This window comes from Ochotona curzoniae, unplaced genomic scaffold (genome assembly GCF_017591425.1).
Source record: "Ochotona curzoniae isolate NIBS_2020 unplaced genomic scaffold, NIBS_Ocur_1.0 contig_78, whole genome shotgun sequence".
Taxonomy (NCBI): Eukaryota; Metazoa; Chordata; class Mammalia; order Lagomorpha; family Ochotonidae; genus Ochotona; species Ochotona curzoniae.
In genome coordinates, this window is record NW_024466559.1 from 3,678,419 (window position 1) to 3,750,028 (window position 71,610).

The following is a 71,610-nucleotide window of genomic DNA, read 5'->3' on the forward strand; positions in this document are numbered from 1 at the left end:
CCTGAGAGCTTAAAGCCAGCAGGGAAGGCACAGAAGCCACCTGGGGTCAAGGGAGGGGAAGGGGCGCCCATGGAGAGAGGAGAGCGAGACTGTAGACAAACAAGAAGGCAGGCGGGTGTGGGGCCTGGTGGAGAAGATGCAGCTGTGCTGTAGCGGAGAGCTCAGGCCCCTGACGTCAGGCTCCTAGTGGGAACTCGGAAGGCAATGGGTGACGGTTCAGGCCCTTGTGTCCCTGACACCCACCTAGGAGACTTGAGCGTGAAGTTTCCTGGCTTCTGGTTTTAGTGGCTCTGAGAAGTGTGGGCATTTGGAGAGCAAATCAGTGGCTGGAGGATCTCTGCTTTGTTTCCTTCTCTAATTTAAATATGTAAATGAATAAGTGGGGCCCAGCCTTGTGGCCCAGCCTGGTAAGTCACAGCCTGCAGAGTCCCACCTGCTCTGCTTCTGATCCAGCCTCCTTGTGAATGCACCTGCCACTCATGTGGGAGACACAGATGGAATTTCTGGCTCCTGGCTTCTGCCTGGCCCACGTCCAGCCCTTGTTGGCATTTGGGGAGTAAACCAGCAAATGGAAGGTCTAACTCTGTAAGTGTACCTTTTAAACAAACAAGCCTTGAATGCAACCCTTTCACCCTGCCCCCGCCCCTTCTACACCCCCCCACCCCCCAAAAAAAACCCTGGAAATGAGAAGAGATCCAGAGTACTGGACAGATGGGACAGGAGCACTCCCCTCGCTGCGTGGGTGCCCGGGAGGCCTGGGGTGCAGCTGCAGGGAAGGATAGAGGAAGGCCGAGGCCTGAGGAGTGAGGGCAACTCCATCTGGGGGCTTCTGTCCTGTTTCCTGACGTGGCTCGTATCTAGGTGCTTCTTACCGTTTCAATTCTTATTGAGCTTGCACATTGGAGCTTGCTCCCATGTATCTCCATAGCTTTCAGAGAATACACTGTTCACTGAATTTCATAAACCAAAGTCGGCTCCAACTTCTCTCTCTCTATTTCTCCCTCTCTCTGTAGCTTCCGAGTGCAGGACCCTCCAGCCAGGACTGTCTTCTGACCCCACCCCGCTCCACCTCTTAGACCCCAGCCCTGGATTGCTTTCGACCCTTTTGGTGCTACTAATTTATGGTTTTGAGGTGGATTGCAGCAGCGAAACCCTGTGCAAAGCAGAGCCTCGCCTGGAGATCTGCTGGCTCCCGGGGTGTGCCTGCTTTCAAGTTTAGAAGACAGGGCCTCATTGTGCCCCAGGGGGATGGTGCCAGCTTACTCCCATCAGGCATGCATGAGGTCTTCAGGAGTTCCCCAGCCTGGAATGCTCTTTTATGGAAATGTTCGCCATCACAGTGAGTGGGTGATGGCATTTTACTGTGATCTGAATTTTCTTCGTGACTAATAAGGGCATGCACCATTTCACAGCCCTCTGAAATTCTGCTTTTGCCAAGGCCAACACCCTGCCTATCTTTTCATTCGGTTATTTGCGCTTTTTCCTACTGGTTGGTAGTACTTTTTGGAAAACATTTTCTAAATATCACGTGTGTTGCCTCTGAGCCCTGGCAGCCTGCTGCTGGCTCCTCTCATACGTAATACGGGGTGTCATACACCAACAGCTCCATTCTTTTAAAGATCTGTTTGAAAAACTGACACTGAGAGAAATAGATCTTTCACCCACTGGCACACTCACCAAACAGCAGCAAAGACCAAGGCTGGTTTAGGCTGAGGCCAGGAGCCAGATTTCCCATGCAGAGGGCAGGAGCCCAAGGACTCGGGCCAGCTCGACCTGCTCTCCCAGTTGCATTAGCAGGCAGTTGGAATGAAAAGGAGCAGCCGGGACTCAAATCAAGGAATTAGGGCGGGATGCTAGCACTGCAGGTGCTTGCTGCACCACAACGCTGGCCTCCATGAGTAATTTTCTGTTAAGATGTATTTGTTTTTATTGGAAAGGCAGATTTACAGAGAGAAGGAGAAACACAGAGAGAGAGAAGAAAAGATATTCCACCCACTGGTTCACTCCCAAATGCTGAGCCGATCCATGGCTAGGAGCTTCTTCCAGGTCGCCCACACAGGTGCAGGATCCCAAGGCTTTGGGCCATCCTTGATTGCTTTCCCAGGACGCAAGCTGGGAGCTGGATGGAAAGTGTAGCAGCCAGGACACGAACCTGTACCTATATGGGATGTGGTGTTTGAAGGCAGAGGGTTTAGCCATCGTGCCATCACGCCAGCCCCTTTCTTAACATGGGGAATGTTGCAGTCTTTCTGAAGCCTTCAGTACAAATGCAAGACCAAGGCGATGTTCTTCTCAGGTCTTGTCTAAAGCTTTGCTATTTTGCCCTTCACACTTGGGTCTGCAGCACTCCTGGGGTCAGCTCTGAAACACAGTGAGGGGACTGCTCAAGCTTGGCCTCTACCCCGCGGCCGTGCAGGGACACTGAGGCCCAGAACCAACCTTGTCGCCCATTCCTGGGTCTCCATTCTGTTCCTCTGTAGATGGCGCAATCCATACAGCCCTGGCTTCATGCTGTGCAGTGTTATCACACATCTTAGCAAAATGCGCAAGCCTGCCTGTTTGGAGAGTCTTGAAGACTACTGCTCTTCCATATTTCTGCTTTTTTTTTTTTTTTTTGAAGATTTATTTATTTTTATTGGAAAGTCAGATCTACAGAGAGGGGGAAAGACAGAGAGCTGGGTGGGAATCGGGACTGCTGGGGTTCAAACCGGCACCCATATGGGTTCCAGGCACATGCAAGGTGAGGATGTTAGCTGCTAGGCTACCATGCTGGAACCCCGTGTTTCTGTTTTAATTGTACAACCTGACTGCGATAGGACCACATTGACTGAACTCAGCGACATCAGGGGTCTTCAGGATATCGACTTTCACTTCATGGAATTACCTGTTTATGCATCTAGCTCTCTTCCGTTTCTTACAGGAATCTCACTCAACTTTTGGAAGACTAGTAGGTAGTTTACATTTGAATGTTCTACATATCTTTTTCAAAGTAATTTTGAACCATTTGTGGCTCCACGGTTGTATTGTTCACAGATCCATTTGAATACCTTATCTGTAAGTGTGTCTTCAGATAGCCAGCCCCTCCTTCCTTGCCCAGTCATATGCCTATGATTTCCGAGTTGCTAAAAAACTCTTGCACAGACCGGACACACTCATGACCTGCTCCTGGCCTCAAGAAAAACCCTTCATCTCTCAGTGATTGGTTTACCTGAAAATTTACTAGGTCTGGCTGTGGATTTCTTCCCACTCACTTTGGAAAATTTTTTGGAAATTGCTCAGTCAAAACCTCTCTAGTATTTCTTCCGCTCCATTTTTTCCTTTATTTATGGAACTCCAATTAAACAAATATTTAGATCAGCTAGAAGAGAGTCTCTGCCATGCGAGAAACCGTGTGTGCCTGCGCAGGGTTAGAGCTGCGTCTGTGCTGTGCCGCTGGTGTGTGGCTGCACAGCATCACACGTGTGGTTTGTGGAGAGTCAGGATGGAGGCCTAGGGTAAGGACACATTTAAATGGACAGAAACATTAACTAGTATGAACCAGAGAGGGCACATTCCAGGAAATAGGAGAGGACAGAACAACAGCAGAGGGGTACCTGGAGACTGACGGACACAGGGAAGCGGCAGACACAATGGGATGGTGTTGCGGTGACTGATACTCCAGCGGCATTCAGCTAACGGCGATCTGAACTCCACCGGCAGCCACAACTCCACCAGCAACCAGGTAGGAAGGGACATTCACTGAGCTCGGGAGGTGAACCCAGACAAAGAACTGCTGGTCCTGTTGGTCTGTTTGATTTGGCCAGGAGCAGAGACAGAGCGGCAGATCCCAGACGGGCGGTGCAGGAACAGGGTGGATTTCACAGCCCAGCATGCACCCTGAGAGTTGAATTGGGTGTCATTTTGTTTAAGCAGGCAGGGGCTAAGGAAAGGACCGAGCATGCACTGAGCTGGGAGCGAACTCATTTCTGACTCAGTGAACTGCAACACTGTGACATCCTACAGGTTCCACTCAAGACAGGTCCGGGTAGCCCTCAGACCTGATGGCCAGCAGATCAAAAACTCTAGTAGTGGCACGTTAGGTGCCGTTTTATACAGTGTGGCAAAAGTTTTAAGACTGCAGAGACAACAGTGAGCTGTGCATGTGCTGAGCTCAGTAGAACTCCCAGAGCTCAGTGCATTGCACTGGTCCCGCAGGAAAATAATACCAACTATGGCATCATATGGGTCAAAATAGGTCTGTGCGGCCCTCAGACCTAATGGCCAACAGGTCCTGGCAAGATCACCACCAACAACCTAGCTATATAGGACTCCTGGTGTCTCCCTTATCCTGGGACCTGCTCCAACCAGAAGTGCGAGAAAGGTTGTAGGGACAACAGTGCAGCCTCAGCACAGTATCACAGGAGGTGGAGAGTGGTGAGCCAGGAGCTGCAGCTAGGGAGACCATGGTGGAAATCTAACATAAGAACCCAGACCTTGAATTTGCTAGAGGAGTGGCACAATTGGCTGCAAACAAAGAGCTGGGTACCAAGTGCAATAAGTAAAATCAAACTGTAGACCTGTGGGTGACACAGCTTAGAAACCTGTCCCAAGGAGAAGATTCTGCTAACCAGAAGTACAATGACCAAGAGCAAAAGAAGAGACAAAGGCACAATGAATATTACTGAGCACTCCCCTGCAAAGGAGCAAAACCCTTTGTCAACCCCAGAGTTAACTGAGGAAAACATTGAGAAAATGGGAGATACGGAATTCAGTAGCATGTTATTTAACTTCATGGTGTTGTTAATTTTTTTTCTTCCTGATGTTAATTTTGTTTTGTGGCTTTTCATTTAAGAGGATGTATAATAGCTGTGTAATGGAAACTCATATCTAGTAACACATTTTTAAACTTCATGGCCTTGTAAATTTCTACTTTTCTTCTTATTGTTGATTTTGTACTGTGGTTTTTCATGTAAGGGGGTGTATAGTAACTTTAATGGAGGCTATCATATCCAGATGTGAGGATACAATGTAGTATACATCTCTATTTCCAGACTAAAGATGGACTCCCAATGAAACTGTTAACTATATCTTGACAATAGGATGCTGGACTCTGCCATTGTCCATGGACATATGACTGTGTATGAAGAACTATACTTTAGTAATGATACAGGGGAACTTGGTGGGGCAGGAGGGCGGAAAACTGGGGAGGGGGTAACGGAAATCCCAGGGGCCTATGCAACTGTATCATAAAATGATATTAATAGGACCTAGCATGATAGCATAGTGGTTAAAGTCCTCGCCTTGAACGTACTGGGATCCCATATGGGCGCTGGTTCTAATCCCAGCAGCTCTACTTCCCACCAGCTCCCTGCCTGTGGTCTGGAAAACAGTCGAGGATGGCCCAAAGCCATGGGACCCTGTACCCCTGTGGAATACCTGGAAGAGGCTCCTGGCTTCGGATCCATGCAGCACCAGCCATTGCAGTCACATGGGGAGTGAATCATTGGACGGAAAATATTTCTGCCTCTCCTCCTCTCTGTATATTTGCCTTTCCAATAAAAATAAATAAAGTCTTTAAAAAATGGTATTAATAATAATAAAAATAAATAAAAGATTTTTTTTAAGTGTGGTTTGTGCGCCCACTGCAGCAGCCTAGTGGCTAAAGTCCTCACCTTGCATGTTTTAGAATCCCATATAGGCAATAGTAGTTCATGTCCCAGCTGCTCCACTTCCCTTCCTGCTCCCTGCTGTGGCTTGGGAAAGCAGTAGAAGACTGCCCCAAAACTTGGGACCTGCACCTGCCTGGGAGATCCAAAGGAAGCTCCTGACTCCTGGCTTTGGATAAGTGCAGCTTTGGTCATTGTGGCCACTTGGGGAGTGAACTAGTAGACGGAAGATCGCAATGTCTCCTTCTCTCTGCAAATCAATGTCTCCAAAACAATAAATAAATCTTTTAAGCAGTATCTTTTCATCTTTTATCTCTTAACATCACAGACCTAGTTCCTTTATAGCTGGTATCTAGGAATTGCAGTATCTTTGCAGTATCTGTGAGTCAATTCTTGGTATCTGCTGTTTGTGGCACAGACAACAAAATTAAGTTCCTGGCTCGAGAGGCTTGTGCATGGCCCCTGGACCATGGGAATACTTCAGAGCATCATGTTCTCTCAGAGGATGCGCTACCAGCATCACCTCTCATGGTGCTGAGCTGCCTGCTTCTTCCCATCCCAGACCATGAACTTACTGAAGGTGAGAGCTGTTTCCTAGCTCCTCCGACATCCCTAGTGTGTAGCATGGAGCCACGGAGATGCCTGGTAGCTGTCACATCAGTGGTAGAAAGGTTAATAAAATCTTTATCCTGATTTCTTAAATGGATGGCATTTCCTCTCCAGAGCTGATGTTATCTGTGAGAGCAAGAGTTCAGTCTGCTCACCAAGGGCCGAGCCTTTGGCACGGAGTGTCTGATGCCTGCTCGGGCTTGCTGTGGATTCTTGTCTTTCTCGCTCTTTCTCTGCTTCGCAAGGAGCCGTTCCTTCCAGGTACGCATGTTTCAACAAGTCAAGGAGCGAGCGATTAACATTAACCTGGCAGCAGAAAGAAGTCAGCCTGAGATCATAGCATAGGGTTTTTTTTTTTTTTCTCTTGCATTTGAGAGGGAGGGAGAGAGAGAGAGAGAGAGAGAGAGAGAAAGAGAGAGAGAGAGAGAAATTTTCATCTACTGGCTCATTCCCCAATCACCCTGAAATAGCTTAGGTTGGGCCAGGTCAAAGCTAGGAGCCTGCAACTCCACCCACATCCCCGTGTGAGTATTCGAGCCTTCAGCTTGCCTCTCAGGTCTGTAGCAGCAGGACTCTGAAGCCAGGCACGAGAGCAGGGGTTCAAGCCTTGGCACTCTGTTGTGGAATGTGGATGTTTTCACTGGCATCTTCACCACCAGGTCAAATGGCTGCCCCACAGAACAGGCTGCTGGAAATCCACCTAAGCAGGTGACTTTAATATAGTATACATTTCTTTTTTCTTTCTTTTCTTTCTTCTCTCTTTCCTTTTTTTATTTCTTTCTCTCTCTTTCTCTTTTAAGAGTAAAAGTGAAGTTTGCTTTAAGGAAGAGAAAGAGAAGCTCCAAACAATATGTTATGAATTTCACATTTACTTGAGGGGGCTGGTGTGATGGCTCAACTGACTAATCCTCCACATCCAAGTGCTGTCATGCAATATAGTCACCAGTTCATGTCCCAGTTGCTCCACTTCCCATCCAGCCCCCTGCTTATGGTCTCGGAAAGCAGTGGAAGATGGGGATCCTGTACCTGCATGGGAGACCTGGAAGAAGCTCTTGAGTCCTGGCTTTGGATCAGCTCAGCTCCAACTGTTGAGGCCATAGGGGACGTGAACCAACAGATGGAAGATCTTTCTCTCGGTCTCTCCTTTTCTCTTTAAATCTGCCTTTGCAATTAAAATAAATAAATTTATAATAAAAGATTTACTTATTTGAAAGGTGGAGTTATAAAGTGAAAGTTCTTTCATTCACTGGTTCACTCCCCAAATGTCAAAACATCCAGGACCAGGCGATGAGGACACAAGCACTTGGTTCACCTGCTGCTGCTCTTTTCACAGCACTGGAAGAAGCATCCCCATTAGATGCCAAGACCATGGGTAGCAGCTTCACGCACTGTGCCACGACACTGGTACCTATGTGAGTTTAATTGGGCTTAAGCGGGAAGCAAGGGACTCAGTCTTTAGGTGTGATCCGCCAACATTGAGCCAAAAGGCTGCACAGCAGAGCTGGCTAGGGTAGCGGCCTCCTTGGTGCCCAGGCTGAGCCACAGGATGTACACACTACACATGGGCTTTCACTGACAGAATCAACACAGTCCGGATGTGAGACATGGGCCCCTGATTTCACAGGTGGAGTTCAACCTAGGGTGCTGGGTGATGGCGCAGCATCCACACGCCAAATCAGAATGGCAGACGCAGCTGCTCTGCTTCCCATGTAGCTTCCTGCTGATGCTCCTGAGGCACAGCAGAGAATGGCTCAGGTGCTTGGGCTTCTGCCATCCATGTGGGAGAACCAGATGAGAGTTTTGGGACACTGGCTTTGGCCTGGCCCAGATCTGGCTACTGTGGCCTTTTGGGGCGTGAACCAACTGACGGAATAGGCTCTCTCCTTTTGTCTGTGTCTCTGTCAGGGAAACAGATGGCTTGCCCTAATCACATCAAGATCTCATTATCCTGCTTGCTTCTGCTCTCCACCCCCAGGCTTGCCCCACGCCATTCAGATGATGATTCTGGAGTGTTCGACTAGAGCTGTTACCTGGGATGTGACCGTCGAAGGGTTCAGGAATATAGAAGAGGAAGCCGCCACTGTCAGTGACTGATGAAGAGCAGGACCCTCGCAGGTGCAGGTTAGAACCCGGCCAGATTCCTCTGCACGGGCTTCCTTACAGCGCATGCCCTGTCCCTCACACAGGAACCACATCCCAGACTCCAGCACCTTCCCTACAGTGTATTCCCTGCCCCGTAATGCAGCTGTGATGTCATGGACTCACATGGCTTCTTTCCAGCTCTGGGCCTGCTCCACGCACAGGGCAGCCATGTCTCTGACCAGCTCTTCGCTCAGGGTGCTGAGGAGCTGCAGGTCTTCCTCTCCTGCTGACCTGTGTGGGATCAGAGGTGCCCCACACTGTGTCCAGGGAACAAGCAGGTCTCCCAGTTCACATGCGTGGAACACAAGGCTTGGGTATAAGCGTCCAGCCCTAAGCACACTAACCAGCCATGGGAACTGTATCTGTTTGATGTCCAGAACAGAGCACCATGGACGTGGAGGCCTGGAAGCACGCCACTTGCTTCCTCTCAGACCTGGACGCGACATCCTTACCCTTTAACAGATCGCCATTGCTGCTTCATCATCCAGCAGGAATCTGCCCCATTGCCGCTTCTCCAGGAACCCTAGGAAGACTTGCAATTGGCCTCAGAACTTTCTGATTGTTAGATTTTAATACCTGGGTCAGCAGAGCGCCAGAACAGAAATTTGTGTGTGTGTGTGTTTAAGATTTATTTATTATTTATTTATTTTTTTACTGCAAAGTCGGATATACAGAGAGGAGAGACAGGAAGATCTTCTGTCTGATGATTTACTCCCCAGGTGACTGCAATGGCTGGTGCTGCGCTGATCCGAAGCTAGGAGCCAGGAATTTCTTCCAAGTCTCCCATGCGGGTGTAGGGTCTCAAGGCTTTGGCCCATCCTCTACTGCTTTCCCAGGTCACAAACAGGGAGCTGAATGGGAAGTGGAATGGCTGGAATACAAACTGGTGCCCATATGAGATCCCTGAGCATGCAAGATGAGGACTTTAGCTGCTAGCCTACTGCGCCAGATCCCAGAGTAGCTTCACTTCTCCAATGGCCACTACAGTCAAGGCTGACCCAGCGTGAAGGCAGGAGCTTGGCACCGCAACCCGAGCTTCCACAAAGGTGGCACGGGTTCAAACACATGGGCTATCTTCTGTTGCTTTCTCATTACCAGGGAGCTGGGTTGGAAGCGGAGCAGGTTGGACTCAAACCAGTGACCTGACGGGATGGTATGTCACAGGCAGTGACTCACACACGATGAGCCCCAGTACAGGCCCCTGGAGACAATGATCTCAAACAGTCAAAACAAGGTGTCTAGCAGTTGTAAGCTAAAACAACTTGTTTTTATTTCTCTTTAGCAGCACCTCTAATTCTGATGTCATCACACTTCTGCTGCCTCACCGTTCGGTATGATTTATGCTAAGCAAGTTTTTTTCACTAAAAACAGCTTTTTTCTTATCATATCTTTTTTTTTTTCCTCTGCAAGAAGACAAACTACTCAAACCAGCACTTACATAAGCAGAGGCATTCAGCACACATGTGAACGCTGTGCCAGGCGCAGCTCCATAAGCTAGCTGGTACCTAAGAGGGGCTGGTGGTCCCACAAACTCGCCATCTTTTTGCTGTCATCTCGGCATTTGGCTAAGGAGAACGGCAACCTGGGCACACAGTGAGGCAGGCAACAGCAGCCTAACGCCTCCCCGGCCCTGGGGCTGCCACCATTAGCACCACCTGCAGTTAAGTCACTGTAACTGCAGCTCAGCCTGAACAAGGTTGAAAACAAACACAAAAACATGGTCTTTTCTTTCTCAGGAGGGCACAGGACAGGGCAGTGCTGTGGCCAGTGGCTGACCAGGACCCTGAAACAGGAGACGATTCTATAATTCCAGGCTTTGCGATCCGTATCCTCAGTGCAGAGGAGCATCTAAAACACATACACACCTCCTTTCTGGCTTTCTAATATTTACTTTTAAATATACATATATTTTATTGGAAAGGCAGATGTAGAGAGAAGATATAGTAAGTGTTCACTCTGCAAGTGGCCACAATGGCGGGAGCCGAGCTGATCCGAAGCCAGGAGCCAGGAGCTTCTTTCAGGTCTCCCACACGGGCACAGGGTCCCAAGGCTTTAGGTCATGCTCTGCTGCTTTCCCAGGCTATGAGCAGGGAGTTGGATGGGAAATGGAGCAGCTGGGACACAGACCGGTGCCCACACAGGATGCTGGCACACACAGGTGAAAATTTAACCACTGGGCGATTGTGCTGGGTCCTAATATAATGCCCACGGTTGAATAACGTTGTATATTGATACTGATGTTTTGTTGGAGATTTTAACTGACCGGAACTTTACTCTGTTAGCTCTACCTTCAGACCAGAGAAGGTCTCCCCAAGAGGCCACTGAACTTATCTGGACAATAAGATGCTGGACTTTATGCTAGGTATATGCTTGCAATGAAGGAATCTCAACTGAACATGAACCGCGGTCATGCAGCAAGGTGGAGGAATCCACTATGGGGGGAGGGGTGTGGGAGGGGTGGGAGGAATCCCCAGTGCCTATAAAACTGTATCACATAATACAATGTTAATAACAATAAAAAAAAAAAAAAAGAAATAATGCCCGCGGTTGAGCCAGGCTGAAACAAGGAGCCAGAAGCGTCATCTGGGACTCCAATCACTTAAGCCATCTTGTGCTTTCAGAAGTGCATTAGCAGGGAGTTGAGTCAAAAGTACAGTGGCTGGAACTAGTACTGGTGCCCATATGGGATGCCAGTGCCACAGGCGATGGTTTAACCAGCTGTCACAGCACCAGCTCCCCCGCCCACACCCCTTTCCTGCTGGTTACTCTCGGGGGCCATACAGCCCAAGCTGAGGTTCAGAGGGATGAGGCACAGGAGTGCTGCGGCCTCAGCCAACCCCTGCCTGCTCTGCTGCTGTCGCTCACCTGCAGCAGGTGGGAGGGACCCTAGCTCACGGACAGCAGCAGACCCAGGCATTCTCCCTAGCTGGTTATTTTCCATGCCCAGTTCTGACCATGTAGTATTAGTTCCATGCCCTCCACTCTCTGGGATGGGCCAGCAGCATCCCAATTACTGCTCACCCTAAGTTCACATATCTGTTGCACATGCAAATGCAGGCTCTCCGTCATCCTTTCAAATGGGCAAGTGTTGTGAAAGCGTTCACCAAACTGCATAAAGCAGATACACTACAAAGCATCATGAAGTGACTAACAGTCCCACCACCAAACTTAAGAAAATATCATCAGCTTTTTAATGTTTTATTTTCTTGAGGCAAACCCAGAGTAGGAATTTCCCATCTTCTGATTCACATTGCCACAATGGCTGGGGCTGGAACTCCATCCTGGTGTCTGAAGTGCAGCTGGAACCCCAACTACTGCCAGCATGGCAAGTGGTGGCTTAGCTTGTGCCACAAGGCCAGCCACATAGGAAGTTTTTTTCAAACACAGAATAGACATTTCAAGGCACTATGGCATAAACAAGGATGGTATGGAAGGGGCTTCCCGAAATCCAAAAATTAAGATATAAACTTTGTCTCTGGACATATGATCCATCAAGTTAAACACACTGGTAAGGAATACCAGAAAGACTGAGGGTACTGGAGTTCAAACACGTCAGGGTGGTCTTTGTTTCAGATGATGTTCACAGAGTCAGGACGGGAAGGATCTAGGGACAGGGAGAAGTAAGTGTGAGCATCCTTTCTTCACATTTCTGGGGAGATAAGGGCATAGGTCATACTCAGCCAACGCACAATAGTTGGAGCTGGGCCTGTTCAAAGCCGAGAGCTTCTGTGTCTCCTACCTGGGTGGCAGAGCCCCAAGCACGTGGGCCATTTTCCTTTCTTTTCCAGGTGCTTCACAGGGAGATGCATCAGAAGTGGAGCAGACCGGCACCCATATGGCAATGCTTAGCCTGGTATGCCACATGCCAGTCCCATCATCACACTCTTTCATTAAGCAGCAGCAACTTGCCCTTTCCTCACCATGAATCCGATGTCTATTGTTGCTTCCATTTTAGCAGGATTCACATTGTTCTCATAAGAAACTTTCTCCAGCTCTTGTCTTTTTAAATTCTGTAGTGTCTTACACCAGATACTGTTCAAATCTGTTAACAATACATGAATGCTGAAATATTTCTTGAAATCCATGCGGTTTTTTTTTTTAAGTACATATTTCCCTGCACTTTTGAAGATCCCCTTATGGTTACATAGGGAGAGAACCAACACGGTGGAACAAGACAAAGACACATTTAAACAGACTGAGAATCATTAGCCAGGCTGAAGCAGAGAGGACACATTCCAGGAAATAGGAAAGCAGAGACAACGGTGTGGTGCTGCAATGACAACCCAGCAGCATTCGGCAAGTGACGATCTGAACTCCACCAGCATCCAGGTGGAAAGGGCAGTTCACCAGGGAGCTCAGGAAGTGAACCCAGGCAAAGAGCTGTTTGTCCTGCTGATTGGTTTGATTTGACTAGGAGCAGAGACAGAACAGAAGATCCCAAACAGGTGGTTCAGGAACAGGGTGGGTTTCATAGCCCAGATCCCCACCAGTGCTGCATCAGGCGCCATTCTGTGTCAGGAGGCAAAGGCCGTGAGATGGCACTGTGCCTGCACTAAGGTGGGAGCGAACTCATTTCTGGCTCAGTGCATTGCACCAATGTGTTATCCGAACGGTTCCATGCAAAACAGGTCCAGGTATCCCCCAGTACCAGTGACCAGCAGCAGATCCAGAACTCCACCAATGGCACATCAGGCACAGTGTGGCAAAGGATTTGAGACTGGAGACAACAGGGAGCTGCATATTGCAGTGATTCCACAGGGAGAATACCAGCTTTGGCATCCTATGAGTCAAAAATAGGTCCAGGTGGCCTGCGGACCTAACTGCCAGCAGGTGATAGCAGGATCAGCACCACCAAAAACCTGGCTATTTAGGACACCTGGGGTCTCCGTAATCCTGGGAACTGCTTGAACTGAAAGTGGGTGAAAGGTTGAAAACAATGGAGCAGCCATAGCAGAGAGTGGTGATCCAGGAGACCATGGTGGAAGACCTGACCCAAGAATTCAGACCTGGAGTGGTGCAAATGACTACAAAGAACTGGGTACAAAACACAATCAGTAAATCAAACGGTAGACCTGTGGGTGACAAACCCACACTAAGGAGAATGTACTAATCAGAAGTGCAACGACCAAGAGCAAAAGCAGACAGAGGCACAATGGATATTACTGAAGATTGCCCTACAAAAGCCTTTGCCAAACTCAGAGTTAAATGAGAAATACACACAGGAAATAGCAACACTGAAATAAAATCAAGGCTAATGGGCCTGGCGCGATGGCACAGTGGTTAAGGTCCTCGCCTTGCACGCCCCGGGATCCCATATGGGCGCCGGTTCTAATCCCAGTAGCCCTGCTTCCTATCCAGCTCCCTGCCTGTGGCCCGGGAAAGCAGTGGAGGACGGCCCAAAGCTTAGGGACCCTGCACCCTTGTGGGAGACCCGGAAGAGGCTCCTGGCTTTGGACCCGCATAGCATCGGCCGTTGTGCTCACTTGGGGAGTGAATCATTGGACGGAAGATCTTCCTCTCTGTCTCTCCACCTTTCCAATAAAAATAAAATAAACCTTTATAAAATTAAAAAAAAAATCAAGGCTAATTATGAGAAATGAGGGACAAAAGTTCAGTGGAAAGTCTCAGTAATAGAATGAAGGAGGCAGAAGAAAATCTCAGAATTGGAAGATATTTCTTGCCACAATGGTGAGTCAAAAAGTTAGGAGGGAAACTGAGTCAAACTAAGAAAAAAGTTATTTGAGAATTAGGGGCCATTAGGTTTTTTTAAATTGATGCTTACATAGTTGAGCAGGATGGGAAAAGTGGGTGTGCTCAGTTCTTGTATTTGGGGGAGGAGGGAGACAAGGGGAGAAGCCACACCCAGACTCCCACCCACTCCCGCACCCAGGGGGAATGGCCAACAAGTATTAATCCATGGTCCTGATGCGGCATACGTTTTGAGGGTTCTGCCCAGATGGTTTTTGATAGTTCTGAAATGTTGTTCTCGCCAATCCAAGGATGAGGGACCATAGGGCTGACATAGTCTCCATTCGCCCAGATAGTTGCTGTCATCATTGGGCTGGGGTAATTGTCCAATTTATTCTGATCTCCTTCCTCTGCTCTGGTTAACAGATGTCTCCTGCTTGCCCCCATGGATAGCAATGTCCTCTATGTGCATCTGGGCCAGTCATTCACTACACTGCTTTTTCTACTGAGAACCAGTTCTCACAGGTGGGACAAAGGGCCTGGGCCAGGCGACCCAGACCCTGCCGGACACCCCGCCCCCACGGCTCACAGATCTGGCACCCAGTGTGCAGGCAGGCCCAAGGACCGAAGGAATATTTTAAAAAGCGATCTTCACCATGACTCATGATAATCAAGCTCTCTTGGAAAAAAAAATCAACTGATATCTAGAATGACACTCAGCAAACCTCTCACAGGAAACTCTATAGCCCGAAGAGAATGGAGAAACATTTCAGATAATGTACCCAGCAACAAGTTTTTTGTCTTACAGAAGGAAGTGAAATTCCTCCACAGTAAAGTTAAAAGAATATGCCTCTTCCACACCTGCCCTACAGAGAACAGGAAAGGCACCCACCAAAAGCAAAGGCAAATGTGAAGAACATCCCAGTAAAGTAACAACAGAAGACTGAATCAAACAATTTACAACCTATTGTAATTACCAACAATTATGAAATTACCAATAATTCATGTTAACCCTGAAAACAAATGGCTTAAACCAATCAAACATCATAGATTAGTACACTGGATCAAAATCTATTGCCTACAGTAGACACATCTCACCAACAAATATCACCAGAGACTGCATCTCATGGATTTTGATGTTTTTATTTTAACTTATGCAAGTTTTTTCTCATATACAGTAGCATAATTTTCTTCAAGAAGGTTCTTGATTTTCTTTCAGTAACATAACTTCATGGCATTGTAAATTTCTATTTTGATTCTTATTGCTGATTTTGATTTTGTCTTTTCTTTTAAGGGGATGTACACTGTGTAACGGGAGACTATTGTATTCAGATGTGAGGCTGCAATGCAGTATGCATCTCTACTTCGAGATCAAAGATGGACTCCCAACGAAACTGTTTACCATATCTTGACAACAGGATGCTGGACTCTTTGCCATTGTCTGTGCCCACAATGGACTTGAACTGGATTCTGACGAGCTACACTACTGCAGTACAGATGACATCAGTGGGGTGGTGGCTGTGGGATTGGGGATGTGGTAAAGGAAATTCCAGAGCCTGTTCTCAGAGGAAGCAGGAACATCAGGTCCCTCCAGCCCCGGGCACCATGCAGCACGCCTGCTGGCTGCTGGAGCTGTGTGCTTGAGCAGCCAAGTGCAGCATCTGACCTCACTCGATCAGGGGGCAAATCTGTGCCACCCATCTCCCTCTTTGTCACTCTGCCTTATAATAAAATTATAATACAAACAAATGTAACATAAAAGCATACAAATAATAAATAACACTATAATAAGCCAATCAATCTTGAACTAGAGAAAGCGCCAATCATACACCAGGGTAAATACTGAAGAAAAAAGGAGTCTGGGCCTGGTGCAATAGCTCAGTTGGCCAATCCTACCCCTTCAAGCATATGGGCACTGGTTTGTGTTCTGGATGCTCGCTCGTGACCTGGGATAGCAGCAGAGGATGGCTCAAAGACTTAGGACCCTGCCCTCACATGGGAGACCGGAAGAGCCTTTGGATGGGCTCAATGCCTACAGTTGTAGCCACTTGAGGATTGAACCAGTACATGGAAGACTGTTGTCTTTCCTTCTCTCTGTAAATCTGCTTTTTCAGGAAAAATCAAAAAGAAAAGAAAAATGTGAAATTGGAAGACTTCATCAACACGTTAGGTCTGGTTGACGGTGAATGTGCAGTATCATCAGTTTGCCATCATGTCCTCTCTAGAAAGGAGAAAAGAAACACGTACGTCATCATGAAGTCATTCGTTTTTCTCTCTTCCACTTTTGCTAGCAGTTTCTTTTCCGCAGTGGAATGCTCCAACTGTCCCCTTGAGAACAGCTGCAGACCAGTAGCTGTGGAAGTGAGATCATATTTACAAAGCACTTAGGAGACACGAAAATAACAAATAACAGCCATGTTTTGGCAACATTAAGAAGTGAAAATATAAAAGTCTGTATTTGATGACACTAAGTAGTTACTGTCTATTTGTTAGGAATAATGGCATTTTTAAGCCTTACCTGTCAGAGACAGAAACTGCAGTACTGTAAATGAAGTGGTTTGCATGTAATATGGTTCAAAATATTTCACCTTAGGGCCTGGCAATGTAGCGCAATGGGTTTAGCCACACCCTGTGAGAGACTTGGATGCTCCCTTCCCGCCCTCCAGCTTCTGATCAAAAGCAGCAAAAGCCAGGGCTGGGCCAAAGTGAAGACATGAGCCAGGAGTTTTATTTGGGGTCTCCCATTAGGTGGTTTGGGTATTTTATGCTGCTTTCCCCAGCCCATCAGCAGGGAGCTGCACTGGAAGTGGAACAACAGCCAGGACATGAACTGGCATGCACATGGAATGCCTGTGTTGCCCACTGTGCCACAATGCCAACCTCTGCTGCGCTTCTGATTCAGCTCTCGGCTACCTGGAGAAGCAGTGGAAGAGGGCCCCTGCCATACATGGGAGGCCCCAACTGTGGCCTTGGTTCAGCCTCAGTTGTTGGGGCCATCAGGGGAGTGAGACAGCATACAGAAGCTGACTGTTCTTCTCACTCTGCTTTTTCCAATAAATAACATAAAACCTAAAAAGGAAAATGTCAATGTCCAGCTTAAAAAAATTACATTCTACAGAGGCAGGAGAGACAGAGAATAAATACGGTACTAAAGCAGAATATGCTAGTGCAACTGTTGATAATTAAATAAATATCTGTGCCTATGTAGCTCGGGCCTGGTTTCCTAGTTACACATTCTGAGCCCACCTGGGACCTCCCAGTGTGATCCAGGCTGTGGGACTGCTGGTGGAATTCCACCCTCAGGACTGACAACACTCACCCCCAGGTTGCTGCTTCCAATGGAGCTGCGGAGCTGTGCCTTCTCACGGTGGCTTCAGGTGGGAGGGAGATGACCGCTCACACCGCTGTACTGCTGGCTTGGCCGAAGCCCAAATGCTCACTGGGAGAGCTTGTGACACTCCCTCTGCATGAAAGAAGGCATTCTATTTCTTTATTTTTCTTTTATTTGACAAGCAGCATTATCATGTTTGTCATTTTAATGTAGATACAATTATTAGGTTATCTGTCATATTACAATATTTAAGGTTTTTTTTTTTATTATTTTATGTCCTTTAAGATACATTAAAAAAAAAAACCGACACATCAACTGCAAACATGAGGGGGAGAAGCATGGCACCCGACCCGATTTCCACATGTCAGCAACACTTCACTCATTCTCTGAACAGAGTTTTAAGAAATGTCATAATGACATGAGCTTGGAATCTTCTCTAGGCATTTTCTTTGACGCTCATGACGTGGCACTGGTGATGTTGTAAACAGCAGAGAAACGGGGGCTGACCAGGTGATGGGTCCAGGCCCGCTTTCCCACAGGACACACCAACGGCACCAGTCTCCGCGCCCATTGGGAGCATGGTCTCACGCGACGTAGCTGTATTCGTCTGCAGAAGCCTGGCTGCGCTCGATGTACTGCTTGTCGATGAGGACCTCGATGCACTTCTTGATCATGCTGATGCTGGGGTTGAACCTGGCTCTAGACTGGCTGATCACCTGCGGGAGAGACAAAGATGTTATACCACGGCCGCCTGCAGGAAAAGAGCAAAGACGTGTGGCCTCCTGGCTGTGGAGTGCCTCCAACTTCTGTCAGACTGAGCACCACCACCCAGGATGGGAGGAGGAGACCCAGATTGTGTAGACAAAAGAGGAAACCACACGTGTCAGGATGGACATAGCAGGGAAAAGCCTGCCATGTGTATTGTGTAAAACTAAAATGCAGAGGTAACCAAGGAAACCCCCAAGAAACCTAAACATATCTCCATTCCCCAACTCCCATCCCTTTGCTCAGAGACCACTGCCTCCAGCCGCGCCTCCAAGCACCCCCAGGGTGGGACTCTGCACGCAGAACCCAGCCACTCTCCTGTGCGTCTGCATTGCCACTTCAACAATGCATGTCTGTCCCATTAGCCCATGGGCCCCATAGGCTGCCGTGTGTCACGCTGCTTACTGCTCTACCAGTGGCGGCCAGTTAGGCATGCCAACATGCTCCATGCTTGCTCAGAAATGAACAGAATCTTTGATGTGACCAAATCCCTTTGACACAGGCTGTGAGAGTCTGTCGCTCACTAGGTTTTAGATCTCTAAGTTGAAGCCCTCCCTGATGTGAAATTCACCCACGGCCTTAGTATATCCGAGACAGGTGTCCCCGTTGCTCCGGCAGCCCCCCTCACCTCTTGGATGAGGGCATTGTGTCGAAGCACTTTCCGTGCCTTCATGATACGAACTATGGCAGCCTGGAGGTACATCTTACGGTCTTCATCGACAGCACTCCTCGTCTGCTCCATTTCCTGTTTTATTAAGGAAAACCAAAATTTGAAGCGTCAGTGAACTGTGCTTGAGAGTGGGTATACATTTCTAATCAAGTTACTCGGAGATGCTATGTCACACAACTACTGCCCAAATATCAACTGCCTGGGACCAGATGCTGTCCCCACGTCCCACGTTCCAGCTGAAAGGTGCCCAGACAGAGGACAGAACAAGTCAATCAACCACCTCAGCCATGCTGGCAGTGAAAAACTGGGCAAACGGGGACTCTACGATGGACTATGTCAATCAGTGGATTCTTCAGCAACCTCATGGTGCTTGAAGTGGTGAAACTGGCAACAATTAAAAACTGTTGAACTATCAAAACCACTTGAGCAAGACCCTCAGAGCATGCCCCACATCAGTGATCTGGAGTGGGAAGGAAACTGGGTGGGGCTTCTCCCTCAATATCCCCTCCTTTACCTCAGATACATGAAGGAAGCAATATGGAAATAATAGTCTTACCCACTTGAACCTGTAGCCCTTGAACCTTTTTATCCTAATTAACTATGTAAAGATTGCCAAAAATATAATAAAAAATGGAAAAGGTTTTTAAAAAAGGCCGATATACAGAGGGGGAAAATAGGGAAGATTTTCTGTCTGCTGTTTCGCATCCCAAGTCTGGAGCTGAGCTGATCTGAAACCAGGTCTCTAGGATCCTGGCTGTTATGAGGCTAGGATTTAGCCACTGAGCCATAGTGCTGATCAGAGATCAACAGAGACCCACCCTTGCCAAGCTGTGTGCCTGGCCGTTGCCTGGCCTCACAGTCGCCGTTGAGCTCCAAGGCTGGCCACTCTCTGATCCCACCCTTGCCAAGCTGTGCGCCTGGCTACTCCCTGGCCATACCTGTGGTGTATCCTTCTGCATCGATGTAGTGATTTTAAACTTGGTTCTTTTACTGCTGAAGTTCATATTTAGTGAAAATGAGGATTCCACATCAATGTCTTCCTGCAGGTAAAATCATTTATTTATACAAACAAAACAATCACTGAAAAAGAGCTTACTGCAAATATGCAATTATAGTGACCCAGCAAAAAGAACTATCTGGGCAAGCTGTATAATTGCTCTTTGTTAAACACACAAAAAAGATTTTAACTGTACATCTGCCAGCATGTGTTATTATTTTCTGCCTAGCTAACACATATGAGTGCTCCACCTTCCAGAAAACAACAGGTGAGCCGTTCTTTTGACCACACCACACAGTGCTATGAGAATAAGGCACAGCTCTGGGTGAGCTGGCTGAGCAGGCTGGCAGCCACAGTCCCCTGTGAGACCCAGGGTGGCCTCTCAGTGGGGCTCCCACCTTGCAGAATCTCAGCTGCTCTAGCTGGAGGAAGAAGCCCCTCTCAGCGCAGTGCTACGGCAGCAGTCAGCCTGAGAAATTCTGTTAATATGAATTGGTCAGATGCATCTTAACAGGATATATATTATTTCTGGGCACTCAAACAATCGCTTGAAAAGGTGAAAAGCAGAACGAAATAATGAAAGTGACACTTTGCTTTATAGTGCCCATATCTGCTGCTCTTCAAGCTGCCTCAAATGTTACCTCGTAACAGACATGCTATGTGCTGGGGCTCCTGTGCCAGCCCGAAGCCTGGCCTTGCTGTTGGGTGCACAGGGCACCTCTGAGGACATCAAGGGAGCAGTCACGCCCCACTGGTGGTTCCAAGGCTACAAAGCTGCACAGAGGAAAGCCTGGCACTCAGTGGGTTAACCGCAGGCTGACCTCTGTGTGCATGTCACAGGCTGCAATGCTCTGCTGCAGAGCCATGAAATCAGGACCAGATCCACAGGAGAACCATGCAGAGAGGGTTCGTGCCAGCTGCGCTACAGACACCTGGTTCACTGGACCCTCCAGAAGGGGCCTCCTCAGCAGCTTTCCACTAAGCTGGCTCAGCACAGCAGATACGCCATGGCACAGCAGGGCCCGCTAGCTGAAGCCCTACCATTAGCTGCAAATGTCCTGAGAGAAAGCATTATGCGGGGCACCCAGGACCATTGGGGATGCGCCACATACCTTTTCTGAGGAGTCATGATTAAGCATCTTCACATCGAGTAATGATTTGATCGTTTTTGTCAGCTCCTTTTCATTCATCTGAGTACTATCTTGGAGCTCCTTGTAGCTCACGGTTTCACTATTGTTGAACGCAAGGAGAACAGCCATTTGGTACGTGGTCACCATGGCAACATAGGGCTTGCCCAGATAGTTCATCTTCACTTCACCTGCAGCCAGGATAGATAGTGTGAGGGGAGGGGGAACTGCCTCTTAAATGCCTGTGAAGCCCTTCCTGCTAACCACGCAGTGGTTTAGCCATACTGGTTCTGTTTCGCTCTGTGCCAGGGGCTAAGGACGGTGCTGTGGGTATAAACATGAGCAACAATCAGGAGGAGGAGGGAATGAGGATAGCATGGTTCCAGCAAGCTCTGTAAGCTTACAGGACATGCTCTGTGGCTCTGTCTGTACTGTGCTGTTTTGCCAGAAGCAAACAGGGATAGGAAGAAAGACAAACAGGCAGGCCCTTTCCCCACCGACAGAGCTGTTGGGCAACTGCTCCTGCAGTCGGGGAAGACACAGCTCAGGCTGGCTGTAGTCCTGCCCTGCTCCATTCCAAATCTACCGGCTGCCTCCCAGGGCATAATGCTGCGGTTCTAGGACACACACATGCACAGCTCACGCCGACACAGTCACGCACACGCCCACACTGCATCTGAGTCCTATAGCATGAAACCTACTTAGGAATGTCTGTGCTTCGTCTGAAACCACCCTGAGAGTGTGCCACCTCCACTAACTTTGGTCAGAGTTCTCAATTAGGATTGTTGGGATTGGGACAACTAGGCGAAAGACTTGTTTGACCTGAAGATAAATCAGAATATAGGATAGGGACAACTAGGGAAAACACTTCTAACCCAATGAATCTTATCCTGGAGATGAACAAAAATTAAGCAGGACTTCCTCAAGAAACAATACACGCGGTCTCATTGCAAAGCCTCATCCTGGTGTAGGCAGTAGCACTGAGGGAACCAGCCTGTCATCACAAAATTCAGAAAATGTCTTAGAAAATCCTATTCAAACATGCTACTCTTGGAATGTGTCATGAACAGCTTGCAGCACATGCAGAGCAGGCAGCCTCTTCCAAAATCAACATGATCTTATCGGGGGATGTTGCTATGCCAGGTACAGCTGGGGACATTTTACCTGTGCAAAGATAATGTAACCAGGTGAGTTTCCTTCCACTGAAATGTTGGCTATAGAATAATTCAAACTGTAAGAGAGAAACAGAAGAAAATCCATCAGCTTAGTGTCCTCATCCCCCGCTTGAGAGAAGCCATGTCCATGTCTGGGGCACACGTGCATCCCAGGAGAACGCTCACCCGGGCAGGCTCCGGCCCAGGGCACACGGGCACCATCTCAGCTCCTGCTGCTAAAGCATGGCCCTGCACTTCTCACTTCTGGCAGACATGCAGCAACAAGGCTACCATCACTTAGGAAGTCTCCTCACCATGCCCTGCCTCTCAGTAGGAATCACATGTCTACTCCACAGAGGGGGCCGACTGACCATGCCGAGTGCCCACCCACCAGGCGGCCTCTGCCTTCGGTCCTTTGGATGTTCTCACACTGACATTGCTTTGGACATAAACGTGGTTCTGAAACTTGCCCACTCCTCCCTCCCTGGAATGGCAGCCCAGGACGACAGGGCTCATGTTTACCAAGCAGCAGCTGCACAGCTCTGTGGACCCAGGCTAACGTGCTGTGCCCCAGTAACACAGCCAGACCCACACCTGAATAGCAGCAACACTGATCTATCAGGTATGCTGCTTGCTGCCTCTCCACAGGGCTGTAGCCTCAGCATGCGATTCAGTTTGCACTTGCCTGCCCCAGGAAACTGAGAAACATTGATTATTTTCCCTCTGTTGGTCAGCAACCCCTCCGCCAGCCCCTCTGCAGGAGGAGCAGCGAATCAGAACACACCCCAGGCACATTCCACAAGTGTGGCCTGAAATCCAAACCACAAATAGATGAATGTGTTGGAAAAGCCCAAAACAAAATTCTGCTTGTGACCTGGAAAAGTAGTTGAGGACGGGTACCCAAAACCTGGGGACCCTGCACCCACATGGGAGACTTGTAAGAGGTACCTGTCTCAGCTCTGGCTATTTTGGCCACGTGGGGAGTAAAGCAGTGAAAGGAAGATCTGTCTTTTCTGATCTCTCTGCAAATATGCATGAAATAGAAGTGATTTTCATAAAAAAAAAGTTGTGCTTCAGTAAGGCAAGGCTAATTTGCATGCCAAAAAGTTCACAATTAGTTACACAAATGGATTTCAGCCCTATGAACTGAGAAGCTGGACTTACTGGGGGAAAAACGCCCTCTACTGGATTTTAGAGAAAACGCACATGGAAACACCCGTATTCCTGAAATACTTGTCAATGAGGAGGCCCAGTGAACTAGCACTGCCAAACAACTGTGTGAAATAAAGCCAGTTCAGTGAGATAAGTTCACTTCCTCTGAAGGGGTGTTAAGCTGGTCACAGAGGTAGGTCACTTCTTAGCCTTGCTGGTGCCAGTGACCACATATCAAAGGCCTTCCTGGTGGTTGCACTGCCCTGCTTTGGCTCACAGCTGGGGTCACATTCTGACCAATGTGCTTTTGTAAGGGCCTAAGTGAGACTTCCCCCAGGCCTGGGCTCCTCAAATCCACCTGGCTGGTTGTACCTCTCTTCATATGACTACCTTACAACTGGAATCACCATTTCTCCTTCGGCTACCATGCTAGCTGCTCCACATGGCTTGTGTTCTTCCTTTTGTGTACCCAGCCGAAAGCTGGACTCACGAGCCTAGAGCTGTGTTATTTGTTTATAATCGCTATTTCAAAGGAACAAAAATTTCCCTTGAAAGATGATATGAACTGCCCACTGCAGGGTCCCAAGGCTTTGGGCCATTCTCCGCTGCTCTCCCAGCCCACAAGCAGGGAGCTCGATGTCAAGTGGGAACAGAGGGACACGAACTGGCAACCATATGGGATCCAGGCATTTGGAGGTGGAGGCATTGTTGAGGCATTGTTCTGGACCCCTTCTTTTTTGTTTAAAGAGTCATTGATTTTTATTGCAGAGTCCAATTTACAGAGAGGAGAGACAGAAAGATCTCTCATCTACTGGCTCATTTGCCAAGCAGCCACAATGGTCGGAACTGCGTTGATCCAAAGCCAGGAACCAGAAACTTTGTATAGGTCTCCCATGTGGGTGCAGGGTCCCAAGGCTTTGGGCCGTCCTCAACTGCTTTCCCAGGTCACAAGCAGGGAGCTGGATGGAAAGTGGAACATGCGAGGAGAGGATTCAGCTACTAGGCTATTGTGCCTGGCCAATCCCATGTGGGATTATCCTCCATTTCTTTCCCAGGCCACAATCAGGTAGCTGGATGGGAAGTGAGCAGCCAACATGAACCAGCACCCACATGGGGTCCTGGCATAGTGGGTGGAAGCTTAGCTCCCTACTACGTCATGAGTACAATGCAGGTGGCCAAGGAGGCAGCGCCATTTGCCTTGCTGAGGGCAGGACAGTACCTGCACGGCACAGCTGTTCTGACTGCAACACAAAGGGCATGGGAGCGAACAAGAACACAATTAACACGCAGAGGGTTAATTTCTGTAAGTCCTACCAATGCCTCACAAAAAAAGCTCGTGTTTTGGAGCCCTGGCTTAATCATGATCTGGAAACTCAAAAATTGCACATTTTCTCATTCATTGCTGAATTATACTAGCATCCATATGGATGCCAGCATCACAGGTCATGGCTTTACCAATACGGCAAAACAATGGCCCCAAGTTTCCACCCAGCCAAACATTCATGCAATCTATCTTTGAACTTCTCAGTGTCACAGCTTTTCCATATGCACTGCCCTAAGTGAAACCAGGGATAGACAAGGGAGAAACATTTTGAAGCACTGGGTTCTAATTTTTCTTTTGGTGTCACAGTTTTGCAACTCAAAACTGCTTAAGAGCATTCAATCTATTGATAAGAAGATACATTCTGACAACAAGGCAACCTGCCACCCCAGCACTGTTGGTTTTCAGGCTGCAATGACTTCAGAGGGCAGATCTGGGCGTCAGACGCAGACAACCCTGGGGAAGCAGCCGCGGAGCCTTGCGTGCACATCCCCTCACTCACCATTTGGACGCTCTTCTCCAGCTCCTGGGGGATGGCGAACGTGGAGGACGGAGCCTGGGTCAGAGGCCACGCGCCAGCCTGAGAAAGGGCAGCAGGGAATGAAACAGATAAGTAGATCCACAGCAAATCCAAGGGTACGCAGACCGGTGCAGCATGAAGCATGATGCTGCGGAAGCTACAGGGGCTGACGCGGAAACACTGCTGAGTGCCAACAAGCCAACACACCCTCATACCTGCAAGACGTATATTTGAAAGCTAATGCCCAAATCTATCACTGTGTCTTGGTTTTTGATGAAATTGTTGAACTTATTGTTGAGGTCAGCACTAACACTCATGTCTGTGTACATCCGATGGAGCTTGCTGGTGAATTCATATCCACAGGCTTGCTGCAAAAGCAAAACAAAACAAAAAAAGTAAAGTCTAAAATAAAGTCAGAGAGGAAGATCTTCCATTCATTGATTTACTCTCCAAGTGACCACAACAGCTGGAGCTGAGCCAATCCCAAGCCAGGAGTTAGCAGCAGCTTCTCCCCATGCGGGTGCAGGGACCCAAGGCTTTGGGCCATCCTCTACTGCTTTCCCAGGCCACAAGCAGGGACCTGGATGGAAAGTGGAGCTGCCAGGACTAGAACCGATGCCCGTATAGGATCCTGGAGCATTCAAGGTGAGGACTTTTAGCCACTAGGCCACCATGTTGGGCCCAATTCACTTGTCTTCAGCAATGCAAAATAACGCATTCCAACATGTCAGTTACTGAACTTACTGAACATAGCAAATAGAAGAGAAAGTTGGCTCAGACTACTCCAGCTAGTCACTTTAAAATGGAAGGTGGGGCACATCCCATATGGGAGAACAGAAATGAATTCCCAGTGGGCTCTCAACTTTGGTCACAGCCCAGCCCTGGCTACTGCAAGTACTTGGGGAATGAATTACCGGCAGGTGGGAGTTCTATTTTGGTCTCTCTGTGCTCCTCAAATACATAAGTAAAACATAGCATTTACAGATCCCATAGTATAGACACATCCTTATACCTTTTACTGGTGAATTCTTCCCTGCTGTTTCATGCAATGCTACAGTGAGCATCATTTTTATGTACTAGTGGGATAATACTAGGACATTACCTTTAATTTATTGATCATGGCTTCTTCAGAGTCCATGGACATAGATAATCCATGAATTAAGCGTTTGGCCAGCATCCGGGCATAGAACTATAGTTGGAAAAAAGAAGACTTTCTATGTAATGATTTGAGGTTCAAATATAAATCAGTTACCCATTCAAGTTAAAACTCCTGCTTACAACTTACCTTTTGAAAAACGTCCTTATCATCGATGTACTTGAAAACAGTAATGAAGCTTGTGAGTTTGTCCTCCACTTCATTCTCTGTCATCCCTTTTGCAGACTTCTTTAGCAAATTGTCACAGTACTTGGCAAGCTCAAAGAGGAAAATGACAGTAAATCTCCCTAACCAGCCATCCACACCCAGCAGGTAACTCTCTCTCTGTCATTCTGTCGTATAATCAATCAATCAATCAATCCTGAGCAAAAATCTTGCCTCATTTTTTGACAATTAGATACCAGAGCAAAAAAAGGAGTCTGCGTGGGTCCTTGCCTTGAATGCACCTGGATCCCATATGGGCACCTGTTCTAATCCCGGAAGCTCCACTTCCCATCCAGCTCCCTGCTTGTGGCCTGGGAAAGCAGTCGAGGACGGCCCAAAGCCTTGGGACCCTGTACCCGCATGGGAGACCTGGAGGAAGTTCCTGGCTCCTGATCGGCACAGCACCAGCCATTGCAGTCACTTGGGGAGTGAATCATCTGACGGAAGACCTTTCTCTCTATCTCTCCTACTCTCTGTGTATCTCACTTTGTAATGAAAATGAATAAACCTTAAAAAAAATGAGTCTTGGTTTTGTACAATGGCTCAATTGGCTCATCCTCCCCTTTAAGCATCAGGAGCCCATATGGATGCTGGTTCATCTCCCCACTGTTGCATTTCCCATCCAGCTCCCTGCTAGTGTCCTGGGAAAGCAGGAGCATGCTTGGGACCCTGCTCCTGGCTTTGGATTGGCTCAGTTCCAGCCGTTATGGCAACTTGGGGAGTGAACCAACAGATGGAAGCTCTTTGTCTCTGTTAAATGTACCTTTCCACTTATAAACAAAACCAACATATCTCACACTGCCCCGTTTCTGGTTTTGGCTAGGTTACTTTCACGCTTACCAGCTCAGGAGCTTTGCAAACAGACTTAGGTTCTCTGTAATTGACAACAGATGTGAGGGCCTGGAGAGAAACACGGCAGGTGTCAGCTACAGGCACAGGACTCACGCACACAGCTACCTACCCAGAGCTGTGATCCAACCCACAACCTCAGCACTACAGGTTCACTGCCAAGTGCTTCCACCTGCACACCCAGCTACACATAATCACATGCCCTTTGCCAATGACAAGACAGTCTGCATGCCTCAGTGAAAAGTGAACACAGATAAACCAGTACTTTCTCACAACTCTGTCAGCGCAGTCTCTATATGTATCAAAATTCGTGCTTATAAAATGTATTCAGTTTTTGAGGTACTCAGCAGTTTGCTACAGTTGAAGGAAAAATATTGAAAATTTAAAATCTTCTCATAAGTTACTAGCTTATTGATAATTCCTCTAATATATAGCATAGTAATTCCACAATTTAAATAGTCAATTGCTAATTTACAACTTTAATGCTAGTTATAACCTGATTTTCACATTTAAATTAATTACCTAGGTTTATTCTCCATGTCTGCAAAATACAAGCCTAACTGAAACTGCTTAAAGAACAGAGTATGTCACATATAGTTTAAGTGCAACAAAAACTTACCTTATCCAACGCACTCATGAAGTGTTGATCACCATTTAAAACAATGTTGATGAGTTGAATAAATTTACCATGGACTTCCAAAACTGACTCCACAAACAGTGTTGGCATCTTAATATTAAAGAAGAAAATCACATTTTAGAGAATAAACTTAGGCTGATTAAAGTCCCTAGTGGAATTTTCCTGTATGCAAACGGTTTTTTTCACTTTCTCTGCAAAGTCTAGAACCTGGGCATTCATATTAGCTTGTTACTGCTGCCCAGGCAGGGTGTGAGCTCCACCATGGGTACCCACTAGACACTCTGACCCACTCGGCCTCCCCTTGTCTCAGAGGGATGTCAAATACACACCGACTTCCTGCATGGTTACTGAGGGCAATGCAGGAGAGTACAGGAACCCGTGTCGCTGGGCTCTGCGGCTTGGAGGCCTGATAAGAAGGACTACAGGCTGGTGCTCCAGGCCTGCACCTTGGCAGCAAGGGCAACTTGTGCCAGAAGGCACGTGGCTAGGATGAGCCCGGAGAACACAGGCACCTGGGCTTGAGGGTGTCTGTGTGGGTACTCGGTCTAGCACACAGACATGTGCAGGAGGCAAACCGTAATCTCAATCTGCCTCCATGACCCACGATTGCCACTGCGACCCTCAGTCACACAGAACAGATGAGTTTCTTGATGGGAAGTCCAAGTGCGGAAGGGATGTGTCAGCATGGTTAGGTGGCAGTCAGTCTCATCCAACACCCTGCCACTAACACGCAATTTCCCAAATTCTGGGATTAAAGCATCCACATAAAGACACCCCGTGTGTTGGTGAAGACTTTTTTCCTCACCTCTTCCTACGATAAAGTGAAGAGGATAGCTCCCCGTTCCCTCCTACCCAACTCACATTTTCCTGAGTGAGGTTGCTGGTTGCTCTAAGGCCCTCGTCATGGATGTGATTTTGCAGCTCTTGAATCATATGAGGTAACCCAGTGGACACGGCACGGAGTAAGACATACATATTCGCCATGTCTGAGGGAAGAAAGAAATATCCAAAGGGCTCTCACTCGTGAGGTGGCACACAGTTCAAAACACACCAGGTTCACCTTTCCTGCCCCACCTCTGCTCCACTCCTCTTCCTGCGCCCACTCCTGAGAAAGCCTGCTGCTGCTCAGCGCCTTCCCACACACAGGCAAACAGGCGCATTCTCCCCTGGTCTCCTGCTACTCAAACAGAGGAGTGTTTTTCACATATTTCTTACAGAGCAAAATTTAATTTAGGGGGTGGTTTAGGTCACCACAGAAAGCACTTCCACGAGTTTGGAAACTCCATTAGAGATATATTGCAATCACTAACAAGTGGATGGCAATTCAGGGCCTTCCAACCTCTCAAGATTAGAAACATCGAGATTAACCACTGTGTAGGCAAGAATATCTGTCGCTAAAAGCACGTTTGCTGAATCCAAAAATGCTGTGGACAGACAGCAAGAGTCTGTCTGGCACTGAGGGGACACAAGCTCATCTCTGTATAGGCCTTCAGGCTGCACTATTTACATACTTACAAGAGCACACAGGCACAGAACGGGAAGCTCTCTTTTGCAATGCTGGCATCCTGTACTTGAACATGAATGAGTTCTGACTGCTCTGCTTCCAACCTAGCTCTCTGCTGGCATGTTGGGAAGGAGGCAGAGTGATGGCTCAATGGCCTGGGTCTCTGCCAACCACTTGGGAGACCTGGGCAGAGTTCCTGGCTCCTGGCTTTGGCCTGGCCCACCACTAGCTATTGTAGGCATTTCAGGATTGAACCAGCACATTATAAAGCTATTAAACGTGTATCATAAGCTTTCTGACACACAGTCAAATCTACACTACCAGGCCAATAGACAAGCATCACCCAGGGCCTGAAGTCCACTCAAGCTCTTTCCAATCCCTCCTTCCCAGGCTTCTGCTGCACTGAACAGGACACCAGTGGATTTGTGTGCAGCTCCTCTCAGAGCCTGTGCTGTCTGCAGCCTGAACATACTCACTCATTGTCTGAATGTGCTGCACTATATCCCCTGTGGACTTTTTCAAAGTGGCTGTTGTGAACCTGTATAGCCACTTACCACTCCTCACACTGATATTTCGATATGACTTGCATTTGCAGCTCCCTACTTTAAAGAGGTTGGGTTGGGTTTATTGTTCTTCTGGAAATGCTCTGCAGTATTCAAGTTTCTCATCATCTTACATTTTGTATATAATCCTTTTTCAGTGACTGCTGTTGTTTCATTTTATTTGAAAGACACTGAGATCTAATCGTTGCTTCACTCCCCAAATTCCTGAAACAGCCAGGCCAAGGCCAGGAGTGGGGAGCTCCACCTGGGTTTCCCACACAGCTGGCCAGGACCCAAGCACCTGAGCCACCACTGCTGCCTCTCAGAGCTTACATGAGCATGTAGCTGAGTTAGAAGGAGAGAAGCTGGGACTTGAACCGAGCACTCATACAGGATGTGTGCGTCACATGAGGCCACTGCACTGCTGTGCCAAAGCCCATTTCGTAAGAGGGTTGGTTCTATTTGCATTTATGTCTGGCACACTCACCATTTTTTTTCTCTTGTCGAATGATATTATGACACTCTGCATGCAAGAACTGTAAGTGGTCTGCTACCATCCGCTGCTCACATTCATGAATCACTTTCATATATGAGCTTCCATTTAAGTATTTTCGACATCGAATTTCTTCATCTTTTAATCTACCTAGGACCTACAGAAATATAGTCTTACATTCATGGATTACTAGTAAGCATTGCGCAAGCAGTCCAAACGTCAATTCTAGACATCAATGCACAGTATCACCCACCAGCATCACAGTTCAAAGGCCTACAACTGTCCAATGCCAAGGACAACATAGGCTGCAGCAGAGGGAACCAGGACAAGCATTCTCCATGGGATCACTCCCCATCCTGAGAGGCAGTCTACTGGCTGGACCACGCATGCAAACACAACTAACCCACCTGTGCCTCACTCTGTGTGAAAATGGAAACCAACAAAGGATGTGCACAAGTATTACATATTAATAAACAATTAAACCCTAACTGCATGATAGTAAAACATTCAGTTTACAATCAAATATATAAAGACTGCTACTAAAGTTTAGCCTATATAAAAAGCTCCAAGCTGTAAACAATTGATTAACATTAACTGACAAGGAATTAACTGATTTGTAGTTCAAAACAAAAGGACAGCAATACTACTGCAATGAAAACATGCATGGATGGCACAATTGTCAGGCTTACAAAGCACTGTACGCTATGAAGCCGTGCAACTAGTTTCTTCTCTTTTTCATTTGAGAAACGAAGAAACAGCTCCTATTCAACCTCCTCAAATGTCCCCCGAAAGCCAGGGTTGGGCCAAGCTGAAGTAAGGAGCCAGAATTCTACCCAGGTCTCCCATGTAGGTGGTAGGGACCACCTGCTTGCCATCACCTGCTGCCTCCTGGGACACACCCACAGCAGGCACCTCAGGGAGGTACTCTTGACCAGCTAGAGTCTGGCTCTTACCTTTTCCATATACTGTGAGCAGTTTGATTCTTGTAATAAATTTGAAGCTTCTTGTTTGTAATACTCTCCTGTTTCGATCAGAAAGGGAGACTCAAAGATTTCCTGATAAAACTAAAGAAACCAAATAGCAGATTAGAAAGAAAATGAAACAAGCAATTTAAAAATTCAAGGTCCTGATGATGTAAGTTTTTAAAGGAGGTGCTTTACCTTTAAGGGGAATTTTTTCTTATACTGTTCAACATGAACAAAGGAGTTAATAACCCCGTGGATTACTTTCTGGTTTGGGTCTTCTCCACCACGATCACTGAAATAAAGCACAGCACAGACAGCCTTGAGAACACGGTCCCCTGGGACTCCACTGGCCAGTCCCGCCATCTCGCACAAAGCTCAACACGTGCCGGAGCTTAGGAACAACGTTCAGTTCACACACACACAGGAAATGCCATTTAGGTAAATAAAGGCTCTGAGCATAAGGGTATTAGGTCACACTATGGTGCAAGGGTTTACTGCTGCGGCTAGGAGAATGCAAAAAGCACCTGCTACAAGAATGCCAGTCTTGGAGGCATCCTGCAGTAAACGGAGGCCCTACACCACCTGTCCCCCAAGAAATGACTGACAGCTAGCTTCAGGAACAAGACAGATATCTGGTGACCAAGCTGGGAATATTTGTATCTTCCCTTACACTTCCTTCCTAAGATCTTCTTAAACACTGATGTGACATGTGCCAAGTTACTATGCAATTGAAGACACTACCTTTTTACTTCATTTTTTTTAAAGATTGATTGCAAAGTCAGATATACAGAGGAGGAAAGAAAGAGAGTAAGATCTTCACTCCCCAAGTAGCTGGAGCTGAGCCAATCCGAAGCCGGAGCCAGAGGCATCTTCCAGGTTTCCCAAACAAGTGCAGGGTCCCAAGGCTTTGGGCCTGCTTTCCCAGGCCACAGGCAGGGAGCTGGATGGAAAGTGGGGCCACTGGGATTATAACTGATGCCCATACTGGATCCCGGCACATGCAAAGCGAGGGCTTTGGCCACTAGGCTACCGTGCCAAGCCCAAAGATGAATATTCACTGCTATAATTACAGAAATCAAAAAATGGGTAAGGAAAAAAAAAATTGTCTTCCCTAGCACAGAAACTGACTCCATTACTAAGTCCAGGTCAACCCAAAGGCTGTGTATTCCTAGGGTTCCTCCCTGCTGGCCACCTGCCACACACCTGCAGCCTGTGTCTGAGTTAGTGACTGTCCCTTCCTCTTTTCGGAGGACCCAAGGATTGAGTAGCACTTAACAAAAGCACCGAGGCGGTCAGCTTTGTTGTTGCCAGTCCTTACTGCATTCCGATTCTAATGTTACTTAGCTGAGTGTGCTAGGCAAAGTGTTTGCTCATGTATGAATGTGCCTACACCAGTCCAGCCAGGGAGCACCAGCCACAGCCTGTCTCAGCCTCACAAGGAAGGACACCATCATCAGGCTTGCTTCCCAGGCTTACTCCCAGCAGTCCACCTGCAGCTGACACACACGATCCGACTCCGCATCCCTGCTCGGGACATATCACTGACCATGGCCAAACGAACTCTGCCCACAGTGACCACCATCTGCAACAGGCAACGTCGGGGGGACTGAAATTCTCTGCACACAGCCAGCTCCTCCAGCAGGTTCCAAGCACCAGGAAGGCTTCCTGCATTGCTGCCCGTGCTGCCCAGGCCCAAGTGAGCCAACCAGGGCCTGTGCTATTCCTAGCACCTAATGAACCAACTATCCTCCCTACAGCAATCATTTGTGAGCTCAGAACCCAACCTTTAAGATCAAATGAATAAATTAGAGCAAAAACAAGCCCGATGTGCAAGTGCTTGCCTGAGACTGAATGCACACTGACCAACCCGGCTTGTGAGGCTCACTGACGTGAAGATTTGGTGAGACAGCAAGGCAGATGAACTTCACTTATGTGTGAGACTACACAACCTCAGGAGGCTGCTTCTCGCACAACCCCAGGAGGCTAGGGAGAAGGCTCCTAAGTTGCAATGGAAGAAGACAGGAATACAGATGGAAACCACCTTGCAGGCCTTCAAGTGACAGCTGGAAACAGAAGCCATGCGTGGAATCATAATGGCCTGTTTCACAAGCACTGGCCTCTTAGTTTGTAGGTGTCCACGCAGGCCCCTTTTCACAGCAATGCTCCAAGATCTACACTAAGTTAGCCCAAAGCACACTGCAAGCTCTGACATGCTTGCAAACCTTGTTGCTGACGTGTAACACTTGGAAAATTAAGTTCTAGGTGTTACAAGCATTCACTCCTTGTTTACAGTGAGAACAGGGGGTACTGCAAATTGGACACAAATCCTGCTCCCCAAGAGCTGAGCTGTCTGTATCCCACTGCTGCAGCTGCCCTTGACCACAGAGAAATGAAAAACAGAGTAGAAGATAACAGTGCGGTACATGATAGAGAAGGCCTGGACCGCAAGGAGGGTGGCACAAGTGGTGATGAGGTAGGTAGGTGGCACTGAAGCTGGAGGGAGTGCAGGGACGACCAAGCCAGGATCCAGGAGCCTCCTCCAGGCCTCCACAATGGGTGCAGGATCCCAAAGACTCGGGCTATCCTTCGATACCTTCCCAGGCCAGAAGCAGAGAGTTGGATCGAAAGTGGAACAGCCAGGACTTGAACCAGTGTCCATATAAGATGTTGGTGCCACCAGGTGGAGGATTAGCCTGTTGAGTCATGGCACCAGCCTCAAGGATTTTCAACATGATGAAAATAGAGCGCTGGTTTCCTTATCTGTAAAATGTGGGGTCAATGTGAGGAACATGTGACTGGGGTAAAGCATGCCTAACAGCACACTAAAGAGAAATGATACTGTAGCATCAGACAGGCCTCATCCTTCCTGTACCAGGGCCTCCCTGTCCTGTCCCACTGGCATGGGATTCCTCAGCACACATGTGCTGGACTCAGAGCCACAGCCCAGACCTGTTCTGTTCCAAGCTGTGCAAGGAACTCCTGCACCCCTACACTTCTCACACAGCCACCTGGGAGGGAGGCAAGTTCTCCACTGCCTGGTTGGGGCTCAGCAGTTATAGCAAACCAGGAGAACCTATCTCCTGGCCCAAGAAGCTTGGGACTTCACCTGGGACTAGGGGCAGTGGGATGCATGGTGGGGAGGGCACAGGCACCCAGCCCCTGGGCATCCATTACCCAAACATTTGAGGATGCAAGACAAGACTCAGTGACAACTTTAGAATACCAACACCAAGCAGAATGAGATACAGAGAAAAAGGAGGCCTAAACTCTATGCCAAACAACATGAGCACGCTGCCAGCTGGGCAGGGGGAACTGGAGGGTAGTGCCAGGCGAATGGGGCAACCCAGAAAACAACAGCACTCACCTTTTGATTTCGCGGAGTAGCATTCGGATGAGCACGGACTGAAGTGGCTCAACCATCAACTTCCGCCACATGTCCAATGCCAGCTGCCAGGAAAGCAAAAGTCATCAATTCAAAACTGAATCACTCAAAGACTTTTAAAAATAAAATTATTCACCAATGAGAATGGAAAAATCACGTTACAGACATAAATTGTGAAAAGAATCGAAATTCTTTTTTTATTGGAAAGTCAGATATACATAAAGGAGGAGAGACAGAGAGGAAGGTCTTCCGTCCAATGGTTCCCTTCCGAAGTGGCCGCAACAGCCAGAGCTGAGCCAATCCGAAGCCAGCAGCCAGGAGCTCTTCCAAGTCTCCCACATGAGTGCAGGGTCCCAAGGTTGTGGTTTCCCAGGCCACAGGCAGGGAGCTAGATGGGAAGTGGGACTGCCGGGATTAGAACCAGCATCCGTAAGGGATCCTGGCTCATTTAAGTTGAAGACTTAAGCCGCTGTGGGGATTACATAACAACTGTCACCCGTGAGATCCCAGAGGACTTTGACCAAAATAGACCACCGGGTCCAGAATCCACATTCTTATACAAAGTGAGAATCAACATACCTCATTGATTCTTACAAAACAGCAACGTGCCTGGCGCAGTTGGTGGGCTATGGACATGGTCTACCAAACTCTGTTGGCCTGCAGGATAAGTCCAGTCTCCTCGTGGCTTTTGGGGCATTTTTCTGAATACAGCCGGGCACCACTCTATATGCATCTTGGTTTTTCTCCACTGAGTAAAATGGCATTTAAAAATTTACCCACACATTTATCGTGGTGCTGGCGCCATGGCTAATCCTCCACTCTGTGGCAGCAGCATCTCATTTGGACACCTGTTTGTGTCCCACTCGCTCCTCCTCCGATCCAGCTCTAGGTTTGTGGCTTGAGTAAGCTGCAGAGGATGGCCCAAGTCCTTGGGATCCTCCACCCAACTGAGGCTTCTGGCTCCTGCCTTTGGATCAGACTGCCTTGCTCCAAATGAGACCTGGAGTCTTTTATGTGTGTCTGTGTGTTTATGTGTTTTATACTGTGGTTAGTTTCTTCACAGTGTTTTTATCATTCATTTACTTGAAAGGTACAGTTGCCAGCTGCAGAGACAGGGAATACACCTTTCATGTGTTGGCTCACATGGCTGTAACAACTGGGGCTGGGCCAAGATGAAGTCAGGAACCAGGAACCCCATCCAGGTTTCCTGTGTGGACAGCCTCTGATGCTTTAGATATACCAGCAAGGTTTCCGGCTTTGCTGTTCATATTTAAGCTTTTGCATGTTAATACTTTCCCCCATCCAGAGGGAAGAATATTCTAGTACCAAATCGAACCTCACCCATGTGGGTTAGGCTGCAGCCTCTTTTTTTTGTCTCCTGTGGTGCATTTTCATTCTGCATCATGGTTCAGAAAGAGCAAGGAGCATACTTCAAGCTGTGCACAAACATGGTTGGCATCCAGGACGTGCTCGGGCTTGCTCTCAGGTATCTAACGAAGCCCACTCCTTGACCTAATTTTTGTAATTAAAGTCACCTAAGTTGCCTTCGTTTCAATGAGTTCGCAACAGTGTCCTCTTGCACAAGAGCCTAACATTCCCATCTGCTCCACTCTCTGCTATGGGCAACCTCCCACCCAAAGAGGTTTGCAGTGCTCAGCCATGCTCAAAGCCCAGCAGAGCAGAACACAGGTCTCCAGCCCAACTACACAAAGCACGCACAGTCACACCAGCCAGTGTCAGGTGCTGGCAATGAATGGCTTAAACTAAACATTTCATTGTTTTTACTCTCAATTTCTCATTTTTAATTCAAGTGACAATGTGCTTGTTCCATCTGCAAGCTCGTGCCTCCTCTATTCTAGGCTACTGTCCAATCACAGGAGTCTCAGCCGTTTCCAAATAGCTTTTGTGAGCTTTCTAAAATCTTGACAATTCTATCATGGTCAACTCAATCATATTAGCCACATGGATGAAAACACGTAAGGAATTTCCTACCTCTCCTATTTCCATAAGAGGTTCATTCATATCTACACCGCCATAGCCATACTGTAGATCAGCTTCTGTCAACTTATTCTTTTTAATGAACTGAGTGTTCAGATACCTGAAAAACAAACGTCAATATCATTGCATGTTAGGTCAAAAGCAGTAAAAAGGAAATAATTTGCAATTTAGAGCAGCAATTTTAATATGTAAGTTAAAAAAAATGCCACCGTGACCCAGACTCACTTACAAGAGGGCTTTGCTCTTACACTTCCAATACCTGGGAGTTAGCCTAAAAGTCAGCATAAAAGTCACGGCCCATGGCATAGTGCCAGCTTCCTGCCTGTGCCTGGAAAGCAGCAGTTCCTCCCGGCCACCAGGGAAGAGCTGGACGCCCCAACTCCTGGCTCCAGCCTATGCCCTATGAGCATTTGGGGCACGAACCCTCCGATGTATAGGCACTCTCACATCCTCTTTCTGAAACATGAGCGCAGCTGGGTGGGAGGAAGACCCCAGCTTTAAAACTTTGTTTGCTGGGCCTGGCAGTGTGGCCTAGCGGCTAACAGTCCTCACCTTGAACACACCGGGATCCCATATGGGCGCTGGTTCTAATCCCGGCAGCCCCACTTCCCATTCAGCTCCCTGATTGTGGCCTGGGAAAGCAGTAGAGGATGGCCCAAAGCTTAGGGACCCTGCACCCGTGTGGGAGACCCGGAAGAAGCTCCTGGCTCCTGGCTCCTGGCTTTGGATTGGCATAACACCAGCTGTTGCGGTGACTTGGGGAGTGAAACAATGGATGGAAGATCTTCCTCTCTGTCTTTTCTCCTCTCTGTATATCTGACTTTCCAAATCTTAAAAAAAAAAAAAAAAAACACTTTGTTTGCTAATTCTGAAACTCCTGTTGGGAAGTCAAGGTAAAGTTCCCTTTTCACTTTCTAAAGCCTCACTCAAGTTAGTTCTCTGTATCAGGAGAAAAAGTCATAGCTGGTAGGCCATGAATTGACTGCTGACAGCCATCAGCCAGTCATCCAGAGCAATCAAACCACAAAGGACACATTCCAGGGATGCCAAGGTGAAGACCTGGGACAAATTAAGGACATATGGGGTGAACACCGAGCTCCACGCTCAAGTGACATGTGTATACTCAGGGGGCACCCTAGGTGCCATCGGCACCTCCTAGACACCCTTCTGAAAGGGCCTGCCAGTGTGGGAATGGTCACTGCTGACACACTAGGCAATGACCAAGGTTAGGCAGGCAACAACACGCTCCTCCCAAGGTCAGCTCTGCCAGAGTGAAGGGCCCAGGGGCATTCAGAGTGTATGGCAGCTCCACCAGCAAGCTTGGCCTACTGTGTGTGCAGGATTCCTTGCAGCAGGACATTCAATGTGCTGCCACACTAATGTGACATTGGACTTGGATACCCACAGCTTCACTGGACCATGGGACATTCAGCTGACCCAGCCCAGGGGTTACTAAACCGCATTCCGTGTTTAACTTCTGTCCTCCTCATCCTGACTTGGACTTTCCTGTTGTATTTCCAAGCATGCCTTCCCTCGGAAATAAGGACGAGAGTGGAAGGCCAAGCAAAGCTAGCCAGAAAGTCCTCTGGCCCGTTCACTGGGACTCAGAGCAAACACAGCATGCTCTGCCTCTAACCTAAATGCTTCTTTACAAGATTTTACTTGAAAGGCAGAGTCACAAGTTTTCTTCCCTGATGACGGTAACGGCCAAGGTGGACAACTGGAAAAAAAGCCAGGATTCTGGAACACTATGTGGGTTTCCCACTAGATGCCATCTTCCACTGCTTTCCAAGGTGCCCTAGCAGGGAGCTGAATCAGAAGTGAATAGGAGCCAGAATCATAGGCACCAGCTTAATCCACTGAAATACAATGCCAGCCCTTCCAGTCTAAACTGACCATAACTTACCATAACTTATCACTCCAACTAAGCAACAGTTGAAAACACAAGGCCATCGCCTCTTGAGAATCTAAAGTCCACAAAGAAAGACTCCAGACGATGTCCAGAACAGAAGCTGGACAAGAGTCCCTGGAACACACTTATCCAATAAATGGAAGGCATACCAGACAACGGGAGAGCTAATGCTGATAACAGAACACAGATTTGGGGAAAGCCTGGATTCTGAACCAGGAACCAGAAGTCATCACTAACACCCCTTTGGATCCCATCCAGGTCAGACACAGGGTTCAGCACATAACCTAGTGGGACCTGACGAGACAGACGTGTGCTTCACACAAGGAACTGCAGATGGGCAACACCCTGGCCATTCCAGGAAGCCCACCTGGATCCTTAGACTCACAAAGCCCACCCTTCCACTTTCCTCCAATCACATCCTCTCATTTCCTTCCATTCCGAAAGCCACTCACTCAGTCTGCTGGGATCACGTGCCCCACTCCCATAATGGGTCCTACCAGCAATTTCTGGTAATCTCTAATTATCTCAAATTTCTCCCTTAAAGTAACATTTCTCTATTCAGAATTCAATGGCAGCGCTATTATACAGTTTAGCTTTGTATTCACTAACCCACTTCCCAAAGATATTGTCACTTAGATGAGGGAAAGATTCTTTCTCTCACTGAATAATCTATTTTTTCTCATGTTAGATTCTGATTCAAAATGATAAGATTTTTAAATAAAATTGCAGTGCCTGGTGCAATAACATAGCAGTTAAAGTGCTCGCCTTGCACACGCCAGGATCCCACATGGTTACTAATTTTGGCAGCCCTGCTTCCCATCCAGCTCCCTGCTTGTGGCCTGAAAAAGCAGTCGAGGATGGTCCAAAGCCTTGGGACAATGCACCCACGTGGGAGACCTGGAAGAAGCAATGGCTCCTGGTTTTGGATTGGCTCAGCTCCAGCCGTTGTGGCCGCTTGGGGAGTGAGCCATCAGATGACAGTTATGTAGAAAGGAGGCTTGGTGTGGTAGCTTAGTGGCTTAAGTCCTCACCTTACATGCGCCAGATCCCATGTGGGAACCGGTTTGTATCCTGGTGCCCCACTTCCCATCCAGCTCCTTGCTTGTGGCCTGGGAAAGCAGTCAAGGACAGCCCAAAGACTTGGGACCCTGCTCCGTGTGGGAGACCTGGAAGAGGCCCCGAGCTCCTGGCTCAGCTCTGGCCATGGCAGCCACTCAGGGGGTATATCAGGAATATCTTCCTTTCTACATCTCCTCCTGCCTGTACATCTGACTTTCTAATAAAAATAAATAAATCCTTTTAAAAATTTTAGCTGTTTCAATCTACTCTAGAATATTTATTTTCACGCCAATATGTACTGAGTTTCAAAAACTGTCTTTTCTCAAGCCAATACATCCATACATTCAGCACTTCCCTTTCTAAAACAGAATATCAGCTGGCAGCAGCAGGCTCATGTCTCCTCTTGCAAATCACTTGTGCTACTGAATGGCCAGCTCCTTCCTCAGTGTGAAGAGACAGGAATTTCTTGTAAAACACAGTAGCAAAAAACACTGACCTTCCCGTCTGGCCTTTCACTACACCTGCATCCTGATGGCGTAGAAACAAAGGGTGGCCTGACGCAGTTGCTACCTAACCACCAGTTATCAACCAGTTATCACCAGCCACCAGTCACATAACACTAAGGCCAGATGTCAAATGAGGCAAGCCTTTCCCAGCACCACCTGTGCCAGCAGCCCCAAAGTTGCCACAGGTTTTCAGAGGTAAATGTGAACTTCAGAAGACAAAGCAAAGGTCTTCACTCCTGAGTTGAGTGACCTGGGTGTTGAGATGAACATGCAGCACAAGAGTGTCCCGGTAACGATGGCCAGCTACCAGTAGCAAACTCGGAGACAAGACCATGGGAATAACATGCCAGAATCAGCAATCCAGAAAATCAGATGGATAAAACAGTGAGGCAGGATGGGAGAGACCAGGGGAGTGTGATAAGACTGCAGGCACTTCAGGAGGAAAACCATCCAGGACTCCATGGTGCTTCCATAAAGTGAATTTTGCATGCTAAGGCCATGGGGCATAGGGTTAGATTCCTTCTGCTAGAACGTTTCCCCAAGCAGAAGTTTCCTTCCAATCTCCACTAAGGCTTACCAAGTGCCACGGGGGCCAGAACACATGAAACACAGCCAGCCCCCGAGAAGCAGTTCCACATTACAGAGTCCCTCTGCACACCACATCCACCAGCTCCCCGATACCCACCTGAGTGGCTTGTGACTGAGTGGGAGTGCAGTGGGGAAGGCACACTGACCTGTACAGGCAGTCCATATAGTCTGCGCCCTTGCTGTACTCTTCCCAATATCTATGATACATTACAAGCACTTGCTCCTCTGACTCCAGAACTCTCTATGAAGAGAAAACAGAAAGCACGGGTCACTGTCACTGCAAACTATGAAATGCGTCAGAATTAATGCTCTAAAATAACTTGCATAATACAAAGCATAAATTGCATGATACACTGCATTTTCATGACTTTCAGTAAGAATGAAACAACTGCAGAATAAACATGAGCCATCAGTATGAAAGCAAGCAGCCACAACACAGATCACAGGGCGCTGTTCTCCAAGGTAAACTGACAAACGGTAATGGAGTGACTTTGTCTTGGACTACACCAGGACAGAAGCCTCCTTTCATGTGGATGCTTCCTTGGATGTGTGACTTCTGTTCAGCCTGCCAGTCTTGCACTTTTACAAACAAGGCTTTTTGTAAGAATTAGCATCTTTTCTGCATGGTCAGAGCAAGTTGTTTTACATTAACAGTATCCAATCCCGGGTATACTTTTCTTTTTCCTTTGAGAGGCAGAGAGAAAGAGGGAGCTCCTCTCTGCTGGTTCCCTTGCCAAGTGCCTGCCAGAGCCAGGCAGTCCACATCGAGCTAGCAGATCTGCCTCCCAGAGCCCGCATTAGCAGGAAGCTGGGGTCCAACCATGTACCCCAAGGTGCGACAGCGGCATCCTCATCGGCATCTATACCACTAAGCGAGACACCACATGCTCCTCAGGTACATGTCCTGAATTGATATTAGGGTTCTCTGATCATAATATTATCACGAACTGTCCATACAACCTCAATTTTTACCTAGTTATCTGATGAATTGTTATATTTCTCTTCTTCCAATTTGAACAACTAAGGCTTAGGATGAGAAAAATAACTAGTGACTTCTGCCTATCAGATAGGCAACAGAAAGTACTACAACTTGTAGTCACTCTCATCAAGGGAGAATTCATCTAGGAATTTATGCCACAAAAAAATGTGGCTACGCATCAAAGCTCCCAGAAGCAAAGCATACACACACAAAAAAATGAGACCCCAGGGTAGACAGTCTCCCTACACAGGATCAAACCACAGCTTGGATCACTAGAAAGCTATTTAAGAAACAAAGGCACAAGCCTGAACTTGATGAAAATGTTATCCTAGAAGTCAGTGAATGCCTCAGCTGTAGGCATGCTGCTATCACGTACACGCCATCCTTACCTTGTGCAAATGCCGAACGTGATTTTCCAAAAAAATCTTGGTTTCCGTGTAAAGTCTTTCTCCAAGGGGTTCAGGGTAGGCCACACATAAAGCATAGATATCTCTAGGTAAATTATTAAGGCTTTCATATTCATTGGGAACACAGTTTCAAGACATAATGACATTTACTCAAGCTTAGCCCTAAAAGTTTCAATTCTTTTTTTTTAAAGATTTATTTTTATTATGTTTTATTGGAAAGGCGGATATACAGAGAGGAGAGACAGAGAGGAAGATCTTCCGTCCGATGAATCACTTTCCAAGTAAGTGTAACGGCCGATGCTATGCCAATCCGCAGCCAGGAGCCTCTTCCAGGTCTCCCACGCGGGTGCAGGGTCCCAAAGCCTTGGGCCGTCCTCCACTGCTTTTCCCGGGCCACAGGCAGGGAGCTGGAAGGGAAGCGGGGCTGCTGGGATTAGAACCGGCACCCACATGGGATCCTGGGCGTGCAAGGCGAGGACCTTAACCACTTGCGCCACCGCGCCGGGCCCAAAAGTTTCAATTCTTAAAGGGTAGATGTATCATGACAATATTATGATGACATATAATAATATGCACAGCATACTGTTACTAGATGATGGATTTGTAGATAACCTCGCTTTATTTAGAAAGCACTATAAGGGGTTGGAAAAAGTGGAGGGGCCCAGTGGGGAACCTCATAAGAGGATGTTAGAGGCAGATGTACTATTCCCACATCACGGGATGCAGGACAGCCCATACTCACCCAGAACCCTCCAGCATCTGTGCTGTATAGCATCAATGGTAAGGAGAGCACCCCTGCTCAAACCAGGCACTTGGCTGGTATCACAGCGAGGGAAACTCCATTTGCCCAGGACTCTGTACAGGTGTCTCAACCTGCCTGGGGTGCCAGGAGGCTGGCATGGGGTGCATAGCAAGCTAATCCTCCACGTACGGTGCTGCCAGACAATATGAGCACCAGTTTGTGTCCCAAGTGATACATTTCCCAGCTTCCTGGGACCCACGTCCTTGGGCCCCTGTGCTCATGTGGGAGACTGGAGGAAGCTCCTGGCTTCAAACTGGCCCAGCTATGGCTGTAATAGCTATTTGAGAAGTACAATAATGGACAGACCTCGCCGTCTCTCCCCCTCTAATTTTCAAGTACAATAAGTCTGCAACGTGTGGGGGGAGAGCCTCAGGGAGAGGTCAGAGTTCAGAAGCCAACAGTCTGATGTGCTGCCAAGTTCAGGTGGGCAGAGAACCTGTCCTCACAGAGGTGACACAGGAGCAGCAGCCAGGCCCTGCTGCAGCTTCTCGCCAGGTGTGTCACCTTCACTACTGGTCCCCAGGGAAGTGCGCAGCCCTCCCTGCTGACCCACACATTGAACACTCCCAGGTACAACTTGGGGCCTCTCTACATTTCAGTTATAAATTTAAGAAATATACTTCTACTCTCGCTCCTGCTAGGCTGTCCCCGGCATGGCTGGAGGCAGTCAAGGCTGGACAAGGCGCAGCACCTCACGCTACATGCTTTGTGGTTTCTGCCAATTATATTTCCTTGCACCATACACATACAACTTATTACCTGACATGTAAAATGATTCAATGCCACAATTTTTACCACAGCATGTTGAATATGTGGCCAAATGCTTGCAACTGCCACAATCTGTATCTCGTAAATGTGAAGCAAATATAGCTGGTGTTGCACCTCAGGGCTTACCTTCCCCAACATGATGCAGGTTCGGGGTGGGCGATGGCCACTCAATGCATGCTCACCTCCTGTGCCACCTGATTCTCCAAGTGAGAACATGCTCACAGGCCACCCTAATTCTCAGTGAACCTTAGAGTTTAGCATATGGTCTGGGGGTCCCATTTTACTAGCGTGACATTTCTCAAGGGCCTAGAGGCATTTGTTAAATTATTTTCTTTCTCCCTCTCACCTACTGAAAGACCCACCCGCCCTGGAAAGGCTAAGCCCTTAGGAAGAAAGCCTAGCAAGGAATGCATTTTTTAGTGTGTAGCACTCAGTCACAATTTGGTTATAAACCAAATACTTAACAAGAAAAAACCACAGAGGCCACATTTTAATTTGAAAACGCTCCCCAAACTCATCCTTTGCTAAGTCAATCTTCAGGGAACAGCGGTAAGAGCTACCTCTTAGAACCTTCTATTTCATCTTGGGCGCAAGCAAAGCTATGCTCCAGCACCAAAGCTCCCAGGGACCAGCAGATACTGGTCAAAGGCAATGAGGGCTTAACAATGGAATTAAAACATCATTCTTACATACAAAATGATAAACAATACATCTTGGGCTATAAAATACATGTAAGATTTGCTGACATATTCAAAGAGCAAGAATGAAAATTCAATGTCAAAAAGAAAGTGTCACTGAAACCACCACTTAGCAGGCTGATCGAATGTGAAGGCTTCAAATGGATGTGGCACCAGCCTACCTCAGGAGACAAATGCAGAACAGGGCGAGGTGGGGGTACAAAGTGCCAATGCCAGTTTCTCAGCAGGTCCCTCAGAGCCCAGCTGCTTCCAAGCTCACCACTTAAAGTCTCTTTGAAAAATATGCCAATAGATCCAGAAGGAACTGGAGTACCTCTGGTAAAGTAGTCTGACTCCATTGCTACAGCAATCTCAGTTCACACAGGACCATGTGGAGGCCACCTGAGCCATTCTGCCCCACAGTGCCTCAGGAACCTGCCCTGACAGCAGCTAAAAGCCAAAAAACCAAGAGTCAAAGTTAATTGGAACAGCTAAAGAACCATGCCAGGCGGAGTGTAAACAACCATCCACACCCAGCTTCAACTTAAGGAAGAACTAGGGCCCGGCGCCATGGCGCAGTGGTTAAGGTCCTCGCCTTGCACGCCCTGGGATCCCATATGGGCGCTGGTTCTAATCCCAGCAGCCCCGCTTCCCTTCCAGCTCCCTGCCTGTGGCCTGGGAAAGCAGTCGAGGACAGCCCAAAGCTTTGGGACCCTGCACCCGCGTGGGAGACCCAGAAGAGGCTCCTGGCTGCGGATTGGCATAGCATCGGCCATTGCACTCACTTGGGGAGTGAATCATCGGACGGAAGATCTTCCTCTCTGTCTCTCCTCTCTGTATATCCGCCTTTCCAATAAAAAAATAATAAAAATAAATCTTAAAAAAAAAAAAACTTAAGGAAGAACTATAGTGATAATACAGGGGAACTCAGTGGGGGGGAGGGGGAAGGGGTAAGGAGAATCCTAGGGCCTTTGGAGCTGTATCATTAAATAATAATAATAAAAGTAATAAAATAGAAGAAAAAACTCGACACACTCCCACGAGGATACATCATTACCTGTGTCGGCAGAATTTTGACAGGAACTACCCCCCAGACCCAGGACTACAAATACAAGATACCAGGCCAAGCAGCAGAAGGAACTCAGCTGTTGACACTACTACTACTGCAATTTATACAGGTCATTTGGGACCTGCATGTGGCTCCTCTGAGCTGGCTGCACCAAGACAGGTCCCTGAGAGCCACTCCCTGTCAAGGGTCAAGAATCAAGAGGCAAACTGCAGGGAACCAACTCCACCAGCAAGCAGGAAGGGGAGAGACTGCGGCTAGCCACCTCCCTAGGTGTGCTGGCAGACCTGGAGCTCTGGGTGAAAACAGTTCACCACCCGAAAGCAGAGAGAACAGTGCCATACAAGTGCTTATGGAGCCTGGCATGGTAGCCTAGCAGTTCAAGTCCTCTCCTTGAACGCCCCGCTTCCCATCCAGCTCCCTGCCTGTGGCCTGGGAAAGCAATCGATGGTCTTGGGACCTGCACCCATGTGGGAGACTCAGAAGGGTCTACGGGCTCCTGGCTTTGGATTGGCGGAGCTCCAGCCACTGCAGCCGCTTGGGGAGTGAATCAAAGATTTTTCTGCCTGTCCTCCTCTCTGTTGATCTGACTTTTCAAAAGTGCTTTTGACCGGCAGAAGTGTAAGTCACAGTGTTTAAGCAAGCACATGTGTGTAATTTCCTCTACATAGGCTAGAAGCTATTTTCCACTATCATTCTACAGCACCTACTTGCATTCAGTGCCTGGCTGCCAGAATTCCAGCCCCCTGCTATTACACAGCCTGGGAGGCTCTCAGCAGGCCGCAAGGGCTTCCTGGCTTCGCCCCGGCCAGCGCTGGCTACTACAGACATTTATGGAGGAAGTTTCTGGTTACTGGCTTCAGATCAGCGCAGCACTGGCCCTTGCAATTACTTGGGGAGTGAATCATCAGACAGAAGATATTCCTCTTTGTCTCTCCTCTTCTTTGTATGTCTGGCTTTGCAATAAAAATAAATAAATCTTAAAAAAAAAAAAGAGAGAAGCCAACCTTTTCTTCTCAGGCAAATTGAGATAAACAAGGATATTTTTTGTGTGCATGTGTGTGTATGACTTATTTAATTGGAAAGGCAGATATGCAAAGAGAAGGAGAGAGAGGAGAACGATCCAGCTGCTGGTTCAGTCCCCAATCCCCAAGTAGCTGCAATAGTTGGAGCTCAGCCAAGAGCCAGGAGCTGCTTCTGGTCTCCAATGCAGGGTCCCAAGGCTTTGGGCCATCCTTGACTGCTTTCCCAGGCCACAAGCAGGGAGCTGGAGCAGTTAGGACATGAGCTACCACCCATATGGCAACCTGGTGCATGTAAGGTAAGGCTTTTAGCCACTAGGCTATTGTACTGGCTCCAGCCCCATATTTTCTAAATCAATTTTTATCATAAGATTCTATAAGACTTTCTATTGTTTCTATTGGAATGGCAGATGTCTGCTGGTTCTCTCCCCAAAGCACAGAAATGGGGACAGCCAGAGCTGAGCTGATCCTAAGCTAGGAGACAAGAGCCAGGAGCTTATTCTGGGTCTCCCACACAGATGCAGGATCCCAAGGCTTTGGCCACCCTCTACTGCTTCTGGGACATAAACTCCATATAAACTCCACATGGGGTCTCAGTGCTTGGTGGTGCAGGATTAGCCAAGCACAGAATTTTTAGGGGAGTAGAATTGTTAATGACATCATGGCTAGGACACTCTCTAGGATAACCACATGAAGTACTGGAATGCCTCGGTTTGAGTCTGAGCCCCACTCGCAATAAGTCTTCCTGCTTATGGTCACCCCAGGAGGCAGCAGGTGCAAGTTCGTCTTCTGGGCTCCTGGCTTCCTGTCAGCATTTGGGTATTACCTACCCATGGGCAATTGCTCCATTTCTCTACCAAGCATCTAGCCAGATCAGCAACTGCAAAGGTCATTTTGTGGACTGTCATTTCCACAAAACCACTTGGGAGCCAGCTTTCCTTCTTGTCACTTTCTATGGTCAACTTTTCCTCTATGCTCTTTGTTACTATAATATACTTAAATATACTTATAGTATGCTTAAGGTCCATCGCAGTAGCCTAGCACCTGAAATCCTTGCCTTATATGCACCGGGATCACATGATTGCCAGCTCTAATCCCGGCGGCCCTGCTTCCCATCCCGCTTCCTGCTTGTATAGATGACTTTGCATATGTAAAAGCCCCTAAGTACTAAATCACTAACACCTGAGCAGTCTTTCATGCTCTTTTCGACTTACGCCCTTATCCAAAACCATGTTCCTCATGTTCACAGAAACTCCTGCTAATTGAAGAAATTAATTCAATAATAAAGCTCCTTTGGGCCTGGCGCGGTGGCGCAAGTGGTTAAGGTCCTCGCCTTGCACGCCCGGGATCCCATATGGGCGCAGGTTCTAATCCCGGTAGCCCCGCTTCCCTTCCAGCTCCCTGCCTGTGGCCTGGGAAAGCAGTCGAGGACGGCCCAAAGCTTTGGGGCCCTGCACCCGCGTGGGAGACCCGGAAGAGGCTCCTGGCTGCGGATTGGCATAGCATCGGCTGTTGCACTCACTTGGGGAGTGAATCATCGGACAGAAGATCTTCCTCTCTGTCTCTCCTCTCTGTATATCCGCCTTTCCAATGAAAAAATAATAAAAATAAATCTTTAAAAAAAAAAAATAAATAAAAATAAAAATAAATCTTTTAAAAAAAAAAAGCTCCAAAAGGAGAATTCCTTTGACAATCCTCTAGTCAGAGCAAGCAGAGGCCTTGCATTCAAGGCTGTGTGCCTCTGAGCACCCACTGCCCGAATTGGGCAGATTTCAGCCCCTTCCTCTGCACCTGCCCTCTGATTTGTGAGAGAAAACGTGCCACAGCTTTGCACACTTGGAAGCCTGCCAGAAAGGTTCCATATTCTGTACGCCAACCAATGTTGGTGGCCTGGCAAATGGTCCCAACAGCTGAGCTGGGATGAAGTAAAAGCATTCCTGCTTTGTGGACATGTTGACTCACTGTCCTATGGCACCCCAAACAAGCTGGCACACTGTTACGCCTAAGAGCAGTGAAAAGCACACTGACCAGCAAGTGGATGGCACAGCAGGGTGTCCTACCAAAGCCATGGCGTGCACTTCCACCCAACTCCCAACCCACAGTGGAGCCACTGCAACAGAGAAGGTGTTCCCCTCTCCACAGGGAGTCAGCACTCAGCCTGTGCCTGGATGGCCCACTCCCCTGCCTGGCTCCTGCCTCTCTTCCCTGCCCTGCTCACAGGCCTTCCCCACAAGACTTCCAGATGGCCCGATCCAGAGGAACACATGCTCCGTGCCCGGCGAGCCTGCCCGCTGCCTTCACCAGCTCCACTCTTCTCCACTGACCATTCCCATTTCAGAGGAACCAGCATTAAACTCTAGTCTGTATCTTGCCTCTTTCCCTTACAACGGCAGGAAAGTTTCACTTTGTTCATAATTGTACTTCCCCTAAAACAACCAGGGACCATTCAGGCTTTGCTGAATGAGGAGCTGAGGAGTTATGGAATGTTGGAAATGCAGGCTGTCCTGCATCTCTGATCTCCAGAAGCTGATGGCTGCCCTCTCTCTGGAGCGAGCTGACCAAGCTCAGCATCCCTGGCAGAAGGGCCTCGGAAAGGATACGAGAAGCGATCGTTCCAGGTTGCTCTCTCCACATACTCCAGCATGACAACTGCTCTGATTGTCGTTAACAGCTTGTTCCAAGTTTCATCAAAATCTACCACTCTTGGTTTCAAAGACATTGTGCAGGCTTAGTGTTGAAATCTGTCAATTAAAAAAAAAAAAAAAGAACAAGGTTAGCATGAACTCCAGAGCAAAGCTTCTAAAACACCTATAATTCAAAAGAGTGAAATGTACTCACTTGGGTCCACAGATACCTGTGAAGTCTTACTATATTTTAAGACAAGTAGGGATTTTCCTAGAATTCTTGTTTCTAAACAAGCATGACTGTGATTCATGAGCTAGATAAACAAAGCTTCCACATGACCCAGAAACTCTACTTCCAAGAGAAATCAAAACCTATCCTCACAAAGTCTGGCTACGAGGAAGCATGTTGCTGCACCATTGTTCTGGGTCATGGACCACAAAGCAGCCACAAAACGGGCCGGGTGTCCAGCCACAGCAAGCCAGTGTAGCAGGCACCGATACACACCGCCAACAAGGACCAGTCCACCAACTGATAGATGGTGGATTCCATATACACAGAACAGCCCAAACAGGCAACCAGCAACACAGCAGAGCTGGGCAGTGACTACAGCCTAGAGATGAGCCAGTGGCCGCAACCACTGACCTGCCTGTGACTGCACCAACTGTGAGCCTGATCTGGACACTTTAAATGGGTCGCCTGAATGCCAGGGAAGTGAAGCTAAAAGTACGCAACCCCACGAGGACTTTTAAAGCAATTCAGTGAGGGGAGGGGAGAACAGCACAGCTCCCTGTCTCCTTTCCACTCCTTCTCCCACCACTACAAGTGATCAGCATTTTATGCTCCTGGAATTACTCTAAAATATACAGTCCACAAAAATGTACATGGTTCTCAGTAATGATGAATAACTTTGGGTCTTCCCTCATTGGCTTCACCAAAGATATTATACATTCACATGGTTCAGGACATATCCAGACAATGGGATGCTGGACTGTCTGACATTGTACCAAACTGATGGAATTGTACAATATGGGGAAAATCAATCAGAGGGTAGGAATTTGGGGGAGGGGAGTCCCAGACTATGCAGAATTATACCATAAAAATCAAAAATTTAAATAAAAAATTTAAAAAATAGTCATCAAAAACATTTATATAATCAATATTCCTTATTTTTCAAAAATGGAAAATAATCCAAATGCTAACCTAATAACAGAATGGCACAGTGGGCAGCAATAAAACTGTCAATTATTACTTTTACAGAAGTATTAATAATTATACCATTTATTGATATTTTTGAAAGATTTCGATTATCTAGCTGAAAAGTAGTGACTGGAAGTGCTGCTGGTTCATTCCCCAAGTGGCTGTACCAGCCAAGGCTTAAGCACTGCCAGGGGACCCAGAACTCCATCTGGTTTCCCATGTAGTATTCACCGAAGCACAGCAGCTAGGACTCCAACCACTGTTCTGACCAGGCACAAGTGCTTCTTACAAGCACTAGGCTAACATGTTCATCTTGGCAACAGCTTTCTTTGCTTCGCCCGCTGCTGTGGCGTGGCTGAAGTATCCCTGAGATCAGGGAGGGTGGTCAGACACAGCCCCACTCCTTGTCTCTCTGCTTTGTGTGAGAGCTCCAAGCACCATCAGCCCTCACCAGCCACTCATAGGACAGATCACTCATTCTCAACCAGTTCTTACAATGTGATTCCTAGAAGTCCCCGCCCTGCTCTAGGCAGGGAAACACAACTGCAGACTCATTTTGTTAGCACTTGGTTGACTCCTGTGATATCCCAGGGAAGGCTTCTAGAACAGCCAGCCAAAGATCCCCTTCTTCCCTGAAGTGTTCCCTAAGGTGGATAATAAAAGCAATGCCACACTCACAACACCCATCTTCTTCCCAGAGGACATGCTGCACATCACTCACCATCTTCCGAACAGCATCCCACTGCAGAGCCGCTTCCAATTACAGTAACAGCAGCACCCACAGTAAACGCCCGTGCTGTAGACACCTTGTGAAACATCTGACTAACTGCTCACTGTAACCCAAAGATGGCTGCTCTTACTCCCTCCACCCATCTTAAAGACCAAGAGACCAACATTTACACCTAGGGATTAGTCAGCCCCCTGGAGCTTGAACCAGGACCCACACAGATGCCCCACTGTTGACTGCACTTTCATGAGCTGGTTGAGAAAAAAGTAGCAGCCTTAGAAAGTCACACCTTACACATAAAGAAAAAAAAATTTTTTTCAACAAAGGAAAGATTGTGACTTTTAGAAGCTTAATCCTGCCAGCACCAGGATCCCACATGGGTGCCAGTTTGAGGCTCCACTTTCAATTCAGCTCTCTGCTTATGGCCCGGGAAAGCAGCAGAGGAATATTCAAATCCTTGGGTACTCAAGTTGGAGATCCGGAATAGCTCAGCTATGGCCATTGCGGCCATTTTGGGAGTGAGCCAGCAGATGGAAGATCTCTCTGTAAAATCTGCCTTTAAAAAACAAAAAAGATTAAGTATTTAAAATCAGAAAGAGAGGGAGAGAGCTAATCCTCAGGGCAAGTATGGTTGAGCTGTGCACACTGGAGATCCCTGCGTCCCACATGCACAGATTTGAGTCCCAGCTCCTCCTCTCCTAACCCAGCTTCCTGCTAACGTGCACAACAGATGACAACCCTGAGCGTGCGGCTGGACTGCCTGGCCAGCCTGGCCCAGTGCCAGTCTCTGTGGACATGTGGAAAATCAGAACTCTCTGTCTCACTGCCTTCAAGATATTTTTTTTCAGGCACGCCTTGAATGCGCCTGTATCCCACTTCCCATCCAGCTCCCTGCCTGTAGCCTGGGAAAGCAATCGAGGACAGCCCAAAGCCTTGGGACCTTGCACCCACATGGGAGACCTGGAAGAGGCTCCTGGCTCCCGGCTTCGGATCGGCGCAGCACCAGCCATTGTGGTCACTTGGGGAGTGAATCATCGGACGGAAGATCTTCCTCTCTGTCTCTCCTCCTCTCTGTATATCTGACTTTCCAATAAAAACAAATGAATCTTTAAGGTATTTTTTTCCATTTCTGAGGCCACAAACGGGGAGCTGAATGGGAACAGGGCTGTTGGTATTAGAACTGGCGCCCACATGGGATCCCAGCCTGTTCTCAAGGTGAGGACTTCAGCCATTATGCCATTGGGCTGGGCCCACATTTCCTATTACTTTTATGTGAAAGGTACAAAGTTCAGAGAAGGAGAGACAGAAGGAGAGATATCTTCCATCTGCTGGTGCACTCCCCAAATAGCCCTTGAACCGTCCTCCACTGCTTTTCCAGATCAAAGGTACAGAGTTGGATTGGCAGTGGTGCAGCTGAGAACTAGCTCCTTTATGGGATGCCAGCACCACAAGTAGGGATAGGAATTTGACATTAACAAGACACCAGGTGGAATGAGTCATATAGGAGACCATTATTCCAGCAGGGAAGAGAAAGCAGAGCCAGTGACAGAAGGGGCCTGGGGGAGTGGGGCAGAGGGGAAGAGGGAGCACTAAAACAGGAGGTGTGCACTGGGAGCAAGCCCTTAGGGCCTGCGGCAGGTAACTGTGTCTTCTGAATATGATGCTTTGCAGCATCCCTCTGGCAGGCAGTTCATGCAAGGCATCCCGACTGGCTGCCTCCTTGAGCATCCTCCTTAGGGATCCTTCTCAGCAGTCTGCACATGCCAACAGGAAGCTATCCACTCAGAATCCACGCAAAATGCACAAAGATGACATCACATTAAAGACCAAACGAATCCCAGAAATAAACCACGCTGAGGCACAGCGCACAAAGCCACAGCCTGGCACATGGGTTCCTGTCACCTGCACGGCAGACCTAAATGGAGTCCCCCCGCTCCTGCCTTCTGCCGGGCTTGGCCTCAAGTACTGTACTTGCCAGCCTAACCCTGCCACGCTGCCTTTCAAACACTGCCAGTGTGACACTGTCACTCTGCCTTTCAAACAAATAGGTAAAACAGTATAAAACTGGGCATTGGCACTGTAGCAGTGAGTGAAACCACATGGGCAGTTGAGTGTTGGCTGCTCCACTTCCAATCCAGGTCACTGGTAATATACACAACAAAGAGGGTCAATTCCTGCTGCCCACATGGCATCCACCTGGCCCAGTCCTGGCCACCATGGTCTTTTTTGAGAAAGAATCAGTAGGTCTCTCTCTGACATGCTCTCTCTCTCCCTCTCTCATCACCTCCCTCTCTCGCCCTCTCTCTTTCTCTGTAATTATTTCAAGGGGAAAAAGGCCCATCACTCCATCTGGGACTCAGGGAGCCAAGAACTTAGGCTGTATTGTTCTGCTGCTTCCTGGGTTATCACACCATCAAGATGTTCAGTCACAAGTGGAAGAGAGGGGACTCGAACCAGGTACCCTGATATGACATATATGCATCCCTAATGCCTACATGAAACATTTGTCCCTTTAATTCCAGTTTCCATTCTCCATACACCTCCTATATCTGATAAAGGATTACTATCCAAAGTACAGAACTCCTACAATGGACAGAAGAAAAATGTAACCTACTTTAAAAACCAGGAAAATAAACTATACAAATAGCCAGTGTGAGACCACTTCATATCCAGGATCACAACCACAATTTAAAACGCAGAGAAAGCAGAGCCCTTATTCACTGCTGGTGGGAAGGAGAAATGGCACAGTGCAGGGTCTCACTGGGCTCAACACACAGGGTCCATGCGACCCAGCACCTGCCCTCCAAGAGCTCCCCCCGAGAGGCTGAGACACGCCATGTGGCCAAGTTCACTTTAGCACTGCTCACAGCAATCCTGGTGCAATCAGTGAAAAACATGCTACAGACATAAATACAACCTACACAAGCATACCAATACATGCAACATACACATGCCACAGAAACACACATGCATACATAACATGCAGATGCAACACATGCACACATACACCTCATACACAGAAACACATAGCACAGACTACATACATGTAACACATAACAGATACATACACATATTGTATACAACTCATATATATCATTCATAACACAAATGACACACACAGGTATGCACATGAGAGGCACACATGCTATATGCACATGCATAACATACATGAGGGCACGGGCTGCGGCCAGGCTCACCTCAGCACTGCTCACAGCAGCCACAGTGGAAAGCAATCTGGGTGGACACCAGCAGATAAACAAGCCACACACATACACAACACACATGTGGACATGCTTGCAATACAGAGGCAGAGAGCACACAAGCACATATTCAACCATGAAGCTCCCACACAGGATACAATGAGTGTGGGCCATGAGGACACTAGCTAACCCAAATCAATCACATGCTAAAGGAGAAGTATTTTATGATCCTACTGACACAAGGTACCCAGAACAGGAAATTGATCCAGTCGGAGGGTGCGTGTCAGGGACAAGGCAGAATCAACAGTTAAAGCTTCCCTGAGTGTAACAGCAGAGATGGCTGTCCTGGACAATTCTGCTGTGTAACTAACCACAATTAAAACAGAGCCAGGGGCCTGGTACAGTGGTCTAGAGCTTAAGTCCTCGCCTTGAACATGCCAGGATCCCATATGGGCACCCGGCAGCTCTATATCCCATCTAAATCCCTGCTTGTGGCCTAGGAAAGTATTGAGGACAGCCCAAAGCTGTCTCTCCTACTCTCTGTATATCTCACTTTCCAATAAATAAATAAATCTTAAAAAAAAAAAAAAACAGAGCCAGGCACAGTAGCCTAGTGGCTAAAGTCCTGGCCTTGCATGCGCTAAGACCACATGAGTGTTCCAGATATTCCACTTGCCATCCAGTTCCCTGGGAAAGCAGCCCAAAGCCTTGGGATCCTACACTTGTATGGGAGACCCAGAGGGAGCTCCTAGCTCCTGGTGTCAGTTCAGCTCCAGCTGTTTATGCCACTTGGAAAGTGAACCAGCGGGTGGAAGATCTTCCTGTCTTTCTCTCTGTACATCTGGAGATCTTCCTCTGTACATGTGTCTTTCCAATAATAATAAGCCTTTCTATGGTCCTTATTTTGAGGTGCTTAAAGTCTGCAGTACATACCCAGCTGAATCTAAACCCAATCCAAAATGCCCTCTTAAATGCACATTCACTAATCCAAGTGCTATGACTTCCCCTAAAGGAGAAATACGGAGAGCTTACATTATTTTTTCTTAGGGAACAGGACTACTGGGGGATCTTTTGTCATGCTGCACAACACAATGACAGCCCTACTGAAGAAGCATCCTCTAGCTGTCACAAGGGGATGGCCACATAAACCCAGTCAGGTGTGAGAACTCGCAGCTCTGCATCACGGGAGCACGTGCACACACAGAGACCAGACACGCAACAAGCTACAACATTCCTGCACACAGGACCCAGGCTCTATACATGCAGGAGAGGGGTCTGGGGGCCATGACGCCCAGGAACCATGAACATGAGCACAGGGAGAACCCAGACTCAGGGTTCTAAACATCTCTGGCCAACAAGACCAACAGGAGCTCCCCCAAACAGCGGCTGTTTCCAAGTGGGGAGCAAACACAACATGCCTGGACTGTGTTAGAAAACAGGAAGCACCTTCCTAGCCACACACAGCCTGGATGACCAACTGTCAGACACCACTAATGTGTACAGCCAATACTGGGGACAGGTCCCTAATCACATAACCTCTCCTAACAGATGAATTGCCATTATAAAATGTGGACGGCAATGAGAACACAAAGCCATCATTAGCAGCGTGTCATGGTGGTAACGGCCGCAGGCAGGATCCCCCCATCTCAGATGCCAGCTGGTATCTGTGCAGAGACAATGTCTCGCTCCATGCCATCCATTCATCCCAAGGAGAAAGCCAGTTACTCCATAAGTAGGAACTGTGGCAGGTACCGCACCATCCTGAGAGGTTGGTCACCTCTGCCTGAGATGGGGCTCAGAGTGGGACTCAGGATTGCTGTGCACCCTAACAAGAACACACCAGACAAAAGCAAACTGGGAGACCTTCTCCAAAACAACTGACTCTTCACAAGCATGTGGCAGAGTGGAGGCGACTAAGAGCAATGAATGTTACATCTGATCCTACTCTGAATCTTGAGATGGAAAGTGGTTGTTAGTGGAAAAAACAGATGAAATTCAAACACAAACACGGCACGGGAGTGAGCCTCCCGGGGTGGCTTACCATGCCCGGGGCACGCACAGCATCAGCAGCTCCTACAGCTCCTACATGGCAGCCTCCTGAGGAAGCATGCCAACTGGTGTCCACACAGGTCCTATCAGGTAGTCCTATCAAATACTAATTCTCCAACCCAGACACTGCTGACTTCACCTCAGGGAGCAAAATCTCAAAAAAAGCAAACCAACCAGAAAGTATGCTAACATTCCATGAGCTCTGATCTGGAATCCTGGCTCACCCACTTCTAATCCAGCTCCTTGCCAATGGCCTGAGACCTGGACAGAGTTCCTGGCTCCTGCCTTCAGCAAGGTCCAGCCTCAGCCACTGAGGACACTGAGAATGGCAGCTCTCTCTCTCTCTTATATATACATGTATATATTTTTAAAATCTGGAAACTTAAAGAGAAAACAATTATTGCAAACAAGTCAATCAACAGGGTTCTGCCACACACCCCCAAAGCCTGGCAGATCTAACCTTACAACCCAGTAACACCACTAGCTACCTCAGAATTTCGGCTACGCCCAGCTCTAACACTGCCAGCAAGCCTTCCCCAAGGAAAAGCCCAATACAAGGCAGTCACGCTGGACAAGCCCACAGTTGTTGCCAGAGTACTCCAAGAATGACTGGGTAAGATACATCACTGTTCAGATTAAAGCCCAGGCAGAACACCCACAAGCCATTATCCTAGCCTGCACTAAGGAGAGAATTCAGCCACAAAGCTCAAATCTAAATAGCCCCTTGCCCGCCCCAGGATAAGGGTCTCAATTTCTGCTTTTTTTTCTGAGACGCAGCATTGGCCAGTCCTGAACACTCAGCAGGTTGAGTTCGGGCATGACATCAATTTACGTCGTCAACTTCACTGATGGTGCAACACACCAAGACATTGTTTTGAATTAGTCACTTTCCCAGTACGTCCAGGGACACAGCGGGACAAGGCAGCACACAACAGCAGCTGTGCGCAGTGTCACAGGAAATCTCCCCAAAGGACAAAACTCACTCCTGTACCTCAGCAGCTCCCGGGAGGGACAAAAATCAGAAAATGCTAGAGTCTGCACTCCATCGTGTCCTTTTCTTTCTATAGCTGTTACTGCATTTCCAACTTTTGACTATTAGTTAATACCCTAATAGCACAAGGTGTCAAAGCATGGAGCATACACTACCATTTTTGCAAAATGGTGACAGTAAGATAACCATTTCAAACAGCTGAGGGACAGGGTAAGGTGTGGAAACAGAACTCCAGGCCCTAGTAAACAGTGCATTTTGAGCTACATGAACAGCCATTCAAAACAGAAGCATGGTTTCGCACATGCCAATGACTCCGCACCTCCATCTTGCCCTCTCCATGAAGGTACAGCTCACTTGCTCTCTGCCTCATCCACACTGTCCACTCTGAAGATCTTCCATGCAATCAATGTGCTAACTCCCACTCAATTCCAGACCGGTACATCCAACGGCCGCCTTGTCCCCACTACCGGTGGCACAAGACCCAGGCAAAGACAGCTCTTCCCCATCCCAGCATGGGTCACCAGCTGGAACTAGACCTGGGAATCACTTTTACTCAACTGGCTGCACCCTTACCCCAGCCACAGGTTCAGTACACATCTTCACAAAACCTTCTCACTCCCCAGCCACTCCTTCTCACAGCTCCTCTTTCTCTCCACTCAGATTGTAATTCGGATCCTATTAGCCCAGCATTTTGGGGGCCAGCACTGTGGCTCAGTGAGTCAAGCTGCCACCTGTCACACTGGTATCCCAGCTGCTCTGCTTCCAATCCAGCTCCATGCTAATGCACCTGGGAAGGCAGCGGAAGCTGACCCAAGAACTTGGGCCCCTGACAGCCATACAGGAGACCTGGAAGGAGTTCTAGGCTCTAGGCCCTGTGGCCTTTTGGGGAGTTAAACAGCAGAAGTCCTCGCCCTGTTTCTCCTCTCTGTAACTCAAATGAACAAACAAATAATAAGAACAGTTTCATGTGCTCTTCAGTGTACTTCATGAACAAAAGCCAAATCCCTTCTGATAGTGAGATAAGGACTGACGACCTGGCCCCTGGCTACTTTTAAGTTTATTTATCTGCAAAGCAGAAGTAGGGAGAGGACAAAGACAATCTCCTATCAGCTGGTTCACTTCTCAAATGGCAACAGCCAGGATGAAGCCAGCAGCCTGGAATTCCATCTGGGTTTCGGATATGGGAGTCAGGGGCCCAAGCTTCTACTGCTTTTCCAAGGCACCTTAGCAGGAAGTTAGATCAGCAGCAGGGCAGCCAGGACGCAAATCAGTGTCCATGGTGGATGCCGGCATGGGAGGCAGTTGCTTAACTGGATATGCCACCACTCCAGCCCCTATGACTCCTATATCAGGGTCCCCTGGATACAAACGACATTCCCTTAGAACTTGGCAAGGCTGCTGCAGGTCTTTTGCAGACACTGGGTCAGAAGCTTCCCTGCCAAGGCCTCTCCTGCCCAGTGTCTGGACCATGGCTCTCCGTAGCTATAGCCCCTTGTTCTATCCCCACCACCGCACTTCCTCTCCACTGGGCTGTTCTTATCCAGCTTGCTTCCCTCCACAACCAGGGGGAGATTTCATTCACTCTCCCCAGCGTGTCCAAAGTAGCTTGGCGTACGGAGCAGCAGCCGAAGAAATGCCTGTTAATCAGTCACTAAGGCAAAATCAACTTGAAAGAAGGCATACAATATTTAGTGACCCACAGGCAAGAATTAAAAAAATTCACTGATAGATCCATTCATAATATGACAGAAATGACCAGAGGTTGAGGCACAGTGTTTTATCTGGACAGCGAACATCTGAGACACTGCAAGACAGTAGGGCAGAGTGCGGAAGGGCGGGGAGAAAGAAAGAGAAAGTGGGAGACAAAACACGCCTATTATTCTACGTGTTCTGGAAGGACCTCCCAAATCCTGAGTGTACTCCCCAGTCGGGTAGTCGGGTAGTCAAGGAGATAATTTCCCCACTCCCTACCACCGGGAAGGCGTCCCTCCTGAGTTCCTTAAGGCAGTCCACACAGAAGGAGTGTCAACAGAACCCAGGGTACCACGTCCTGGGTCCGACAGGGGCGGGCAGGGTCCCGACTGCCCAGCATGGCAGCAGCAGGTGCTGCCAGCAGAATCTGGGGGATCCTGTCTGCAACCCCGCCCGCACCCCGAGACCCCACTGGGTGCAGACAGGGGGTGCAACGTGCAAGGCGCCCCCCTACACACACACAGTCCCCCACCTGCATGGCTGGCTACGGAAACAAGTGAGGACAGTCGCCGGGTGGACGCAAGCCCGCACCCCGACACACACACACATCCCGGGTCGCGTCGGCTGGCACCGGGCAGCCGCCATCCACGCCGGCCTCCCGCTCCCGAGAAGACGGTATAAAACGGGGGCCGGGGAGAGGCGCCCCAGGCCCGGCGTGGGGGACAAGGCCCAGCGTGGAGGCTCAGCACGCCGGGCCGGCGAGGTCACGGCCAGGTCCACCCGCTCCTCCTCCTCCTCCTCGGGCCCCGCTCGCCCCAACACCCGCCGACCCCCCATTTACCGGAGGGGGAGTCTCCCCACGCCGGCAGCCCCCTCGCCGGCTCCCCGGCCAGGGGAGGCGGCCCGCGGTGGGACAGGCTCAAGTTCTTCCCCCCACGGCGAGGAGGTGGGCGGCGGCGGCGGCTGTCAGCTCGCGCTCCCCGATCCCCGCGCCGCCATTACTGGGCGCCGAGGCCGCCTCCCCACAGGCCGGCCGCCGCCACCCGGCCCCCGAGAGCGGGGGTGGGGGAGCCGAGCCCGGGCAGCCCGCGCGCCCGCCGCTCACCTGCCGGGGCCAGGAAACGCAGCGTGAGGCCGAGGCCGCCGCCGCCGCCCCCGAGGCGGGACGCGGGGGGGAACGGGAGAAGGCCGGGCCGGGCGGCAGGATCCGCACAACGACCGTCCTCCGGGGCGCCCGGCTTGGCCCCCCACACATACACACCCTGCGGCCGCCAGCTTCCGCTGCTCCCGGACACCCCCCTCCCGGAGCGATGGTACAGGCCGCGCTACGGCAAGCGCAGGGGCCCAGCTCGGCGTTCTCGCGAAGGCCGCCGTAATGGAAGCCGCCACGGAGTGACTCCGGGAAAAGGAGGTGGCGGCGCTTCCGTGCGTCCCCGAACTCCGCGCGGTCCGAGCGGAGCCTACTTACCACAGCGCGTCCCGCCTCAGCAGTGGAGCTCTTCAGATCTGCGTGATCACCGGAAGGCTCATCTTTTTATCTTGGCGGTGGGAATGGCCAAAGATGAAAAGAAAAACAAACACACACAAAAAACTAGGTGATGGGATGATGGGAGCGGCGGTTTGCTAATAGGGTTTTTATCTGTCCCGGTATGGAAGGGTTTTCCCGGGTGAGGAGCTTCGCCTCACAGCCTGGGTGGATCCTATCACTAAATCTTTTTCCTTCATTCACCTAACCCCGGCAGTCCACAAAACACAAAAATCCTTTCCCCCCCGGAAAAAAAAAAATGCAGATTTATTCCCCGGGTCCTCCGGGCCCGCCTGGCTGGTCCCCCACGTGCAGGGCAGGCCCGGCCCCATCCTTCCAGCTCCCCCAGTAATTGTGTCTTCTTCCAGCCCCACCCATCTTCCCCGGGCCCTGACCTTGGTACCTGGACCCCACAGACTTCACATCAAGGGTCAGCAGTTTGTTGCCATAACATCACCTGCTGGCTCACTCCTCTTTCTTTTTGTGAGATTGATTTGTTGATTTGAAAGGCAGAGAGACAGATCTTCCCGCTCGGCCCTAGGACCAGGCCCAAGCCAGGGACTGGCTGCCCGTCTCCAGCGTGGGGACAGCAGCCCATGCACCATGCACCCTGGCCATCGCCCTCTGCTCGCCTCCCAGGAGCATCCTCAGAGAGCAGGGATGGGAAGTGGGGCGGCTGGGACTGGAACTTGCCCCATCTTCCTCCCTCCTGCGATCCTGGGGTTCTCGAAGTTGGGCTTCCCAGCCTAAGTTTGCCCAGAGATCCCAACACTGACGACTGTTTCCACTGCCGCAAGCTCCCTGTTGGTTGCACCTGCTGACTTGGGAGCTTCCTTGGGGCCGTGTGGAGCCGCGTTAACTTGCGACTGGAGAGGCAGGCATCTCCAAGGAGCATGTCTTAGCGCCCCAGCTGCTCTGCTTCCGATCCAGCCGCCTGCAGACGCCCCTGGGAGGGCTGCCTAGAGCCCCTGCCTTGTGGCTTTGGCCTGGCCTGGCCCTGACCATCAGGGTCATTTGGACAGTGAATCAGCATCTCAGAACTCTGTTTCGCTGCCCTGTAAATAAAGAATGTTGTCTCTTGTTGGTTTCTAATTCAGTGTCAGCTGGTGCGTTTAATCCTCATATGCATGAGCGCTTGGGGGTTAGTAACTGCTGACAAGTGACCAGAAGGTCTGAGAATGGCCGCTGTGACTCAACAGCGCCCTCTGCCCTGGGGTAGGAGAGAGCACGGGTAAGAACAGGCCAGCCATGACCTCCTCAGGGCTTCTCTGCTCACCCAGCATGCCTGACTTAGGAACTAGGTTTCTCAGCAGGCCGTGAGCCTGTTTCTTTTCAGAAGAAAGAAAAAAATCCTGAGACCCGCATGATAGCGTAATGGCTAAAAGTCTCACCTTTCATCTGCTGGGATCCCGTATGGGCACCAGTTTGTGTCCCCGCTGCTCCACTTCCCATCCAGCTCCCTGCCTGTGGCCTGGGAAAGCAGTCAAGGATGGGCCAAAGCCTTGAGACCCTGCACCCCACGTGGGAGACCCGGAAGAAGCTCCTGGCTGCCGGCTTCGGATCTGATCAGCATTGGCTGTTGAAGCTACTTGGGGAACGAACCAGCAGACAAAAGATCTTTCTCATTGTTTCTCTGTGTATCTGCCTTCCCCCCCAAAAAAAATGAATTTAAAAAGTAAATCTTTAAAAAGAAAATATCCTTTCTGATAGGCTCATTAAGCCACTTTTTAAAAAAGATTTATTTATTTATTGGAAAGGCAGATATACAGAGAGGAGGAGAGACAGAGAGGAAGATCTTCCGTCCGATGATTCACTCCCCAAGTGAGCGCAACGGTGGAGACCCTCTCCGTGTCACTCACAAGGGTGCAGGTCCAAAAGCATTGGGCCGTCCTCGGACTGCTTTCCTCCCAGGTCTCAGGCAGGAGCTGGATGGGATTAGAACCCCCGGGTGCGTGCATGGCGAGGATCTTAACCCCACTGCGCCATCGTGCTGGTGGACCATGACAAGCACTAATTTTAAAAAGTAAACTTATTTATTTTATGAGAGGCAACGCTACAGAAAGAGAGATTCCATTTGCTATTTACCTCCCCAATACAGCTAGCCCAGAGCTAGGACAATTTGAAACTACCATCAAAACCTCTCTGACTCCCTCCTGAGTGCTGGGACCCAAGCTGTCTGCGGGCCTCCTCCACTGCTTTCCCAGTACAACCTGGGCAGAGACTTTGTCTTCCCAGATGGCCACGTTTGTTTCAATGATTTCTCTTCTCCCCATCTGCTTGTTCTGATGAGCCGTCCTCAAAGGATAAGAATCCCAAAGGCACAGATTGGTCAATTCTTTTTTTTGAAATGATGTCCTGTTTTTGAGAGGCAGGAAGAATATACTCCCGTTTGCTGCCGATCCTCTCCTGCACTGTTCAGGCCTTGCCCCAGCCACAGTTCACGACCAAAGAAACTCAGCTCATTTCTCCTCCTGGGTGGCCGAGCCCAGTTATTCAAGACATCCTCTTGACTGCCACATTCTGTTTTAGCATGGAAGCGAGGGCATGAGCTGCCGCTGTAGCTTAGTATACCTGAGGACTCCGAAGTGGATATGGCCTCTTAAACAAGTGGCTTGGGGTCATCACCAAGACACGGGAGGTAAGTCCACCACACAGAGCCAGCATCCCATACAAGTCCCAAGCTCCACTTCGATCCAGTCCTCATCCCTCAGACCCCTCGCCGTGTCCACGATACTGGCGCAGCTGCGCGAACAGGGCATGGCTGAAGGTCCGTGGGCCCTTGCACAACCGACCATGGGAACCCAAAACAAGAAGCTCCTGCTTCCATGACTTAGGATAGGCCTCTACACCACCGTTGCACAGCCATTTGGGAAATGAATCAGTAGATGGAAGATCTCTCACTTTGTCCTCTCTCACTCTGTCACTCTTTCTAATACAAATAAAACTAATTCCTAAAAGAAAATATCTTAAAAACCCTACACTCATTCTGATTATCTTTTCTGAGACAATTAATTTCTCTTTATAAAATGTATTTATTATGTTTTTATTGGAAAGGCAGATATACAGAGAGGAGGAGAGACAGAGAGGAAGATCTTCCATCCGATGATTCACTCCCCAAGTGAGCACAATGGCCGATACTATGCCAGTCTGAAGCCAGGAGCCTCTTCCGGGTCTCCCACGCGGGTGCAGGGTCCCAAAGCTTTGGGCCATCCTCGACTGCTTTCCCAGGCACATAGCAGGGAGCTGGATTGGAAGTGAAGCAGCCAGATTAAACCAGTATCTGTGTTGGATTTCAGTATTGCATGCAGCTGCTGAACCAACTAAGCCACCATGCTGGTCCCTGCTCTTTTCGCGTTTAGTCGGAACCAATAAGTGGAACCAATAAGCATCTTATTATAATATAAAGTGAAAATATGATATTGCTATTAAAAAAAAGAGAGAGTAAAGCTTAAGGAATGTCTGGAGAGACAAGCTGTGTCACCTGGAGGTCACAGATTTGAGATCTCTTTTTACCCAGAGGTAAGCTTTGATGGGGTTCCATGTGTTCTCATGGGACAGAGTGCAACCTCCTAGTAGGAGAGCCCAGGGTCTGTGTCCCCATCCTCAGCCTCCAACCACGACTCGAATCCACAGTCATGGAACATGTGGGGCATAACATGAGGTAACCTCAGTAAGCCTGGGGTTGTGCTGCCACTTGCATCTCCTGGGAAAGTGAATTTGCAACCTTGGGAAGATGTTGAATTAAATAATTACAGAAAATTTTCATTAAACCCATGCTAGTAATACTTCTTTCTTGGGTTTAAAATCAGTTTTTTTTTTTTTAAATTGGAAAAGCAGATATATACAGAGAGGAGAGATAGAGAGGAAGATCTTCCATCCGATGATTCACTCCCCAAGCGGCTGCAACAGCTGGAGCTGAGCCAATCTGAAGCCAGGAGCTTCTTCTGGGTTTCACACGTGGGTGCGAAAGTCTTGGGCCATCCTCCACTGCTTTCCCAGGCCACAGGCAGGGAACTGGATGGGGAGCAGGAACGCCGGGATTAGAACCTGCACCCATATAGGATCCTGGCGTTCAAGGCGAGGACCTTAACTGCTACGCTATTGCACTGGGTCCTAAATTAAGTTTTATGGAATGTCTACTTGTATGAAGCTTCCCAAACTGAGGCAGACATTCCAGAGAAGCAGGGTTCCTGGGTTAAGTCCCAGCTCCACTTCTGATTCCTGCTTGGTGCTCATGAATGCCCCCATGGCAGCAGGTGATGGCTTAAGGACTTCCATTCCCGGTACCCACGTAAGAGAGCTGGACTGAGTTCTAGGCTCCTGACTTTTGAATGATCCAGTCTCAGCTTTGCAGGCATTCTGGGGAGTCAATCAGATGCAAGAAATTTCTTCATCTGCCTGTCTGCTACTCTCTTCTCTCTGCCTTGTTAAAAAAAAAAAAAGAAAGAAAGAAAGAAAGAAAGAAAGAAAGGGCAGCTGGCATTGCAGTGCAGTGGGCTAAGATGCCACACACATCCCATGTTAGCGCCAGTTGGAGTGCCAGCTGCTCCACTTCTGGTCCAGAAGTGCTGCTAATGCACATGGGAAAGCAGCAGAAGATGGCCCAAGTGGCTTCTTAACACCCACATGGGAGGCCAACCTACAGTTTTAAACTCTTGACTTGGCCCAGCCCTTATTGTTTGGCCATTTGGGGAGTGAACCAAGGGATGGAAGATTTTCATTCTCTCTCTTTCTCTCTCTTTCTTTCTGTTCTCCCTTTCTCTAACCTTCCCTCTCTTCCCTTCTCTCTGTAACTCTCTCAAATAAATTCAAATTTATTTTAAATATCAGATTGTACAAATAACTTAAAAATTGCCCAAAATTAAAACAAGGCAACAAAAGTCACTACATATAGTCACAAAGAGGCTGATTCATCACAAGAATGTAACAATTGCAAATATTTGAATCTATGCAGCCAACCTTGAAGCATCTGAATGTATAAAGCAAACAGTCACATATCAGAAGGAGGAAGCAGATGGCATCATACAACCACAGAGGACTTCAACTTTTCACAACAGACACATGATCTAGACAGAAAATCCACACAGACATATTGCACTTAAGCCACTGCTTAGACTCCATGGGTAGGAAAAGACGTATTTGGGGGGCCGACATGGTAGCCTAGCGGCTAAAGTTTTTGCCTTGCACGCACTGGAATCCTCTATGGATCCCAACTACTCGCTTCCCTTCCAGCTCCCTGCTTGTTTCCTGGGAAAACAGTCGAGGACAGCTCAAGGCCTTGGGACCCTGCACCCATGGGGGAGACCTGGAGGAGCTTCCTGGCTCCTGGCTTCGGATCGGCATAGCATCGGCCGTTGAGCTCACTTGGGGAGTGAATCATCGGAGGGAAGATCTTCGTCTCTGTCTCGCCTCCTCTCTGTGTATCTGACTTTCCAAATAAATAAATAAATCTTTTTAAAAAAATACTGCTTCTCTCCATTTCTTGCCCTTCTAAGAGCTCACCCCTCAGTCCTAGTTTACAGAGAAGCAAGATTTTGTGGTTAGTTGATTGGATATCATCTGTAGCAGAATAATTGATTGGATATATACAAAACAGAGATTCTTCCAGGCAAAGGTGTGGAAACAATTGATGGAAACTCCCTCGTGTTGATAAGTAAATTCCTCCAACCCTCCTCTCTTATCCTATGCGACCCTCAGGCTATCAAGGCCTGATGCTACAAATACACTTCCGCCCCTCATCAGCAGTCCACATGTGTGACTATTGGCTCTGCATACCAGGTCCATCACTGGCCCCCTCCAAGGCTCCAGTGTCACGGTCAGAGGCACCGTTCACCCTCTTACTGCCTTCAGTGGCTACTGCGAGTCAAAACACAGGCACTCGGCGGATTTGCTCAGACCACGTCCATGCCAAAGCCATGTGGAATATGAAAGTTACAGAAAATTCCGTCTTCCGGGAGATACTGGGGATGTTGTAGAGAGAGGATCGATGCATACAAAATCCAGTTAGGATGAATATTGGTGTCTAATCACTAAGATGTATTTTGGAAATGACTGGAAGTAGATTTTCAGTGTTCTTACCACAAAAAATATATATATATATATATGATACATGCATTGCATTGGTTTCTTCAGTTAAGTCATTCTCACAATCTGTACCTTTCAAAATATGTTGTATATGATAAATAAATACAAGTTTCACTTGTTGATTAAAATTTAGGAAATGCATTTGAAATGTAAAAATACTATGAACAGGGACTGGTGCGGTGGCACAGTGGTTAAGGTCCTTGCCTTGCATGCCCGGGATCCCATATGGGCGCCGGTTCTAATCCCAGCAGCCCCGCTTCTCTTCCAGCTCCCTGCCTGTGGCCTGGGAAAGCAGTCGAGGACAGCCCAAAGCTTTGGGAACCTGCACCCGCGTGGGAGACCCGGAAGAGGCTCCTGGCTTCGGATCGGCATAGCATCGGCCTGTTGTGGTCACTTGGGGAGTGAATCATCGGACGGAAGATCTTCCTCTCTGTCTCTCCTCTCTGTATATCCGCCTTTCCAATGAAAAAATAATAAAAATAAATCTTTAAAAAAAATACTATGAACAAATGGTGCATTAATAGCAAACCGTAGTGAGAGTGTCTTAAACATTTTAACAATACAAAGCTCATTGCATTAATAACCAGTTAGGAGGTGAGCCGAAAGGAAAACAGCGGTCTCAGCTTTAATTTCCAGTTTGATGACTTAGCCACGGAACAGTAGAAGCACGCTGCCCTGAGCCCTCTGTCTCACGGATGTCTTCTTTGCTTGTGGATTTCAGATTCCATCTTTCCGTAAGAAAGGCTTTTATATAAATGAGGAATTGATTTTGCTCTGTTTAAAAGCCAACGGTGACTGAAGCAATGTGTCGGGGCTGGTGTTGGGGTATAACGGTTTACACTGTTGCCTGCTACCCGGGCATTCCATAGTGGCTTCAGTCTGTATCCTGACTGCTCTACTCTGATCCAGTCCCTTGCTAATGTTCCTGGAAAAGCAGTGGAGGATGACCCAAGTGTCTGGACCTCTGCCACCTGTGTGGGGGAGACCCAGAAAAAGATGTGGTTTCTGGCTTCAGCCTAGCCCTGACCTGGCCATTGCAGCTATTTGGGGAGTGAACCAGAAGATAGAAGATTCTCTCTCTGTATCCAACTCCACCATTCAAAAATACAGGTGAAGCACTACCAAAAAAAAAAAAAAAGTGTTTGCCTCCCAGAATAATACTGCAGACATAGTATCAAGTGCAAAAGTATTTACAAGGCTCCAAGATCCCTCTGTCTTTCTGCAACACCAACTTTGGAGCTTTCACACGTATCATGTCTAAATGCCTAGCACATCTAAAGCCATAGCACCAGGGTGGGCATAACTGGGGAACAAACTGGTTCTATGTCCATGTCCCTCATCAGAGTCACCTGGCTTCAGTTCCTAGCCTCTCTTCCCGATCGCAGTTCCCCTGGAAGGCACAGGTGAGGGCAAGGGATGTGACACAGGAGACCTGGATTACCTTCCTAGCTCCTGGTTCCAGTCCTGTCTCAGTCATGGCCACCGCGGGCATAGAGAGGATGACTTTGCATATATGAGAGCCGTCTGTGTCTCTGTGGCTTTCAAATAGACTTTAAAAATTAGCGCAGACTTTGGACTTGGCTTTCCAACAGGCTCTCTAGGAGATCTGTGTGAACATCAGCATTTGAAAATGCAGCTTTAGGGATCTGGCATTCTGTTGAAACTTGTGTCTGTCATTTGTGGGCAAAAAGCATTGACTGACCCAGACAGGGACCAGGTGCTGCTTGCTGCTCAATCTTCTACACTGACTCCTGTTTCTGCGTGATTTGATTTCTAATGGAATTCCTCAACCCATCACATGCATCGGGATTGTCAAACTAAGACATGAAGAATAGTAAATGGGTTGCAGCCCTGATCAATGGCCAGTGGCTCCCAGGTTCTCTGTATGGAGGAAGACTCCGCTAGCAGCAGGTGTCTACAGAGAAGCATTTATGCAGAGATAGTCACTGGGCATAAGCTGGAGTGTGCCTGCTGCTACCTGCCTACGATCTCACGGACAGATCCACTTCAGCATCAGCAAGTTTCCGTGACAGAGAGGAGCAGTTCCGGCTTTACAGGTCATCCACTGACCCAACTATTTTTTTTTAAAGACTTATTTTTATTATTATTATTTTTTTTATTGGAAAGGCAGATATACAGAGAGGAGAGACAGAGAGGAAGACCTTCCATCCGATGATTCACTCCCCAAGTGAGCGCAATGGCCGATACTATGCCGATCCGAAGCCAGGAGCCTCTTCCGGGTCTCCCACGTGGGTGCAGGGTCCCAAAGCTTTGGGCCGTCCTCCACTGCTTTTCTGGGCCACAGGCAGGGAGCTGGAAGGGAAGCGGGGCTGCCGGGATTAGAACCATATGGGATCCAGGGCGTGCAAGGCGAGGACCTTAACCACTGCGCCACCGCGCCGGGCCCTGACCCAACTAGGGCTTCCTGCGTCTCCTTCCCTGCACTGGGCACTATGATAAAGCCATGTGAAAAATGCATAGGGTCTTCAAAAAGCTCATGAAAAATGTCCATTATGAAAAAGCATTGTGTGAATTTCAAAAGATAAAATGAACTATTATAAAAAGAACATTTGCTTATCTTTTTTTCATTTTTTATTATATTTTTAATAATCTTTACATAGTTAATTAGGGTAAGAAGGTTTAAGAACTACAGGAAAATGGGTAAGACTATTATTTCCACATTGTTTTTTTCATGTATCTGGGGTAAAGGGGGATATTAAGGGAGAAGCCCCACACAGTCTCCCACCCATCCCAGATCCCTGATGTGTGGCATGTTCCAAGGGTCTTGCTCAACTGGTTTTGATACTTCAACAGTTCAACTCCAAGCATGATGAGGTCGCTGAAGAATCCAGTGATTGACACAGTCCATCACAGAGTCTCTGTTTGTCTAGTTTTCACTGCCAACATATAGCTGAGGTGGTTGATTGACTTGTTCTGTCTTCTGTCTTTTCATGGTTAGGGTTCTGAGTCCAGCAGTTTGAGGGGATCCCCAAAGAAACTTTGTCTGAGGTGTTCCCAGACCAGATTCTTGTGTGTACTTGCAAGTACAGGGCCCAGCACAGTCCATCGCCTCAACCAGCTGGTTGTTGCAATTGCTGGGTCGGTTCTGTTTCCAGCCCTGTCTTTCATTGGGACCAATGGGTGTTGCAGTCTAGCCTGGTTCTGCCCAGCACACACTTAGTCCTCACATAAACCAGTGGGAGCTGCAGCCTAGTTGGAGCGAGCCACAATAACCCCAACCAGGCTTGCTCCCTGCCCTGGTTCCCGTGCTTGCCAGTATGCGCAACAGACTAGTCCAGTCTGTCCCACATCCCATTCAGCTCTCATACCTGTCAATGGGTATTAAAGCTTAGTTCCATCCAACCAGCCCTACTATTCAGTCCACACACATACTGGCGAGTGTCTTTCTGTCTAGCCACCCCAGCCCCTGTCCTGGTTTTCAAGCTCTGCAGTGGGAGTGATAAGCCTCCCAGGCCTCTCCCACTCCCAGATTATACACTTTCCAGGTGGTTCTGCAGTGTAACTTGAGAGAATTAGCCTCCAGTGCCAACTTTTGCCAGCTGATGCTGTGGCTAAGCCCAAACAACCCTGATCCACTCTAACTGTAGTTTGTACCAGTAGGAACAATCAGCCCAGCCCAGCCTTGCTTTTCTTGATCTAGTCCACATGAGGCTCACAGGTGTTGTAGCCCTGCCTAATCTGGTCTACCCCCATTCCAGCTCACACTCTCCAGTGAGAGTAGCTGTCCAGCAGGAGAGCACCCCCATATACCCCTTGTCAGTTCCGCCCCCTCCCTCCCTGGTTCTCACGTGTGCTAGTTGGGTGCTGCAGTCACATCCGGTACAGGTAACCACACCTTGGCATTCCGTATTTGCACTGGTTTTTGTCGCAAACAAACCTGGCTCGACCCTCACTCTGTTCCGGTGGTCGGATTTGCCAGTGGATGACGTTAACTGGTTCAGCCTGTCTGCCCCCAATCCATTCCATGTGTATGCCTGCGGGAAACTGTCCATGGCCTGTTCTGGGCTGTTTCCTATCACGCCTTTTGTGCTTACTGCCAGATCTGTGTCCTGCCAGAGGAGTTGCCCAGGCTCCTCCATCAGAACCTCTCCCAATGCCAGATTTTGTGCATACCAGGGGGTCCATGAGCCAGCCCTACTCAGTCCACCTCCTGTCATAGCAGGAACTGTGGCTTTTCCTGACTGGCCTTCAACTCAATCTGTTTTTGCTGTTGGATGTTTCAGCCCAGCCACGGCTCATCCATACCCGCATACAGCTCACACATGCTTCAGTAGGGGCTGAGGCCTAACTTAGTCCGTCCCACATCTACTCTGGTCCTGCAGAGCACCAGTGTTGGAGTCTAGCCCTGCTTGGCGCGTCCAGTCTCAGCCCACACTTGTGCCAAGGAAGACTACAGCCATATCCAAATCAAAACGCCGCTCCCATTCCAGCCTACGCGCTCCTCTGTGGGAATCTCAACCCAGCTAGGGTGTCGCCTTAGCTCCCCAACCGGGTCTGTTCCCAGCCATAGATTGTGCACATACCAGTGGTTGCTCTGACTCAGCTTGGCACAGCCCCTCACCTGTCCTGGCCCCTGCCTTTGATACTGTGGCCTAGAATCCCTGACTCATGCAAACCAGTAGGTGCAAGTGCCTAGATCAGCATGACCTGTGCTCCATCCTGATTTCTTAATTTGCTTGTTGTCTAGAGTTTTCTTGGCTCTGCCCAGTCCACCCCATTCCATTACCAACCCACACATTGGCCAGCCATTGAAGCTACTTTGCCCAGCTTGTCCGATCCCCAGGCCTGGACCATGTGTTCACCAGCGGAAGCTATGACCCACTAGAGGAGTTTTCCAAGTGCCTCCACTTGATCCACTTCCA

At 48.6% G+C, this 71,610-nt stretch overlaps 1 protein-coding gene across 4 annotated transcripts; it reads right to left on the bottom strand.

Annotated features, from left to right (window-relative positions):
• Window positions 1–17,583: 17,583 nt before the first annotated feature.
• On the bottom strand, window positions 17,584–60,315 carry CUL2 (cullin 2). 4 transcript variants are annotated; one of them, XM_040992594.1, is made up of 21 exons: window positions 60,224–60,315; window positions 49,238–49,378; window positions 42,285–42,387; window positions 41,063–41,157; window positions 36,846–36,951; window positions 34,836–34,918; window positions 31,667–31,763; window positions 31,460–31,570; window positions 30,501–30,663; window positions 28,829–28,953; window positions 27,950–28,057; window positions 27,322–27,381; window positions 26,407–26,535; window positions 26,224–26,310; window positions 25,337–25,489; window positions 25,104–25,181; window positions 22,139–22,205; window positions 20,960–21,165; window positions 19,789–19,890; window positions 18,809–18,925; window positions 17,584–18,131 (listed from the first exon to the last, which is right to left on the bottom strand). In XM_040992594.1, the coding sequence occupies exons 2-21, from the start codon at window positions 49,354–49,356 to the stop codon at window positions 18,000–18,002; spliced, it is 2,241 nt and encodes a 746-aa protein (XP_040848528.1). In that variant the 5' UTR covers window positions 49,357–49,378; window positions 60,224–60,315; the 3' UTR covers window positions 17,584–17,999. The 4 variants fall into 4 exon arrangements, with proteins under 4 accessions (XP_040848528.1, XP_040848526.1, XP_040848529.1 ...); XM_040992592.1 differs by lacking the exon at window positions 60,224–60,315 and adding an exon at window positions 59,960–60,093; XM_040992595.1 differs by lacking the exon at window positions 60,224–60,315 and adding an exon at window positions 50,955–51,196.
• Between the last annotated feature and the right edge of the window lie 11,295 nt (window positions 60,316–71,610).

What these genes read in the sequence shown, in the direction of transcription:
- CUL2 (XM_040992594.1), bottom strand. Translation starts at nt 49,356, where the DNA reads ATGTCTTTGAAACCAAGAGTGGTAGATTTTGATGAAACTTGGAACAAG. An exon ending in ACGTTCGGCATTTGCACAAG is followed by an intron (nt 41,158 to 42,284) that starts GTAAGGATGGCG and finishes TTCTCTTCATAG; the next exon opens with AGAGTTCTGGAGTCAGAGGA. An exon ending in CTCTTATGGAAATAGGAGAG is followed by an intron (nt 34,919 to 36,845) that starts GTAGGAAATTCC and finishes CTTTCCTGGCAG; the next exon opens with CTGGCATTGGACATGTGGCG.